This window comes from Semicossyphus pulcher, unplaced genomic scaffold (genome assembly GCF_022749685.1).
Source record: "Semicossyphus pulcher isolate SPU_LCO1_2020_fin unplaced genomic scaffold, fSemPul1.0.p SCAF_16, whole genome shotgun sequence".
In the NCBI taxonomy this organism is placed as follows: Eukaryota; Metazoa; Chordata; class Actinopteri; order Labriformes; family Labridae; genus Semicossyphus; species Semicossyphus pulcher.
Genome location: NW_027211670.1, coordinates 3076648 through 3148435, shown reverse-complemented (window position 1 = coordinate 3148435; position 71788 = coordinate 3076648). Strand labels below are relative to the sequence as shown.

General features: G+C 44.3%; 3 protein-coding genes across 4 annotated transcripts in view; all 3 read right to left on the bottom strand.

Annotated features, from left to right (window-relative positions):
• LOC138593605 (excitatory amino acid transporter 3-like) overlaps positions 1-5670 on the bottom strand; it is a 13475-nt gene extending 7805 nt beyond the window's left edge. The window contains exons 1-4 of the mRNA XM_069664677.1: positions 5541-5670; positions 4187-4327; positions 2724-2816; positions 900-1116 (exon numbers count right to left, since the gene is read on the bottom strand). Of these exons, the coding sequence (XP_069520778.1) occupies positions 900-1116; positions 2724-2816; positions 4187-4327; positions 5541-5670 (581 nt within the window). The remainder of the gene's footprint in view (positions 1-899; positions 1117-2723; positions 2817-4186; positions 4328-5540) is intronic.
• Positions 5671-17623: 11953 nt separating this feature from the next.
• On the bottom strand, positions 17624-47724 carry fmn2b (formin 2b). 2 transcript variants are annotated; one of them, XM_069664976.1, is made up of 19 exons: positions 45977-47724; positions 42314-42561; positions 40891-41072; positions 39839-39989; positions 38149-38201; positions 36128-37110; positions 35895-36039; positions 33851-33938; positions 33171-33232; positions 32785-32876; positions 32559-32688; positions 29062-29208; positions 22329-22388; positions 22018-22138; positions 21817-21909; positions 20653-20704; positions 20080-20229; positions 19649-19730; positions 17624-18776 (listed from the first exon to the last, which is right to left on the bottom strand). In XM_069664976.1, the coding sequence occupies exons 1-19, from the start codon at positions 47572-47574 to the stop codon at positions 18750-18752; spliced, it is 4464 nt and encodes a 1487-aa protein (XP_069521077.1). In that variant the 5' UTR covers positions 47575-47724; the 3' UTR covers positions 17624-18749. The 2 variants fall into 2 exon arrangements, with proteins under 2 accessions (XP_069521077.1, XP_069521078.1); XM_069664977.1 differs by having other exon boundaries at positions 36128-37107.
• An 18946-nt stretch (positions 47725-66670) lies between these two features.
• Positions 66671-71788, bottom strand: part of chrm3b (cholinergic receptor, muscarinic 3b) — a 7029-nt gene continuing 1911 nt past the window's right edge. The window contains exons 3-5 of the mRNA XM_069664446.1: positions 68959-69254; positions 67428-68146; positions 66671-67338 (exon numbers count right to left, since the gene is read on the bottom strand). Of these exons, the coding sequence (XP_069520547.1) occupies positions 66848-67338; positions 67428-68146; positions 68959-69254 (1506 nt within the window). The 3' untranslated portion in view covers positions 66671-66847. The remainder of the gene's footprint in view (positions 67339-67427; positions 68147-68958; positions 69255-71788) is intronic.

Sequence of the window (71788 nt, the reverse complement as noted above, 5' to 3'; positions counted from 1 at the left end):
TTGATGTAGGTAGTAGAGATATTTCACTCATGAACAATTCGTTCAAAAATAACTAATCTTTTTAGTGAACGGAGTGATCCGTTCAGTTCCATGCATTGCCTTGTTGCTGCTGTTCACTCTGCTCTGCTCGCGGCTTCCCAATCCCTCCCTCCTTCCTTTTAGAAAACCAGACTGATTAATGTGAGCACTCGCCAATAGACTTTTGGAGGAGGGCTGTATATGTCAAATGACCGTGTCATTGGTTCGGAGAACTACATAACGTATCACTTGACCGAATGTGTCTCTCAATCACTCACTCATGAACCAGAATGGTCCTGGTGAACGTTACGACCCGATTACGAACGAAAGTGGGGCAGAAATATTGCAGGCGAGCATACAAAGCCAATTCACAGATGTTTCAAGCACTGACAGATGAACATAAACTACATCATGTTTGTTTATTAAGACACTATAAAGTCAGAGGGTTTTGTAATGCACAAGTTGGGCCAAGTAACTGTTATATCGTGATGATTTTACGAGAAGACCAGTGAATGCAACAGGAGCCGTCATTGTTCATGAACGAGTGAGAGAGGAAGGAGCGAGTGGGTTTTTACGGGTTTTAACTGGGCGCCGCTTGTGATATTTTTCAGCGAAAGTTGCCACAGACATCCAGTCCATAATAATACTATATATTGCAAATGCAAAGGCTTTCATCAGTGGGTCATAGCCTCAATCACCATTGTGTTCCCTCATTCGGCGATAGATAGAGACTTAACAGACATTTATTTAAATGAAAATCTTCAAGATTATCATTTTAAACAACTACAACAGAAAGTGCTCCCAAAATTAATTTCCTACTCTACATTAAAATATGGAGAAAGGGAATCATATATATGTTATGTTATGATGTTTCACCTTACCGCAGTATCAGGCTGAAAAGCATTTTTATGGCCTCGTTGAGAGCAGTAAGGATGCAGACCAATGCCTCCCCTGCTGTCCCGATACTGTTGAGGGTTAGGCCGACATAAAAAGACCAGGCAATCAGCCCCAAAATGTTGGCCCCCTCAACATAGTGACCCACCGTCCGCACTTCTGTTGCATTCTGTAACAAGATGAGGAACTCATAAGAACATTGGTCTGAGGAGGATAACCGGTCATTTAAATGTAAACTTCATAAAATGATTTTCATAGTGACTTAGAGACAAAGTTTTACCGTTTCCAGGATAGAGTTTTGCCCATCTGCTTCAATTTCCACCTCCACCATTTCTGTACTGAACTATAGAAAAACAATGATTTCATATGACAAATATAACAAGGAAATAATGGACATGAATAGTGCATCTTCTAGTACAGCGGTTCCCAAACTTTTTATGCAATGCACCCCCTTCTAGATCCCAACCGGGTGGATGTACCCCCGACACTTAAAAAAAACAAAACACTATTTATAGGCGCATTAAAGACATCAAGATTACTTCTGCACAAATCAAGATATTCAAAATAAACAACAGATCAAGGCGCTCTTACATTCGAAACTGAAACTACACTGCAACAAACTGACGCACAAGTCCTCACTTTTAAGGAGCAAAGAAGATGAATGAGGGCGAGGAGAAACGCACAGGCAGATTGGCCCATCTTGAGAGAAAGTTACACACGATCCACCAAGTAAAGAAAAACTAGATTGACACATACACAGGCTCAGACACATATCACGGGGACAAAAAGCGGATCCATCTGAGGATTCTCAAGTGAAAAATCCCACTTGTGTAATTAATTTTTCCTTACGCGCACCCCAGAGAGGTAGCTTGCGCACCCCACTTTGGGAATCCCTGCTCTAGTACACCTTCATGCAAGTGTACCTGTTGGAAGCAGGCCCTCAAGAGGTTCTCTGGGAAGATGTTCCTTTTAACAACAAACAAAAGTCACAGTATCAGTAACTTTGTAAATGTTGACAAACCACACAAGATATGCAGCTACAATGAGATGTCTAACTCTGTAGAACACATGACATACATAATCTATGATTTCATGACGTCAGAATATAAGCTTTGCTCTCACCAAATGATATCCAAAAGTGCTGCAAGAGTGAAGGAGGACTCCTCATCATATGTCTCAGGCTCTTTGATAGCATGGGAAACTCCTGGCTTGATCAACATTACCAGTATTAACCCTACAACACAAAATGTAAAGATAAAAACACACATGAAAAGCAAAGATCACAAATTTGCTCCGCGAGGCTAAACCTGAACAATTCACTCTCCGATCTCCTGACGTAAACTTGGTAAAAAAGAGTGCAAAAACTAAGCACTAAATGAGGATATATTTTGAATGGGTGCATTTCCCATGAAATAACTTTGCAGCCATTAAAGCCAGTCTCACAGCTGAATACTGAGGCAACCCTTTAGTCATTTTAACCACAAAATATGTAAAAACAGATCCCAAGTTTAATAAAACCAGAATTCCCCTTTAATAACACCTGTATTTCTCCTTCCATGATGAGTCAAAATGCAGCGCTGCAAGAAAGGCCTAACGTGTGTATGACATGGAGAGAAAAACACATTTCTAAAGATGACCAGGATAAACTTATGACATTTATTACCTGGTTGAAAAATCTATATTAAACTGGTCACAGAGGATATTTAGTGATCAAGTAACACTGAAATGTTTAAATTCCTCAGATCACATGTTTTGAACAATAAAAAGGGCTCCCATCCTGATCAAGTCAATGTACAGCGTGCTTTTCTTACCGGTGGTCACAGCCAGTAGAGTTGTTGAGACAAAGTATGCTGTAGCACGAAGAGCAATCTTTCTGGAAGCTTTGATGCCGAGACCAGAAACTCCTAGAAAAACAACAACAAAGAGAACTGGATATATGCGAGGGTTACATAATGGTAATGTCATTAAGATAGTTAGAGGAAATGCAATTATATACAAAATAACGAATGAGTTTAGGTGTGTTGATTGAGACCTCTGTGGGGATTATGTCGAGACATACACTATGACTGTGAGACCACATGTGTCAGATGGAAAGTATTATTCAGATCATACTTGAAACTACCCGTCACCACAGACACCCAGTCCATAATAATACGATATACTGCAAATGCAAAGGCTTTCCTCAGTGGACCATAGGCTCAATCACCATTGTGTTACCTCATTCGGTGATAGATAGTGACTTAACAGACACTTATTTACATGAAAAAGTACTTTACTTTAATGAACATCTTTAATGTAAACCCACAACCAAACAACAACCATCATACATGCAACACAAACTAAAATGGACTGTACTTATATAGCGCTTTTCTAGTCTTTTGCGACCACTCAAAGCTGCTTTTACACTACATATCACATTCACCCATTCACACACTGATGGCAGAGGCTGCTACGTAAAGTGCCCAATTGTCAATCAGATATCACATTCATACCCGTTGGCTATGCCACCGGGAGCAATTTGGGGTTCAGTGTCTTGCCCAAGGACACTTCGACATGTAGCCTGACGGAGCTGGGGATCGAACCTCCGACCTTCCGATTGAAAGACGACCGACTCTACCACTGAGCCACAGCTCTAAACAGCTCTGCGATTTCCTAACCTCTACAACAACACACAAATCTTTATGAGGCTTCAGCCTTAAAAGGTGTTCACTTTATCAATGAGTGTAAATAATATTTAATTTAGAGTCAACCAGCAGGCCAAACATTTTGGTGTACACATAAAGTAAGCGAGCACATCCTCTGTGTACAACAGCCACAGCGCCGAGTTTCACCCACCTTGTGATTAAGCCTATTTTTCACTTACTGTGACCAGACAAGGTGAAGCGTAAAGCAGAACTTTTCTGTTGATGTTCCAGGATATGTGGCAAGAAATAGACAAAAACTTATGACGCAAAAATGAACCAGACCCTCATCCCTCGAGAAACAATGTTCCAGGCCTTTTACAGTGAGACTATATTCTGATAAATTGTTAAGCTGTTAGTGGTGATAAATAAATAAATGTATCTATGTGTCATGAAGGACAAACAAAAATGGGAGTACACAAGCAACTGTTGTAGGTTTCAAAATATTCAAGGTTTTACAAATGTTTTAAGAGGTACCAATTAGTTTTAATTGACCTGCAAAAGCAAATCGGACAATAAGTGTGAAGACTGGCAATAAAAATACGATTGGAAAATAGTCAGTCACCGGGATGGATGTGAAGCGATTGGCTTACCGGTAACCACACTCGTAACAATGAGTGGCACAGTCACACTCTGAAGCATGTTCAACATAATCTCTCCTGGAAAGCGGATGTATAATTTGTCATATTCAGACAAAGTGAAGCACAACTTGACAACAATTCCCAGAGAAATACCTGTGAGACAAAAACAAAAACATATTGATAATTGAGCTCAGGAAAGAGTTATCGTAGCTGGGAAAATAAAACATAATAGACATAAAACAATGATAGAACTTGAAATTTATAATCCAGTCAAACAATAAGAACAATCTAGAACAATAAGACGTATGTTAAACTGAGGTCACACAATAATATCTCTCTGTTTCTCTTGTTGACCTATTATTAATCACATTTTATTTATATAGATATAGATATATACAAATCATAACCAAAGTTAACTCAAGAAACTTTATAACAAGGCTAGGTCAAAACGTAGCATGTGACTAACCGCATCAGGTCAATGTGAGCTTTTGTCTGTAACACTGGAAGCGTGGCGTGTACGTGACGGCTGCGTGTTCATTTTCATTTGAAATGCATGAAAACATGAGTCTTCACTTTGAAATACACAGTGAAAATAAGTTGTGATGAGTCCTATTGATCTCTGACAGCAATATTAACATCTCTTCCTGTAGTAAAAGTCACAGGCATGAAGAGTAAAGCAGGTCAACACTTCCACTATGCTTTTTCAAAGTAAAAGCCCGATGTGGAATTCTGACTCCCCTCGTTTGTAAACAATGCTTTTATTTTGAAATGTTTCCCGGGCCGTTGTTGTTGTTGCAGCTCTTTTTAAACATACAAATCAGAAAGATTTGAAATATATTAATAATTAAGCTAATCTGACACGCCGACATCATGTGTGAAAACTATTGAGTCCGATAATTCATACAAACAATAAGTAATATAATTACTTATAACTGTGGTCATCCTTTTGAGGAAACTGTTATGATTTAACTGTCCACTAGATGGAGCTGTTGTAGAAGATTGTAGGTCTGTGTCCCACAACGTTGAACCCTCTGTATCTTTGTATGTCTTCTTTTCAGCAAGCTTCACAGTATACGACTCTACCTTATTACTTTGCAAGCAGGTTAAAATGCACAAAATCTGATGGGTCAAAGGATGCTCTGGATACCCGGGAAACAGAATGTGGCATGTTTTTGTTTTCAAAATGGAAGATTTATTTTCAATTTTAGTCACTCATAAATGCTCTTGTGTAGATCATTTTTGCTAGTACAGTTGTTGTATCAAAGTTTCCAATATTACTATCGTTAACCGTTACACAAACCAACCTACAAATCAACCAACATAAATGGTTGGTGGTTCTTTTGATGTAAAATCAGTCAATACTCACCCATGACAACAGCTGACAGATTTGCAATCAGAAATGCATGCTCCTGGATGCAATCACAGCATGTCTTCATCCAGCCACAGCAGCCGCCGTGTCCAGAGACTTCATCCTCCTCAGTTACATTGTTGTTCATAATTTTTATGTAGAGTTAGTTAAACTAAAAATGGAAAAAAACTGACATTAGCCAGCTAATATTGGCAGAGAGCTATCAAAACAATTTACTGACACTTGAATATTTTATTTGCGCACCTTTAGGCAGCGTTAATTTACAAGCTAATCAACTCACGAGGCTCTTTTTGAATGAATTAATAATATTAAAGTACTCACCAGAACAGACAGCAAGAGATGAGCCGCAAGAAATGTTTTGCTCTTTTCGTGTTTTGTTTTGAAACAGATTTTGAATGTAAGAGCTTAATGACAAATATGAGAATCACGTGACCTAAGAATGTAAACATCTAGCTGGCCATACTGATCCTTCAGGCTTCTGTGGACACGCCTATGATTCTTACCAATGCCATTAAGAGCAGTTGTAGGAGCCAGAGGAAACTCTCTCATGTACTACTTCATGTTTACAGTGACAGTCTGAGCAAATATGACAAGAAATTAGTTTTAATAATGTTACCTTCTACAGCTGTAATATATTGCAGTATATGATATTATCGTGTGACTTCCCAGATCGCAGTCGACTCGGGGGCGGATCCGCCAGCGGTCCTGAACAAAGTGAGTAAACTATGCTGTCAAATATGCTTTATTTGTTTGTGTCTAGTCAGTTTAATTATACTGGTCATAGACAGCGTAATTACTTTGTCTGCTGTTTTTTCAATCTGAAACGTCAATCTTATTGCAAGTCACGCTAGCTTACATTGCAGCATATTAGCATAAGCTAATATGCACAGAACAAAAATATAAATGCAACATTCTTGTTTTTGCTCCCATTTTTGTAGATGTAAGACTTTTTCTATGTACACAAAAGGCCTATTTCTCTCAAATATTGTTCACAAATGTGTCTAAATCTGTGTTAGTGAGCACTTCTACTTTGCCGAGATAATCCATCCACCTCACAGGTGTGGCATATCAAGATGCTGATTAGACAGCATGATTATTTCACAGGTGTGCCTTAGCCTGGCCACAATAAAAGGCCACTCTAAAATGTGCAGTTTTATCACACAGCACAATGCCACAGATGTCGCAAGTTTTGAGGGAGCGTACAACTGGCATGCTGACTGCAAGAATGTCCACCAGAGCTGTTGCCCATGAATTGAATGTTCATTTCTCTACCATAAGCCGTCTCCAAAGGCGTTTCAGAGAACTTGGCAGTACATCCAACCGGCCTCACAACCGCAGACCACGTGTAACCACACCAGCCCAGGACCTCCACATCCAGCATCTTCACCTCCAAGATCGTCTGAGACCAGCCACCCAGACAGCTGCTGCAACAATCGGTTTGCATAACCCAATAACTTCTGCACAAACTGTCAGAAAACGTCTCAGGGAGGCTCATCTGCATGCTCGTCGTCCTCATTGGGGTCTCCACCTGATTGCAGTTCGTCGTCGTAACCGACTTGAGTGGGCAAATGCTCACATTCGATGGCGTCTGGCACTTTGGAGAGGTGTTCTCTTCACGGATGAATCCCGGTTTTCACTGTACAGGGCAGATGGCAGACAGCTGTACATTCTCTAATAAAGCCATAGATTACAACAACAAGGATCTAACTTGTTGACAGCACCTCCACCTGGAGGAGATGAGCAATGACCTTACAGCAGTCTGTATTTTACTGATCCACATTTCACTATAACTGTTAAATTACCTTTTTTATATTCAGTCAAAACAAAACATTACATTTAGTGATCTGAAAGAAAATATACTATGGGAAGTTCTCAGTGTTCTAATTAATTAGGCCTACTTAAAAAAAAGGTCATACCTAAAAATAATAATATCACTTTAAGTTTACAATATATTTTTGAACATATTCACCACTTCATTTCGTTGTCAGTCATCCCTTTCGTCTGGCACCATGTTTTTGAACAGTTCAACGGCTTTGTATTCATATGCATGCAGCGCAGTGTAACAATTCAGCTGTTGGCAAAAACAAATACAACATAAAGTTATTATGGAAACAACATGCCATTTGAGGTGAAACGAGGACATTTGAACCAGAGTACACCAGAGTTTCACAATGCTGAAAGTAAATCAGGTAATAGCTGTGTTTTAAGACAGTGGCCAAAAGGTGCCGCCATTACGCTACTTTTCCAACTAGCTTACTGGCTCTAAGGGAAGACGCTGCTGTTGCCCCACCACATATGCCACAGTATGAAGAACTGGTGAATATGGACTGAATGTTTTCATAAAAGGCCTATCTTGATTTTTTTTTTAAAATCATCCACACGAGCAACTCTGTCCCCATTCAATAAATCAAACATACTGAATTGGCAAAAACTGACGTGTCACATGACACGTTCCCACCAATCCTCGCCTCGCATCAAATTTCTTGGCTGCTCCAACAGGAAGTCAACAAGCACCTGACATCTTAAAAGATTCTTTCAACTGTATGACAGCCACTTAGCATTTTATGAAGTTTCCTTGAATATTTGGGCAGATATCGCGCGCATGTATTTTGTTCAGCCTTTCGGTTGTTATTAATATAATTTGTGTTCAAATGAACGGTCAAGGTTGTGTGGAATTTTTCCAGGGATCATCAAGAGGGTAACTTGTCGAAATTTAAATTTATATGGGGGGGGGGCAATTTATTTTATGACGTTGACTTGGTGAACCCTGGTTTCCCCTGGTTTCCCCTGGAGAGCAGAGAAGGATCATCTTCTCTTGCTGATGGAGGCCAGGTGACTGATTGAAGTACCATGTGGGGATGGGGTAGGGGGTTGTTGATGTTGTATATAAGCTTGACCATTGCAACAGCAAGGGAGAGAACTTTCGCACTTCTCTCCATGCTGCATGTGAATGTAAGTAAAGAGACTTGATTCATAACATTGAGTTTGCTTGTTCTTCACAAATTATCTTCAGGAGGAGAATTTCCCTCACAGTTGTTCCGTTGCTCAATGGCCAGTTCACATCCAAGTGTATCGGAGCGCGTAGCTGAGGCTCGCCGCATGTATGGGCAGATATTCGGGGATGAGGCTCCTCAGCTGGCGGTGTGTGCTCCTGGAAGAGTCAACCTGATAGGGGAGCACAGTGACTACAACCAAGGATTTGTGCTTCCAATGGTAACAATATGACTGTGCTGAGAGGGACACGTGGATCCATGCTTCTCAGTGCAAGGTCTTCCCCTGTAATGATGCTGCTGGAAAGACGACAGCCTAGCTGGTGGGGAGTTGAGGATGGGTCCTGTTGGAAGGTTGTGGCGGCAGTCTTCATCATTGGCCTGGTTACCACCATCACAATCCAGTCTACAGTCGAGCAGAAAGGTCACAGCCATCTCCAAAGAGATAAAACCGGGAAAAAATTGGACTTCAAACGTCCTCATATATTTACACCCACCACACTGCCTACTGATTCACATGCATCCAAAAGTCAAACTGATTCCACTTATACTGATATGCATACACCCAACCCATCAACCATGGGAGGAACTGGACTGATGGCACCAAGAGTGCAGGACAACAGAGAGGGAAGGCGTGACATTGGCATGTCACCACCGCAGGGTCAGGAGACCCCAGAAGAAGAAGCGCGCGTTGAAATTGGTGCAAAAGAACTGTTGAGTAGAAGGAAAAGACAATTGGGTGAGCAGAGTGATTGGAAACCCTGGGGGTTTGATGCTGGTGACTTAATTGATAATTATAGAGAGAAAAATACGTGGTATACCTTTATAGGGTGGTTAAAAAATAGGATGTATGGCCCTGAAACTAGTGTCTTAGCCATTCAGGCTCCTCCAGCTAATTGGCATTCTTTATTCCAACTTGAGGTGAAAGACTGTCCTTGTTTGGATCCAGTTGTTAGTCTAGTACAATATTTTGCTGACCATCTGCACATGGACAATAGCACACGTGAGTATTGCAAATTTTCTCATTTGACGTGGTATAATGTAAGTAGGAACTTGTATAATCATACAACAAAGCAAAGAAACATATATTTATCTTGCTTAGACTGGTTCTGTGATAATATGGTCTCACAAAATGTCCCATTAAATTCAACTTACGCAGAACCAACTGAGATTCCTCTAGACCAAAGTAGTTCCCACCATGCCTGTTTATGTGCAAATGGCCCAGGTCAATTTATGGGGGTGTCACATTGCCCAGATCCTTTTGCAAGTCTACCAACACACAAACCAGGTGCTGGTCACATGAACATGACTTTTAAAAATAGAGAGACTGTCTTAGTAAAAAGGTTCCTTAATGCCCCTGCACACAAAGGGATACCTCCTATTGGTAATTTCTACTGGTTCTGTGAAAATAAGGCATTCTTTTTTCTACCACCAGGATGGTCTGGCTGTTGTTATTTTGTTAACCTGACCATAACCAATCTGGCATTAATCCCTATAGACCTAAACAAACAGTCAAACCATGATCATATTCATAAACGTGAAATGGCACAGTTTTCTAATCTTCAATCTTACCACTGGCGTGTTTCCTTAGGTGAGAAATGGGGTATTGGGTTATTTCCGTGGTATGGGGTAACGTTCTTGGCTGACCATATTGATAACATAACTTATACAATGTCTGCTTTCGCTAATGAAACAATAAAAGGTTTCCATTATTTAGCCGCAAATGATAAATCCCACAGGTTAACTTTGTTAAAACACGAAATGGCTCTTGATTATATTCTGGCAAAAACTGGAGGTCTATGCCTGACATTAAACTTAACAGGAGAGGCGTGTGTGACAATCATTCCTGATAATTCGGATAATATAACCACTGTAATCACCGCACTTGAGAACATTCGTGACGCATTTGGTCCGTCTCAGTCTGCAGGGTTTAGTTTTAACAAATGGTTGAATGACCACTTCGGCCCCTGGGGTACTCTAATCATTTATGTGTTGGTGCCTGTTCTGACTGTGTTCTGTATTGTTTTATGTTTTTGTACTTGTGCCTTAACTTGTATGCGAGCTTTCATGTATCGATGGATAGGTGGAATACTCGGAGGAGAAAAGACATCGGTATATGTTAAAATACCACTTGAACCAGCAGATGATAGTGAAGCAAATTTGTATCATATGTCAGAATGGGTTCCAGGAAACCCATATATTGATTCGGAACAGGAAGAGGTTTAACAAATGTTGTTATTGTTAGTGTGTTTTTCCTATAGTATTAGTTGTAGCATAATGGTAATTTCTTGGGTGTCTTGTGTCTGTTTATTTTAGGTTTTCTAGGTTTTTGTTTATTCATAACATGGTGTGATGTGAAATTTAATTCCAAACAATAATGTATTTACACTTTGTGTCAAAAGGAGGGAATGTGGAATTTTTCCAGGGATCATCAAGAGGGTAACTTGTCGAAATTTAAATTTATATGGGGGGGGGCAATTTATTTTATGACGTTGACTTGGTGAACCCTGGTTTCCCCTGGTTTCCCCTGGAGAGCAGAGAAGGATCATCTTCTCTTGCTGATGGAGGCCAGGTGACTGATTGAAGTACCATGTGGGGATGGGGTAGGGGGTTGTTGATGTTGTATATAAGCTTGACCATTGCAACAGCAAGGGAGAGAACTTTCGCACTTCTCTCCATGCTGCATGTGAATGTAAGTAAAGAGACTTGATTCATAACATTGAGTTTGCTTGTTCTTCACAAATTATCTTCAGGAGGAGAATTTCCCTCACAGTTGTTCCGTTGCTCAATGGCCAGTTCACATCCAAGTGTATCGGAGCTCGTAGCTGAGGCTCGCCGCATGTATGGGCAGATATTCGGGGATGAGGCTCCTCAGCTGGCGGTGTGTGCTCCTGGAAGAGTCAACCTGATAGGGGAGCACACTGACTACAACCAAGGATTTGTGCTTCCAATGGTAACAATATGACTGTGCACTAAGTACGCAACACGATGTTGGTGAACATTGTTCTTTGTAACACCAAATGTTCCTCAAAAATCTGAAATTTTAAGGTTAGCTTTCTTGTTGGCATAGTTTGTGTGTTACTGTAAAATAGCTCAAAGGTGCATCTCATGAACCATCAACTGGCAAGTATATATATAACCGGAGCGCAACACAATGTTGCAATGTCTGACAATGGACGGACAAGGAAGAGGAGTGAGGCTGCATGGCGGAGGAGCTGGGAGGCAAAACAGAGGAAGAGGCAGAAGAGGCTGAGGACATATGTGCATTCCTGATTGAATCAATTTTTGTTTGGTAAAAGGACATGAATGAGTTGCATTTGTTAGGTGTTGTTAAGAAGTTTGTTGATTGTGGAGAATAAGGCCTTGGGCTTAGTGGATTTTGAGTTGATGCCAGGTTTCAGTGAGACAGAGAAAATCAAGTTTATTGTCAGTGATGAATTCATTGAGGATGAGGCTTTTGTTGCTAAGTGAGCGGGTGTTGAACGGATCAAGTTTCATACTGTGTTTTTTGATAGGATGGGAACATTTGGGTAGGGTACGGAGGTTGGTGAATTCACATGCTTTTTATTGTGGTGTGGTAATAAGGAAGCAGAGGTGCGGTGCTGAGTCGACAGGGATGGGATGGAGTTGGCAGAGGTGGAATTATAAATAAACTTGCGCTGGGAGCCTTTATGGGCATGACTGGGTTGGATCTGGATGAGGTTGTTCATATTAAAATCTTTAAAAGTATTCCCACATGGATTATAATTCTTTGGATAGAGGCAAGGAGAGTGCGCAGCAGACATGGAAGTTTTAAAGGGATGTCGGGGACCGTAGCTCCAGGGAAACAGTGGGTTGCAGCGTTAAAGAAACAAATGTTCCTGATTATGGAATCCCCGACTATCAATGTAGTCGGGGAGAAAAGGGGCAGAGGAGATTTTAAGTGTGGTCTAGCAGTCGTATGCGTGGATGGAGAAGGACTTGACGGTGCGGGAGTGTTTATCCATGCTGACGGAGGAGGGAAAGGCGAGGGACGGACAGAGAGAGTGGCCGGAGCTCGCTGCGGTGTTGGTGTGCAGTGCGGTATAGAGCGGCGAGTTCCGGCGCAGGAGGAGAGCTCAGCAGTGTCTGGTGGACAGATCGGAGGTGGCAGGGAAGTGGGCGACTCACAGGAGGGAGGTGGAGGAGGAAGCTTGGAGCTAGCAGCCTGGAGAGGGAAATTGTGCATGTCAAGGATATTGTATTTATTCTCAAGATGGATGTTATGGCGATTTCAAGGAGGTGCATGAGAAGCACGGCACCCTCTCCTGCTGCTAGCACCGACCAGAGACCAGGGTTCGTTATGGGCTGGAGTTGAGCTTGAGATTTTGGCTTAGCCCCGCGCCGTGACCAGGAGTCCTCATGGTCGGTGGCTGGAGGAGGGGCAACAGCAGTGGGACAGTGAGCCGTGGTATCATGCACTGGGAGAGTGGTGTTGGCATGTGCTGGACCGAAGGTGATGGTGTCCATGAGTTTCTCGGTTTCCTGGATGAGGTACAGTGTATAAATTCTTCCTTCCAGCTCTGCAATCTTATCGGCCAGGCGGGCGCAGCTGCCACAGCCGGACGGAGAGATGAGTGGGGCCATGGGTATGTGGTGGCTAAGAAGAAGAAAAAAAAATGAAAACAGGGCTAAAAGTGCATGCAGTATAAGTTAGGTTTGAGCGATCACATGTGGAAAGCAGCCGCGGACAGGGAGGATGCAGGCCACAGAAAAGACGTCAAGCAGCATACAGCAGCAAAACTTACCGACACGGGTCCAACAAGTGGACCCGCTGCGGGGATTCAGCTTCACTCTGCAGATTGTAGCTCCTCGGGGCACCGGTGGCTGCAGTTCCCGTAGCGTTATCTCCCAGAGCTAAGGGCTAAAAACAAGCCAGTGGTAATGCTAGCCTTGGCAGGCTGTCCACGCTGGGAAACAAAAAACCTTAAAATCCGAGAGCCCGATCGCTTGAACAATTAATATGATAAAAGTGCGAATAAAAACAGTCAGGATGCAAAGGTGCAGTATAAAAGATGACTTGAGAAAAAGGTAAAAACTAAACAAAAATGTCAAAATTAAGGCAGAGCTCCTGACAGGCACTCACAACGCCAGCGCATGCTGGTTGTCTTTTTTATCATCCATGTTTGGCATCACGATGTCCTCAACCATGTTAGCATCCTCACTGCTGGAGTAAGCATATTTTGATGAATGCCATCTGCCTACCGTCTGAGTTAACAACCTGATAGCAGAAGGAATAAAAGATTTGGAGTAACGTTAGCTCTCTCTCAGAGGTGCATGATAACGGCGGCCTGAAGGCATCAATGAGAACTCAGCAGACAGAACATGAAGAGGTTGGCTGATAATAACCTTTATCTCATTTACCACCTGATTCTCCCAGAGGGAACACAAGTCTCTTTGTTTGACTCCAGTAATCTTGGAGCAAGCCTTAACAATGCTCCACAGGCTGTTCTTGTCCCTTATGGTTAAGCCAGAACCAACAAATAAAGAAAAGGTTAAAAGACTTTCAATAAAAGAACAATAAAAATGAGTTAAGATTCTCTCGCCGACATTAAAAGAGTACAGCTTCCTCAACAGATAGATTCTCTGTTGACCTTGTTTGACGATAGACTCTGTATTAATATCAAACCTAAGTTTGCAATCAAACACAGATATTTGTACCACTCCACAATCTGAACAGCTTCACCATGTACAACACTTACTTTGTGTTCAGTATTGTGTCTGAAGTCAATGATCTTATCCTTTGTTTTGGACAAATTGAGGTCAAAATAATTATCATCGCACCATTTAACTAACTCAGGTAATGCAGAACCATGATCAGACTCTGAGCCCTGAAGTAAGGACAGGAGTAGTGTCATCAGAAAACTTAACAAGAAGCCTGTTCTCCTGAGAAAGCGTGCAGCTGTTGGTGTACATGACAAATAGAAGGGGTGACAACGTACAACCCTGAGGTGAACCCGTGTTTGATACAGACCTCTTGGACATTTGTCCATTCACAAAAACCTGCTGGACCCTTGCAGTAAGAAAAGGAGTTAAAAGTGTTGGGCAGATCAGAGTCGTCAACTCCATTCACACTAAAGGATTTTTTGGTCTCAGTGTAATGGTTAATGGAGGCCATAGTCTTGATACCTTGCCAGGCTGTTCTAAGGTCTCCACTGCTATATTGTGCTTCAGTTTTTTCCTTTTTCCTTAGCTTGGCCTTCCTTATTTCATTTGTACTTCTCTAGAAACTGCCTTTTTCTCAACAGGATTACCAGTACAACAGGTCAGTTTCTTTTTGTGGATAACTGATTTAAGCTCTTTGTTATTTGGATGGATAACAATGCTTTTAGTTGGGACGGTGGAGTCTACACAGAATGTGAAGTACGACAAAACAGTGTCACAAAGATCATTGATATTATCACCGCATGCATCCTAAAAACAGTACAGTACAGTCAAAGCAGGCCTGAAGAGAAGAGATGCTGTCCTCTGACCAGCATTTCACTGATTTCTCCACACGGGGGAGCCGCCTGAATGCGGGTGTGTACAGGGGCATGAGATACACACTGTTGTGATGAGATGATCCAAGAGGCGGCAGTGGCAGCGATCTATAAGCACTACTCACTGAGCCATAACACAGGTCTATGGTAGAGTTCGTCTGTGTGGTGGCACATGTCACATATTGTTCATACGTCCTCAAAGTCTTGTTTAGTTAACAGTAATTAAAATCACCCAGGACGAATTTTGGAGCATCCGGGCATATTGCGCCGGCTGGTTCGTTAGCGTAGGGGTGGATGTAAACAATAGTGAAAAACAGTTGTTGCAAGTGAAAGGGCCGGATTGAGATGGTCAACAGTTCTACTGTATGTCGGTTGTACAAATCTTCTCCCGAACCACGGATGTTTTACAGTACCTCTGGTTGACGTAGCATCACACACCGCCTCCCCCTTGCTTGTTGGTGATCTCCGGTGAGCAGCCCAGTCGAAATGGAGCGCCGAATCCACTAAGTGACAGGTCCTCGTCCCGGTCCAGATCACTGAGCCAGGTCTCCATGAAGGCCAGTAGGCAGGTGTCCTTCACTTTGTGTTGTGGCCCAACCTCCAGTTCATCCAAGTTGTTGTGGATAGACGTGTAGTGGTAGTGGTAGTGGAGGCCTATGTTGTTCTCGAGTCTCCGACGTATTCCACCTCTTCTCCCTCTTTTCTGACACAGAGATTTAACGTCCAGTCTGTGAAGCTCCGGTGGAATATTTACCGGCACCACACCATCTGTGGTGGACCGGAGTGACAGGAGAAACTCATGACTTAAGGTGATTCTCCCAGGGAAGGCACCATGATATGCGCCCACTTCGTGTCCAGTCTCATGGTCAGTGTAAAGTTAAAGAAGCAGTACACAAAGAAGTGCAAGAAAGTCCACAGACGGCCTCACTGTCGTTGTACTGGGTGATTGACACACAAGCAAGAAAAATATAAAAAACACAATAGACAACAGTCGAAAACGCTCTCAAACAACAGACGCAGGTGAACCACACGAGTTGCATGCTGTGGAGCACCCCGCGATTGGTAGATTGGTAGTGATATAGATGTGATGTAGCTGTGACATAGCTGTAATGTAGCTGTGATATAGATGGGACGTAGCTGTGATGTAGCTGTGACGTAGCTGTGATGTAGATGTGACGTAGATGTGATGTAGCTGTGATGTAGATGTGATGTAGATGTGACGTAGATGTGATGTAGCTGTTACGTAGCTGTGATGTAGCTGTGACGTAGCTGTGACGAAGCTGTGAATAGATGTGACGTAGCTGTGATGTAGATGTGACGTAGCTGTGATGTAGCTGTGATATAGATGTGATGTAGCTGTGATGTAGCTGTGGTGTAGCCTTGATATAGCTGTGATGTAGATGTGATGTAGCTGTGATATAGCTGTGATGTAGATGTGATATAGATGTGACGTAGCTGTGATGTAGCTGTGATGTAGATGTGATGTAGCTGTGATATAGCTGTGATGTAGATGTGATATAGATGTGACGTAGCTGTGATATAGCTGTGATGTAGCTGTGATGTAGATGTGATATAGATGTGACGTAGCTGTGATGTAGATGTGATGTAGATGTGATGTAGGTGTGATATAGCTGTGATGTAGCTGTGATGTAGCTGTGACATAGCTGTGATGTAGGTGTGATATAGCTGTGATATAGATGTGATGTAGATGTGATGTAGGTGTGATATAGCTGTGATATAGCTGTGATGTAGATGTGATATAGATGTGACGTAGCTGTGATGTAGCTGTGATGTAGATGTGATGTAGGTGTGATATAGCTGTGATATAGCTGTGATGTAGATGTGATATAGATGTGACGTAGCTGTGATGTAGATGTGATGTAGCTGTGATGTAGGTGTGATATAGCTGTGATATAGCTGTGATGTACATGTGATGTAGGTGTGATATAGCTGTGATGTAGATGTGATATAGATGTGACGTAGCTGTGATGTAGATGTGATATAGCTGTGATATAGATGTGATATAGATGTGACGTAGCTGTGATGTAGCTGTGATGTAGATGTGACGTAGCTGTGATGTAGCTGTGATGTAGCTGTGATATAGATGTGATGTAGCTATGATGTAGCTGTGATGTAGATAAGATGTAGATGTGATGTAGCTGCGACGTAGCTGTGATATAGATGTGATATAGCTGTGATGTAGATGTGATGTAGGTGTGATATAGCTGTGATATAGCTGTGATGTAGATGTGATATAGATGTGACATAGCTGTGATGTAGCTGTGATGTAGATGTGATATAGCTGTGATATAGATGTGATATAGATGTGACGTAGCTGTGATATAGCTGTGATATAGATGTGATGTAGCTATGATGTAGCTGTGATGTAGATAAGATGTAGATGTGATGTAGCTGCGACGTAGCTGTGATATAGATGTGATATAGCTGTGATGTAGATGTGATATAGATGTGACGTAGCTGTGATGTAGCTGTGATATAGCTGTGATGTAGATGTGATGTAGCTGTGATGTAGATGTGATGTAGCTGTGATGTAGATGTGACGTAGCTGTAACGACATGTTCACTGTGTCTCCATGGCTGTCTTTTATTCACTCTGTGACCTTATCTAGAACAGGAAACCAAAATACTGCAGAATTCATTCTTTATTTTACAATAATTACACCCTCCTCATATACATGTTTACACACGTTATTGCACATGAGACAGTAAGAGTTTACTTCCTGTTCAGAGAAGACATCAAAGAGAGAGAAACAGAACGTGTCTCAGTTATTTTCTGAACAATTTATTACTTTACATTACTGTGGTTCAACATACATCCTTCATCATATGGTAACACACACACACACACACACACACACACACACTCACTCACACTGATATCTGTTATGGGATCATTAAACATTATAATCACACCTGTGTTTAAGTTTACTGAGACGTCATCATGAGTCATGTGATCAACGAGTCATCGCGTTTGTTGTATTAGTTCCGCCCTCTTCTGTTCTTATGGTCCAGTTTATGTAAGTGTGATGACCATATATGGTAAATAATGGATGTAATAATCACATTATAGAGTAAATAAATCATTATTATGTGGGAGGAAGTGTAACAACATATCAGAGTGAGTGATGCTGTTCATGTTTGATCAGCTGATCACAGACAATCAGACGTTTGAAGCATTTAAGTCAGAACAGTGATGTTCACCGTTCAGATCTATAAATTTAAATCACCGACAAGGGGCTCAGGTAGGGATGGTGTGTCCTCTTGCTGTGATGGTAACCATGGATACCGTTTTGACAAGTCTTATTCTATCGAGACAACATTATATATATCAGTCTTTGTCTGTCCGATTAATGCACTCGATCATGATCGCTGGATGCTGCATGAAGTATGTTTGCTGCCCCCTGTGGTCAATAACACTTTATATCTTCATCACAACAGTGATCTGTTTGTGAGACTGCTGGGTAAGATAACTGTCAGTGTAAGTGTGTGTGTGTGTGTGTGTGTGTGTGTGAGAGAGAGAGAGAGAGAGACAGAGAGAGTGACTCAGCAGCAGCATCTCCATCACTGTGTTTCATTCAGTCATCAGACAGCAGAGTGATCCCACAGGAACATTTACACATGAAACAGGAAGTCTAACTTCCTCTCTCCTCCTCCTCCTCTCTGCTGGTGACCAGAGTGCAGAAACATGAATCCTGTGAGTCAGATCTTCATGCCAAGCTTTGCTTTCTGAAACACACAGAGTTTAAATCTTAAAGAGTTGTAAATAATAACTTTATTGTTGTGAAAGAGGACAAACATTAAAGTTCTGATTGAAACCGGACAGAAAACATGACTCTGCTGCCTTCAATCACATTTCACCTCCTGACTTTATTCTCATCTTCCTCTTCAGCTAACAGGTCTAAAACAGAGTTCACATGAGCATCTGTTCACATGTTCACATGAACATCTGTTCACATGTTCGCATGAACATCTGTTCACCTGTTCACCTGTTCACATGCTCACCTGTTTACCTGTTCACCTGCTCATCTGTTTACCTGTTCACATGCTCATCTGTTCACATGCTCATGTGTTCACCTGTTCACATGTTTATCTGGTCACATGGTCATCTGTTCACATGCTCATGTGTTCACCTGTTCACATGTTTATCTGTTTACATGTTCATCTGTTCACACGTTCCCATGTTCACATGCTAATCTGTTCACATGTTCGCAAGAACATCTGTTCACCCGTTCACCTGTTCACAAGTTCATCTGGTCACATGCTCATCTGTTCACATGTTCATCTGTTCACAAATTCCCATGTCCACATGCTGATCTATTTACTTGTTCACGTGTTCACATCTGCATCTTTTCATACCTTCATCTGTTCACATGTTCACATTGTCATCTGTTCACCTGTTCACATGTTCACCTGTTCACCTGTTCACCTGTTCACCTGTTCACATGTTAATCTTTTCACATGTCCACATGTTTAAGACTGAGTCATGTGACCCTCTATGACAGGAAAATAGGAATATATACATACAGTATATGAACTATTTATTTTCTCTGATCGACCGATTTCAGGATCAACAGTTAAAAGGTCAAAGGTGAACTCACAATGCCGGAGGCGTGTTTGGGTTTGACGCTGTACGAAGCTTTCTCCTTCGCCTGCCGGAACGACTCCTCTGCTGCTTTTAACCTGAAACACACACCGTGTGAATAATAAATATAACGTTAAAATGTTCATGGTTACGTTAGAATTCAGGTTCATTTATGTTAATGTTCCACGTTTACTCCTCTAGCTGTGCAGGTTCATGACTGTGATTCCCATTGTGCTGCTCTTAGTGAGATACTTTACCTTCAGTTTATGACGTACAAGTTTGATCTGAAACATGTTTCATTTATGTCTCAGTAGGTGCCGGGTGTTAAAATCTAACATATAAATCATGTTTATGCACATTCTGCTCCTGTATCGATCCTGATAAGAGTAGATCTATAGTAATCTGTGATATAAACCTCTGTGTTTTGTCCCTCCCGTGTTTCCGTACCTCTCCTTCAGGATCACTTTGTTCTCCTTCTTCCACAGCTCCTTGAAGTCTGAGGAGAACTCATGCCAGACGCTGAAGACGGTGTTCGGAGAAACTTCTTTCTCTCCAGCTTTCGCTTTCACCGAGAAGGAAACTGTAAGCTCCATGAAGCTGAGAGAAAACAGACACAGGTTCAGCTGAATAACCTTCACACCTGTATGTGAGGTGATTAAAGGGTTAAAACCTGAGCTGGAAAGTCACTGAGGACATGAACACGTGTTCTTCAGTTTAGGTTTTATAGCACATTTAAAACTTCACCACATGTACTGACAGCTGGAGCTTCTTCATTTAAATCAACAATATTAATTATAATTTTAAATGTACGAATGAATATTATTGAAATACACTTTAAAGTATAATAAATATATAATTTAAAATATATGATTCATGGTTTCTTGTGTTTATATTTACATTACAGTAAATCAGGCTGCGTATTATTCAGATGTCTTTGATTGTCTAACATTATAACTGTATGTGAGTAAAACGCTGGATCTGATCCTCGTGTTGAATCAGAAGTTTGAGTTTCGTTCTTACAGTTTGTGCGTGCTGCTGAGCTCGGCCTCCAGAGTCTCCAGCTCGCTTTTAGCTGAGAGAATAAGAAGAAAACAACACGGTCAGAGCAGAAGAAGAAACATCATCAAGAGGAGTTTGTCACATCTGTACCACTCTGATTCAGTGTAAAGCTCATTAAATTTCAATTTGTTTCAATTATTTAACAGTTTAAGAATGAAACAGGTCAGAGTTGAACAAATGGTTAACAGATGTCCCTTTTTATTTTGCAGCATCACATTTGGCCTCAAACATGTGTCACATAAGCTAACAGTAAAACGTCATCAGACAGCTGCTCTGAGGGAAACTCTTCAGAATCAGAAATACTTTATTCATCCCCAGGGGGAAATTCAGGCATCACAGCTCCTCTGACACAGAGAAAGGCATGAAGAAATATGGGAACTATAAATAGAAGTAAGAAATATGTCTAGTATGTACAGTATATATACAATAATAATAAATAATTGTATATATTGTTAAAATGTTTTTAAAATAACTCTAAAGAATAAAACTACAGCTGCTCTGTATGAGACTGTATGTCATATGACCTCTGACCCAGGACAAGCTTACCTCCAACCTTCACCTGCATGCATTTAACATCTGCATCATATCTTACATTGACACCGTATCTGAGCATCTGCATATTTGACACATTATCTTATATTCTATGTTTGTCTATAACTGTATTTGTTTAATGTGGAGCTCAATGCAGGAGGGGAAACGTTCACTGCACGGAGGGACCTGATCATACATCATCATCACAAACACACACACGCACACACACACACACACATGCACACACAGTCCTGCTGGTTTAAAGCTGTACCACTGACAGACTGCAGGGGGCGGTAACAGAGGAAACAAGAGGAACAAAACGTGATTTAAAATGATAAATGCCTCAGACCTCATGGACACACACACACACACACACACGCACACACACACACAAACACACACACACACACACACACACACACACACACACACACACACACACACACACACACACACACACACACACAGTGTTGAAGTTAAGGATTGTAGCTGTGCTCCATGAAAGATGGTGGTCTGTCTCCCTTACTTTATAACATGTTTATGTAAAGGTGTGTCTTTTAAATAAAGTTATTGTTTGATTGTTTCCTCTTTCACCTTGTGCCAGGAACTCCTCCATCTTGTCTTTAAAAGGCTGCAGGTTCTCCTCGTCCGACACTTTACACACCTTTTCTACCTCTGAGGTACAAACTGAGAAAACAACACACAAAGTAATAGAAAGGAATTATGCTGATCAAAAGACCTGTCAAGACTTAGTGTGTGTGTGTGTGTGTGTGTGTGTGTGTGTGTGTGTGTTACCTCTCAGGTCCTTCCTCAGTCTCAGCAGGTCTTTGTGAAAATCTTCGAACTTCATCTGAGATGCCTGAAACAGATCGTGAGGCTCTGGGAGAGGAAACACACACGTCTCTCTGCCAGCATCCTGTAAACACACACACACACATGCACACACACACACAGTTTACAGATAAAGAATAAATAAGAATAAAGACAGACAGACAGGAAAGCAGATAGTATAAAACATAATAATAAAGTATAACCCTAACCCCATCATAATAGAAGTATTAACTACAGATAAAAGTATGAATTATAAATTAAAGTATAATTGTCACCTCGTCAAAATGTCTGAGGAAGTACGCGACCATGTAGGAGAGCAGGCTCCTCATGCTGTCCTGTAACACAAAACAATCAAACATCAGTCTGAGAAGTTTTCAGTGATTCATCATTCATCATTTCAAGGATTCATCCAGGATTAATCCAGGATTCATCCAGGATTCATCCAGGATTCATCCAGGAGTTATGCAGGAGTTATCTAGGAGTTATTCAGCAGTTACTCAGGAGTTATTCAGCAGTTATTCAGGAGTTAAACAGAATTCATCCAGGATTCATCCAGGATTCATCCAGGAGTTATGCAGGAGTTATCCAGGAGTTATTCAGGAGTTATTTAGCAGTTATTCAGTAGTTATGCAGGAGTTATCCAGCAGTTATTTAGGAGTTATCCAGGAGTTATACAGGAGTTATTCAGCAGTTATCCAGGGGTTATCCAGGAGTTATTCAGCAGTTATTCAGGAGTTATTCAGCAGTTATTCAGGAGTTATCCAGGAGTTGTTCAGCAGTTATCCAGGAGTTATCCAGGACTTATCCAGGAATTATTCAGAAGTTATCCAGGAGTTATTCAGGGTTAATTTAGGGTCAATCCAGGATTAATCCAGGAGTTATTCAGCAGTTATTCAGTAGTTATCCAGGAGTTATTCAGGAGTTATCCAGGAGTTATTCGGGAGTTATACAGGAGTTATTCAGCAGTTATCCAGGAGTTATACAGAATTCATCCAGGAGTTATTCAGGAGTTATTCGGGACTTATTCAGGAGTTATTCAGCAATTATCCAGGAGTTATTCAGGAGTTATTCAGGAGTTATTCAGCAGTTATCCAGGAGTTATCCAGAATTCATCCAGGAGTTATCCAGGAGTTATTCAGGAGTTATTCAGAATTCATCAAGGAGTCATTCGGGAGTTATCCGGGAGTTATTCAGCAGTTATGCAGGAGTTATCCAGGAGTTATCCAGGAGTTATTCAGCAGTTATGCAGGAGTTATCCAGGAGTTATTCAGGAGTTATTTAGCAGTTATTCAGTAGTTATGCAGGAGTTATCCAGGAGTTATCCAGCAATTATTTAGCAGTTATCCAGGAGTTATCCAGGAATTATTCAGGAGTTATTCAGCAGTTATCCAGGAGATATTCAGGACTTATTCAGGACTTATTCAGGAGTTATTCAGGAGTTATTCAGGAGTTATGCAGAATTCATCCAGGAGTTATTCAGGAGTTATCCAGGAGTTATTCAGGAGTTATCCAGGAGTTATTCAGGAGTTATTCAGCAGTTATTCAGGAGTTATACAGACTTCATCCAGGATTCATCCAGGATTCATCCAGGAGTTATGCAGGAGTTATTCAGGAGTTATTCAGCAGTTATCCAGGAGTTATACAGAATTCATGTAGGAGTTATGCAGGAGTTATTCAGAATTCATCAAGGAGTCATTCGGGAGTTATCCAGGAGTTATTCAGCAGTTATTCAGGAGTTATACAGAATTCATCCAGGAGTTATGCAGGAGTTATCCAGGAGTTGTTTAGCAGTTATTCAGTAGTTATGCAGGAGTTATCCAGGAGTTATCCAGGAGTTATCCAGGAGTTATTCAGCAGTCATCCAGTGGTTATCCAGGGGTTATTCAGCAGTTATTCAGGAGTTATTCAGGAGTTATCCAGGAGTTGTTCAGGAGTTATCCAGGAGTTGTTCAGCAGTTATTCAGGAGTTATCCAGGAGTTCCTCAGCAGTTATTCAGAAGTTGTACAGAATTCATCCAGGATTCATCCCGGAGTTGTGCAGGAGTTATCCAGGAGTTATACAGAATTCATCCAGTGGTTATCCAGGGGTTATTCAGCAGTTATTCAAGAGTTATTCAGGAGTTATCCAGGAGTTATCCAGGACTTATCCAGGAATTATTCAGAAGTTATCCAGGAGTTATTCAGGGTTAATTTAGGGTCAATCCAGGATTAATCCAGGAGTTATTCAGCAGTTATTCAGTAGTTATCCAGGAGTTATTCAGGAGTTATCCAGGAGTTATTCGGGAGTTATACAGGAGTTATTCAGCAGTTATCCAGGAGTTATACAGAATTCATCCAGGAGTTATTCAGGAGTTATTCGGGACTTATTCAGGAGTTATTCAGCAATTATCCAGGAGTTATTCAGGAGTTATTCAGGAGTTATTCAGCAGTTATCCAGGAGTTATCCAGAATTCATCCAGGAGTTATCCAGGAGTTATTCAGGAGTTATTCAGAATTCATCAAGGAGTCATTCGGGAGTTATCCGGGAGTTATTCAGCAGTTATGCAGGAGTTATCCAGGAGTTATCCAGGAGTTATTCAGCAGTTATGCAGGAGTTATCCAGGAGTTATTCAGGAGTTATTTAGCAGTTATTCAGTAGTTATGCAGGAGTTATCCAGGAGTTATCCAGCAATTATTTAGCAGTTATCCAGGAGTTATCCAGGAATTATTCAGGAGTTATTCAGCAGTTATCCAGGAGATATTCAGGACTTATTCAGGACTTATTCAGGAGTTATTCAGGAGTTATTCAGGAGTTATGCAGAATTCATCCAGGAGTTATTCAGGAGTTATCCAGGAGTTATTCAGGAGTTATCCAGGAGTTATTCAGGAGTTATTCAGCAGTTATTCAGGAGTTATACAGACTTCATCCAGGATTCATCCAGGATTCATCCAGGAGTTATGCAGGAGTTATTCAGGAGTTATTCAGCAGTTATCCAGGAGTTATACAGAATTCATGTAGGAGTTATGCAGGAGTTATTCAGAATTCATCAAGGAGTCATTCGGGAGTTATCCAGGAGTTATTCAGCAGTTATTCAGGAGTTATACAGAATTCATCCAGGAGTTATGCAGGAGTTATCCAGGAGTTGTTTAGCAGTTATTCAGTAGTTATGCAGGAGTTATCCAGGAGTTATCCAGGAGTTATCCAGGAGTTATTCAGCAGTCATCCAGTGGTTATCCAGGGGTTATTCAGCAGTTATTCAGGAGTTATTCAGGAGTTATCCAGGAGTTGTTCAGGAGTTATCCAGGAGTTGTTCAGCAGTTATTCAGGAGTTATCCAGGAGTTCCTCAGCAGTTATTCAGAAGTTGTACAGAATTCATCCAGGATTCATCCCGGAGTTGTGCAGGAGTTATCCAGGAGTTATACAGAATTCATCCAGTGGTTATCCAGGGGTTATTCAGCAGTTATTCAAGAGTTATTCAGGAGTTATCCAGGAGATGTTCAGGAGTTATGCAGGAGTTGTTCAGCAGTTATCCCGGAGTTATCCAGGAGTTATTCAGCAGTTATCCAGGAGTTATCCAGGAGTTTTTCAGCAGTTATCCAGGAGTTATCCAGGAGTTCCTCAGCAGTTATTCAGAAGTTGTACAGAATTCATCCAGGATTCATCCCGGAGTTGTGCAGGAGTTATCCAGGAGTTATACAGAATTCATCCAGGAGTTATGCAGGAGTTATTTAGAATTCATCCAGGAGTTATTCAGAATTCATCCAGGAGTTAAGCAGGAGTTATTCAGCAGTTATCCAGGAGTTATCTGGGAGTCATTAGGGAGTTATCCAGGAGTTATTCAGGAGTTGTTTAGCAGTTATTCAGTAGTTATGCAGGAATTATCCAGGAGTTATCCAGGAGTTATCCAGGAGTTATCCAGCAGTTATCCAGGAGTTATCCAGGAGTTATTCAGCAGTCATCCAGTGGTTATCCAGGGGTTATTCAGCAGTTATCCAGGAGTTATCTGGGAGTCATTAGGGAGTTATCCAGGAGTTATTCAGGAGTTATCCAGGAGTTGTTCAGGAGTTATGCAGGAGTTGTTCAGCAGTTATCCAGGAGTTATCCAGGAGTTATTCAGCAGTTATCCAGGAGTTATCCAGGAGTTTTTCAGCAGTTATCCAGGAGTTGTTCAGCAGTTATTCAGGAGTTATCCAGGAGTTCCTCAGCAGTTATTCAGAAGTTGTACAGAATTCATCCAGGATTCATCCCGGAGTTGTGCAGGAGTTATCCAGGAGTTATACAGAATTCATCCAGGAGTTATGCAGGAGTTATTTGGAATTCATCCAGGAGTTATTCAGAATTCATCCAGGAGTTAAGCAGGAGTTATTCAGCAGTTATCCAGGAGTTATACAGAATTCATCCAGGAGCTATGCAGGAGTTATTTGGAATTCATCCAGGAGTTATTCAGAATTCATCCAGGAGTTAAGCAGGAGTTATTCAGCAGTTATCCAGGAGTTATCTGGGAGTCATTAGGGAGTTATCCAGGAGTTATTCAGGAGTTGTTTAGCAGTTATTCAGTAGTTATGCAGGAGTTATCCAGGAGTTATCCAGGAGTTATCCAGGAGTTATTCAGCAGTCATCCAGTGGTTATCCAGGGGTTATTCAGCAGTTATTCAGGAGTTATCCAGGAGTTATTCAGCAGTTATTCAGGAGTTATTCAGGAGTTATCCAGGAGTTGTTCAGGAGTTATGCAGGAGTTGTTCAGCAGTTATCCAGGAGTTATCCAGGAGTTATTCAGCAGTTATCCAGGAGTTTTTCAGCAGTTATCCAGGAGTTGTTCAGCAGTTATTCAGGAGTTATCCAGGAGTTCCTCAGCAGTTATTCAGAAGTTGTACAGAATTCATCCAGCATTCATCCCGGAGTTTTGCAGGAGTTATCCAGGAGTTATACAGAATTCATCCAGGAGTTATGCAGGAGTTATTTAGAATTCATCCAGGAGTTATTCAAAATTCATCCAGGAGTTAAGCAGGAGTTATTCAGCAGTTATCCTGGAGTTATCTGGGAGTCATTAGGGAGTTATCCAGGAGTTATTCAGCAGTTATTCAGGAGTTATTCAGCAGTTATCCAGGAGTTATCCAGGAATTATTCAGGAGTTATCCAGGAGTTATCTGGGAGTCATTAGGGAGTTATCCAGGAGTTATCCAGGAGTTATCCAGGAGTTATTCAGGAGTTATTTAGCAGTTATTCAGGAGTTATCCAGGAGTTATCCAGGAGTTATTCAGCAGTTATCCAGGAGTTATCTGGGAGTCATTAGGGAGTTATCCAGGAGTTATCCAGGAGTTATTCAGGAGTTATTTAGCAGTTATTCAGGAGTTATCTGGGAGTCATTAGGGAGTTATCCAGGAGTTATCCAGGAGTTATTCAGGAGTTATTCAGCAGTTATTCAGCATTTATCCAGGAGTTATCGTGAAGTTTTTCAGGAGTTATTCAGCAGTTATCCAGGAGTTATACAGAATTCATGTAGGAGTTATGCAGGAGTTATTCAGAATTCATCAAGGAGTCATTCGGAAGTTATCCAGGAGTTATCCAGGATTAATTTAGGATCAATCCAGGATTAATCCAGGAGTAATGCAGGAGCAAGCTTGGGGAGTAACACAATACAAGTAAGATTGATGAATAAAATGTGTTTTTTTTCCACTCTGTATCCTGTTACCTGTTTAACAAACAGCTGCACATGAAGAACAGGCTGCAGTCTGTGTTTAGATTAGAGTGTGCTGCCAAGAACCATACAGACCTTTTTTATTTGCACTGTTGATTTTTTAGCCTATTCATTGTTTGCATTTATAAATACTTATAATCTGATCATGAATTAATGATTTAATCAGCCCACATACTGTTATGTTTGTCATGAACTATGACAACTATTAATTAGGCTCAAAGTTTCAGGCACTGATCAAACCTGTGTGGTGGCGAAATGAGTACGGAAACCCAATCAAGCAGAGGAAGGTCTGGAAGCTCAGTTGCCAAGTAAAACCATATATGGTGGTCTGGGAACAATATACTCGGGCCGTAAGGTTGATAAACACTTTGAGTGTTTATCTGGAAATTGTACACTTGGGAAAAGCGAGGTTGAAAGAACAATAAGCGAAAGATCATGTCAGGGCGACCTGGCAAGAACTCAGGGGTTCCAGTAAAAACAGCGCCTCACATGCGACTGAATAAAATGACAATAAAAAGTGTACTAAAAGTTAGCAGGGAAATAACTGATCCTGACTAAAGACCTTTTATAAATTACATTTAATAGAAATTCATTTATTTTTTGCTTATTTTGATGTTCAGACAATTAAGTGATTTTTAGTTTGCTGGTGACTCCTAAAACAAATCAGCCGTTATTCCTTCTTTATACGGACGTTGTTTATAGTCGGTTTCAAGGCGCCCTGTAAAGTCTGTTTTAAGGTCTGCTTCTTCCTCTCTGTGGTATGAAACTCTGGTGATGTTGTTAAGTTTCACATTAGTCTGATCTGCTGCAGCGTCCAATAACTAACTGATATCTAATAAGTCGGTCAGTCAGAGACTCCCTTGAAGGCTGCTCTTATGTATCCTTGCTTATCACTCCTCAGAATAAACTCCCTCCAAATAGGAGCTTTGAGAGGGCCCTCAATATGACGGGTTTGTAACTACCGGTTTGAGCAAAAGACAAAGAAATATCAAATAAGAGACTTGAGAAGCAACCAGTGTCGTCCTGTCTCCAGTGCCAGTTCTTTTTTTTTCACACCTTAAACCCCTGCTTTTTCAGTGCATGTATTCCTTGTGGCTCTAACAGAGTTTTCATCGTGTTTTCTGGACCTTGTAAACTTTTTTTGGATGTCAGGGTCCTCTTTGTGTTCTAAATCTGAACCTGATGTAATGTGTCCATGAATAAGAGGTTGAGCAAAAACACTAGAGTGCTAATAAGATCAATGTAATGTTCATTTCATCATTTAGAAACATTCAGAGCAGCATGTGACTTTATTTCAGGTGTCTCTGTATCTTTTTTTGGTTCACTCACGCTGCTCTTGACATCTTTGAGTTTGGGCAGGATGTCGAGAGTAAAGCCGTCTGCTTGTCCTCGGGTTCGATTCCCGCCGTTCATGAAGTTTCCAAAGGCAAGAACCAGACCCAGAACCTGCTTCACCGTCTCACTGTCCTGCAGCGCCTGCACATCAGACACAGAGGAGTGAGTCAAAGAGACAACATGAGGAAAAGACAATAAGAGTGTGTCAGATACAAAGATACTTAGGAGAGAAAACAGGCACAGTGTTTTTAAAACCTTCACACCAAACTTCTGGGAACTTTCCTCCATTTTAACATGAACAACACTTTGATTTCAGCATGAGAAGTATGTTTTTCACAGTGAGCTGAAGCTTGACCTGAGAGCAGCTGCTCAATGACAGTGTAGTCATTCACTGTGTTATCAGAACTGTGAAGGACATGGTTAGCTTAGCATTAGGACTGGAAGCAGAGGTAAATAGCTAGCCTGGCTCTGAAGCTCACTGATCCCTCGTGGTGGCAGCGGGCTGATCAAGTTAGATCAAGACATCCCACTGCCAAACAAAGACTTCCAGCTCCTCCTGGGGTGATCCAAGGCCAGGGGAGATATATCATCCCTCCAGTCGGTTCTGGGTCAACCCCTGGGTCCACTCCCAGTTGGACATGCCCAGAAAGCCTCCAAAGGGAGGAGACCCCAGGGTAGTCCCAGGTCAAACATTGAACCATCTCAACTTGCTCAAAAGAAGAAGCAGCAGCTCTACTCTGACCTCCCTCTGAATGTCTGACCTCCTCAACCTGTCTCTAAGTCTGACTACAGACACCTGCAGAGAAAACTTATTTCAGCTACTTATTCTATCAGTCACAACCCAGAGCTCATAACCACAAGTGAGGATTAGAGCATAGCTTAACTGGTAAATCAAAAACTTTCAGCTTATTCCACCAATGGTTCAGTTCAATATCTGCATTACTGCTGATGCTGTACCAAGGGTCGAGGCCTGGGGGAGGCTGGGGATATGCAAACTGAGTGGGCAGTGTTCAAAGTGTTGGGACCGGACTGTGCCTCTGAGTCAGACTACATAGGTACAGGGAGGTATTAAAAATGGCCAATAAAAGAAATTAACAATTATTAAAAATAATTATTAATTATATAAATTATATGATTTAATCTACATTAAATCACCTCTGTATGGGGCACCACTTAACAAAGTTAAGAAAATAACCATCTAATTACCTCAGTCTCATAAAGTATACTAGACTATCAATACAGACTCTGATTAATAATTAACTTAATAACTATAACACAATTATTGATAGCTAGTAGGTTGAAGGATTCAGAGTTCAAACGCAGAAGAGGTTAGCAGTATTCATTTGTGTGCAACATTAAACAGACAGCATTTTATTCCACACAATGATTTATTCAAAAAGACAATATAGCAGAAGTAAAACACGAAACATGTAATCTAACTAACGCTAATATTTACGTGTGTGTGTGTGTGTGTGTGTGTGTGTGTGTGTGTGTGTGTGTGTGTGAGAGAGAGAGAGAGAGAGAGAAGGGTGTGTCTGTCTCAGGACAGGCAGAGATCAAAATGTGTCCATTAAGAGACCACATGGCTTCATTGGCAAATAGGGGAGACAAAGAACTCATAAAATGACTCAAAGATGGCCACTGAATGCTGTCCTTTGTCTCAACCAATGACTGTATATATAGATGGACAACGCGTCTCCATCTGCTCCCATTGTACGTAATTGATGCCAAAATAGCCCGTGTGATAGGCGCACGCCGGCGTGTTTAACAGCAGAACAGCTTCTCTGTGTTGGTCTGAGGTTAACGTTCACAGGTATGGAAACTTCAATGACTGTAGTGATTGTTTTAGTTACGTTTCTACCTCTGCTCACCCAGAACTGATTGGCTGCAGGAGCCTAATTTGTCAACAGAGCTGTCAGTCATCATTTTGACAGCATCAAATAACTTATTAAAAATAAACTTAAACAGAAAAATGAACACTTGGACATAAATCAGCATGATAATAACTAGCTATAATGACAGAAACCATGTTTGACAAAAATGTGTCGGGCATGTATTTTGATTTTATAGTTTGACTCATGTCCCATCTGTTAACATGGAGGAGGCGGGCTTTATGAGCTATACTGCAGCCAGTCAGCAGGGGGCGCCCGAAATGTTTTGGCTTCACTTTTAGAGAGCTGTCATGTCGTCCATCTTTTTATACAGTCTATGGTCTCAACCAACTTTCACTGAGCACATGGGACGGGTCGAGACCCAGAAAAAGAACCGGGAGGTTTAATTCCTGGCTGTTTGGTCTGGTCAAAGGGTCAAAAGGTCAAAAGGTCAGTCCAAAATATTGTTTGTGAGAGAAAAGAGCGAGGTTAATTGCAGACTATGTCTTTGTGTAAGCATGTGTAAGTAACCTCAACTACAATCAATACCTGACTCAACAGACTTACAACAATACAAATCGGTAACAAATCAAATCAATAAACTTTTCAATATACTAAACATTCCTGCTTAGCCGGTAATGTGAGTTATTCTAGCTCTGCCCAGTTGTTACATTACCAGACCATGGACGGAAAGGAGGCTGGAGGAGCAGTGGTTCTGGTTAAGTTGCAGTCATTGTGTTGGTGTCAAGTTGGAGGGAAACTGGTCCTTCGTTGCTCTGTTGTCCTTATTTGAAAAGTTAGCAGACTCTTTAAGCTACTGCTAAACTACGGTTACTAGTTTGTGTTGAGTAAACTCGTGATCTTTTCAGCAGGATCTCGCATCGCTGCTGAGACCTTGCTCTGTTAGCAAGCCATGAGAGCTGTTGAATTGGAGGGAACTGCGGCAGCAGCTCCAACCTTCTTGGAAGGCAGTGGAGAGCTTCTGAGCTTCTGAGCTTCAGAATGACAAGAACGTCTGACCCTTCAAGCCTCTGAGGTTTCTGAGACTGACCCAAGAACAATGGTGGTCATCCGGTTCTACAGACCTAGCATGGGGGAGGGGTTTTCACATGAAGGTGTGAAAACCTAGAGGCTGCTGGGAGTTAGATTTCAAGTTCAGCTGCCATTTTGAAAAGTTTAAAGTCCATAAATGAACACATTCCAATATTGGAGATGCAGTGAATCCCAACAAAAGCCTCCATTGTGAAAGCGGTTGCTATGAGTTGTGGCCAGAAGGCCTACTGTGGCAGCATCTAAAACCCTGCTGGTGTACACCCTCAATGAAGGAAGCCGTCAGGCTGAAGAATAATTGTTTTTGGGCTCAGTTAGCCCAGGCGTCTCAAGAAGCAGCAGACTGGTCCAGAGTAGGAGAAAACTTGGGATATTGTTGAGCTGTGGAAATGACACTTTGGAAGTCATGAACCCTAAAAACACCCCCTCTGATGAGGAGGTGGAGTTTGAAGACTCAGGGGGAGAGTGAGGTTGCCAGGTTTGATACCACCAAGCATGTACAGGAACCAGCTCACTGACTGTATCTGTGTGCCTACAAACCCTCTGCAGTGTTTGTAGTGTCTGACTCACCTTGCAGACTCTCTGCAGTGTGTCCAGTTTCCTGGTTATGGACGACATGCACTCAGAGAAGCTGGACTGAAACAGGATGCAAAAAACTCGACCAGAGAAGTTTGGGATCAGGGAGAGCTGGAGGAGGAACCTGCAACACAAGAGGAAACACAAACTCTCTCTTTTTCTTGACATTGTGTTCCTAAAGAACGGCATTATGTTGTTGAACAAAATAACAGAGACTCACTGCTCTGGTTTGTCCAGAGGTTTGGCGTTCTCCTTGTCTTTGGAGGACTTCATGTGCTTTTCTATCTTGTCCAGCTCGTCCTGCTGGGCCCTCTGAGGACACACACAAAGACAGTCCACTAGAACTGTTCACAGGACTCTGAGAGGATGTGCAGATACTACAAGCGAACTGACCTGACCTCATGCTAGTTATAATAACAATAAATGACACAAAGTCAGTAAGGACAATATGACCAGGACATCTCTGTGAGGGATCAATGATCAGGATTCCTGCACAAGATTAATAGCAGGTCCAAAAAAGCATTAGCCCCCTGCAGGTCCCTTCAACCCCCCCAGAGCCCTTTGACCGGTTCTGGTAAAGTCAGAGCATCAAAACAAGTTGCTCACATTTTCATAGAGTGCCTGCAGCGTCTCCAGGTCAACCACTGTGTTGTCCAAGTTCAGGACGGCTTGAAGACAGAAAGAGGCATAGGTCAAAGGTCACAAGTGATCACTCTTTTAAGTCATAATATTCTTGTTCAGTCATTCACATTATGTTGAAGGAAAGTGGTCAGTGTAAAGAAATGTCAGGAAGAAGGATGATGATGAGGTTCAGAATGTGACAGAACCCTGACAGACAGCAGTCGGAATTATTACTGTCTGTGAATATGAAGCCTGCGTTACTGTATGAAAACCATTAAATCCACTGGATACAAAAACAACGTCTGATGGTGCAGAAGTTCATGAGGAAATGAGCCTACTTGTTCTGGGGATGCTCTAGGGTGGAGCTGCCTGTGATTGAGTCCTAAAAATGTCTTGCTGAGTGTTCAGCTGTATTAAAAGACATTCTGAGAGGTAGAGTTTTCAGTACGTACGTTTGGTTTCAGGCCTGTTCCCAGTTCCCAGTTACCCGGGTTCACGTTGAAGTCTTTCTCATAATAGTTGTGTTTACGACTTCCTCACTACTCTCTAGCTCTGCCCTGTCCTCCAAATGCTGACACATGGTGATGTGACAGTGGCTACACCCATTCCTATATACAGTCTATGGTAAAATGACGGTTATAACAGTTAAAAGGAGATGAACTCACCATGCTGAATATCTTTCATGTCCAGATGCAGGGACGACATGAGTATTCCTACAGCCTGAGAACGCTTGTTGTTCAGGAGCTTCACAACCTGAAACAGTCATACACAATAATAGGCATTGTTTCTACAACATACGGTCTCATGATATGTGTTTCATATATGATGGAAGTTTATTCAGATTATAAATTGATTTCTAAAGCTCTAGCCAAAAGACTAAATAAACAATATGCCTCTGCCAGCAGCTTTTGTAGGTTATTTAACTTCGTCCACACATCAAACTCCTGAACTGAGTCTAGCATAGCCGTTACTCTTGACACTGAGAAGGCCTTTCACAGGCTCCAGTGGCCTTTTTTGTTCAGGGTCTTGGCTAAGTTTGGGTTTGGCCCTTCTTTTATCAATTGGGTCAGAACACTATAAAAAACCTCCAGCCAGGACTATCACAAATGGTCAAACTTCCACTGCCTTCTCTCTGAACAGATCTAGCAGACAGGGTTGCCCCTTGTCTCCTGGGCTCTTCGTCCTAGCCATTGAGCCTCTTGCAGAAGCAATTCAGCAAGATGGAGACATAAAGTGCTTTAAGGTGGGTCCAACAACCCACAAAATGAATCTTCTGATATAATCCTTTATTTGAGAAAATCCATTCAACTCCCTTGCTAAACTACACACCCTCTTGGATTGCGAAAAAAGTGAAATGATCCCACTTACAAATTTTGATTATGTTGAGCATCAACAAAGTATCCCATTTAAAAGGTCCCCTAACGGGATGAGATACCTGGGAGTTATGACGGATAATAGTCTTAATTTCTCTGCTTTGGTTGGTAAAATACAAATGGATAAATGTACCTATTACCTTGATTGGCCGAATAAATTGTGTTAAAATCAATATATTACTGAGGGTACAGTATCTCTTCCAGTCCTATTCCAGTACCTCAGAGTTTCTTTAAAACCCTTAATAAACATATGAGACAATTCAGATGGAATGGTAAGAATCCAAGGGTCTCTATGGAAAAACTTACATGGGACTACAAAATGGGTGGTCTTTGACCGCCTAGTTTTAAAAAGTATTATCTGGCTGCTCAAATAAGACTTGTTTCCTTTCTGTCTCAGAAGCACAATCCTCCCCACTGAGCTATAATTGGAATGCATACTCTTAAAGAGACAGTACCTGGTGTTTTCATTTATAAATGGATCCCAAGGATCATAACTGCTTGGACTGATAACCCTGTGTTGATACATATCATTAAAATGTGGTATGAGGTCCGGAAGAGTCTTGTATAAGAAGCTACTCTGTCACCCAAAGCCCGGAGACACAATGAAGTTATACCCGTGACTGTGGATAACACGATTCTGGAAGTGTGGGAACAGAAAGGGGGACTGTTATAAGAATGGATCCCTGTTATCTTTTGAACAACTAAGAAGAAAGCATGACCTGTCCAGCAAAACCTGTAACATAGAGGAGGGTTCGTTTATGCATCGCACCTGGTTGTGCGCAACACTTGATACCTTCTGACTTCTGTGACATCATGACAAAAGAATTTACCTTCCCATTGGATCCAGAAATGTGCTTACTTGGGAACCTCACAACCATGAGTGCACATTTAAGAACATTTCAAAAGAGGTTTTTAGAAATAGCATTGTGCACTGCCAGGAAGTGTATAGCAATTACCTGGAAATTGGATTCCCATCTTCTCATAGCTAGATGGTTCTTAGAAATGAATAGTTGCATTCCACTTGAAAGGTTAACTTATACTCTCAGAAATAAATACAACACGTTTCTAAAGATCTGGCAACCCTACTTGACCTACATGGACACCTAACCAAAGCCTGTAACAGATTAGATATAAAGATGATATCAGACTAGATACACCATTGGTCGTCTGAATAAATCAGGATTATTTACTTTACTTTTCTCCTTTTTTTGTATGTGGGTGGGACAGGGTGGGGGGGGTTTATGGGGCCTTTGTGTGTACTTTGTATATCTAGTGTGTATAACATGTATGACTGGTTGAAGTTGAATCATTCCGACATTTAAAAACCCAGTCAGACCTGTTTCGCCTTGGACTTGGTGATGGTGTCAGAGAGCGGCTGCTTCTTCACTTTAACAGCTGTTTTAGAGAACAACTCTACAAACTCCTCATAGTCCACGTCAGGCTCCTCGATGGTCTCCCACACCAACGAAGAAGAAACCTCCCTGAGAACACAAAGAGCATTCATAGATCATCAGATAATCCATTTATCCAAACAGCAGCTTCGTCCTGAGCCGGATTTTACTCCTTTACTTTTTGGTGTTGAGCTGGATCCGGGTCCAGTACAGCGGCTTCATGGGTCTTGGCGGCTCCACCACCGCCTTCCTGGGGGGCTTCTCCTGCGTCAGACCCAGAGCATAAAGCCCAAACGGAAGAGGAGGAGGCAAGGAGCCCAGAGAGCCTGGAGGAGCAGGGGGGACGCAGATGGCTCCTGGTGGAGGAGGTGGAGGAGGAGGACCACAGCCTGGAGGAGGTGGGGGAGGAGGAGGGCCTACTGTTCCTGGTAATGGTGGAGGAGGTGGAGCAATGCCTCCAGGGAGGGGTGGAGGAGGAGGTGGAGCAATGCCACCAGGGAGGGGTGGAGGAGGAGGTGGAGGTGGAGGTGGAGCAATGCCACCAGGGAGGGGCGGTGGAGGAGGAGGAGGTGGAGCAATGCCACCGGGGAGAGGGGGAGGGGGAGGGGGAGGGGGAGGAGGTGGAGCAACGCCACTAGGGAGGGGCAAAGGAGGAGGAGGTGGTGGTGGTGGAGGACCTGCAGAACCTGCCGGTAATGGCGGAGGAGGTGGCACTGACCCTCCTGGTAATGGAGGAGGGGGAGGTGGAGGTGGAGGAGGAAATGCCACAGTCTGAGGAGGAGGCTGCAGCTGACATGAACACTGGAAGCCCTCTGGTCCAGGTGGAGCTTGCAGGGAGCTGCTGACTCCGGCCCCCTCAGTAAAAGGCACTTTGAAGCTGTCGTCCATGGGGGAGGTCTGCACTGATTTGGCCTCCAGGAGATCCGGAGTTGAGGTCTGTAGGTGGGCGTCACACACCGCCCTCAGCAGCCCCTCCTCCCCCCCACACTCCCTGTCGGTGGTGGAGGGGGGCGCTGTCATAGTGTCTCTGTCCAGCAGGGGGGGCTGTCGCTCCAGCTCAGCAATCTTACTCCTGAGGTCCTCGATGGTTTGTTCCAGCTGCTGGATCACGGTCACGTGTTTCTCCTTCAGCTTAGACGATGAGATGATAGACTCCTCCTGCTAACCACAGAAAGAAATCAGAAATCAGACAAGTCCGTCGTTTGTTGAAAAGCAAAGCAAGCATAATGAATCAGATAATCAATCAATCAATTTTTATCTATATGGCGCCAAATAGTAACAAAGGTTGTTTCGGGACACTTTACATATAGAGCATGTTTAATGATTCATTGATTGATTGATAGCTTTGCTCTTACCAGTTGGCACCTTAGAGCCCCTAAAGGAAGGTGTGGTGTCCTTGGCTCCTGACACCAATGGCTTTCTAAATGGTTCAGTGCCATAGATTCTCAGCTTCCCTACCTTATCGAAACTCTGCTGCCAAACTAAAGAACTGCCACCAGTCCTGTCTGATCCACACTTTATGTCCAAGCCAACCCTTTCTCCTGCTTCTTCCTGTTGGTGGCCCAGTTGTTTGCCTGGCAAACATCTGCTTCTGTTTTTTCAATTGGCGGTCCACCCTAACAAAGGCCCTGTCAGCCCCTCTGTTGATGCTTTTACTGGACCCCAGGCAGCCTTCCCTGCCAACACCCAGCCAGGCTCGCAGTCAGCAGTTCGGCTGACACCTGTTCTTACTGACCTGCAGCAGCAAACTGCTAAAGCACAGGAGCCCCCCGTCCTTCATCATACATTCACCTTTGGTTTGATCATAAGTTACCACAATGAACCTTAGAGCGACCTCGTCTCTGTTGCGGTCCTACAGTGGATTCCTAAGTTAATGTCCTCCAGGTCATAATCTGGAAATTGTCCCTTCAGAGGGGGTTTCTGTCAGTCAGTCTACCTGTTTCCACTCTGTAGTCACATTCACCCTACCCAAGGTTCCCTGCTATTCTCCACCTCTCCACCAGAAGCCCTCAGACTTTCCCTCCTTACATCTATGCATCTGTTCACTGTTGTAGTCCACCCATCAGTGTGTGATGACCTGCTCACCTGTCTCCACTAATCAGTGTCATTCCATATAAACCAGACTCTTCCATTGTTCATTACATCCTCATAACTCAGCTTCAGTCATAAAGTAAAGTAGAGAAAGTTAAATTGACCGACCTCTTGGCTCTCCTGATTCGCCTGCTTTAAATCCAATATGGCCGCCTGGTGTTCTGCACAGATAGAAACATCAGCAGGTCAGAACAACGGAGACTCTCTGAACAGAGCTCATATTTATCCTGTAGGAAGCTAGAAACACAGTCTGAAGTACACATCACATTGTATTATATTATAGTATATTATATTATATCATACCAGTATAAACCAGTTCAAACCAATTCAAACCAGTTCAAACCAGTATAAACCAGTTCAAATCAAACCAGTGTAAACCAGTTCAAATCAAACCAGTATAAACCAGTTCAAACCAGTATAAACCAGTTCAAATTAAACCAGTATAAACCAGTATAAATCAGTTCCAATCAAACCAGTATAAACCAGTTCAACCAGCAGCCTCTTCATGTTTTAAACATAATTTGCTGCCCTCTCTGCTCTAACGTTTCCAGTCAGTCCCGGCTTCCTGACCTTCACTGGTAGGCGTGGCTTAGTTGCACCTGTAAACACACCCAGTGATGTCACTGGTTCCTGAACTCCATCTGTCCATCACTGCAGCCAGGTGAGAAGTTTCACCACTAGAGGGCAGCAAAAACAAGACTATCGGGAGGTGTTACCGTACCTTATTACACTGATTTAACTCCAAATAACCGTGAAACTGTGATCAGCGATTCTGATGCTGACGTGTTGATCTTAAGTACTTTCATACTTTAATGTTATTGCACACTGTGTGACTGTAACGATTAAATAAACTCTCGTATAGAACCACAATGTGAAGTAAAGTGCAAATTAGGGTCAACGAATATTCTAAATTCAGAAAACGCTGAAACAAGCTAAAACAACGGCTGTGTGGCGTGTGGTAATGTGGTAATGATAGCGGAGAATTCTAATCCCAGCCCAGCCGGAGAGAGACAGAGATTGTCACCCCCAGCCAAACGGATAGGTGTAGGTATGTTCATGTTTAAGTAAAAAATACTTTTATACTATTTTATACTATGTACTTTTATAAGTACAAGTAGTACTTTTAATACTACTTGTTTATTTTGCAAGATGCAAGCCTATGTTTATCTTTTAAAAGGCATGTTTATGTTTACATAAATATATCTTTGCAACTAAGTTTGTCTCTCGTTGTATTCGTATGCCCTCGTGGACATATTGTGCAAAATTAGATATTCAAATAGTTCGAACCTATGTGTTTTTTTAGAAGGAATAATCGAAGATAATTTCTGGCCAATTTTGACAGCACAAGTGCAAATGTAGAGTTCATTTCATTAATACAACATGACTACTTGATGCACATCAGACTGTGACCGGATGAAAGAGGACACACGTTTCTTTTCTCTGATTTTGAGCACAGAAAAACAATCGACAGAAATAACGACTCACCCTGATTGTCTTCTGAAGCAGGAAGGAACAAACACAAAGATCAGTTTACAGTTAAAGCACCTGCATAAACTCTGGAGGCAGGGCAGCAGCCTCAGAAACACATCGATAACAAACAATGAACACAAAGATTAAAATCACAGAGGGACCGAAGTCAGCAGAGATCACAGGTCACCTGAGAGAAGCACCAGAAACACTTTTGCCTCTGGGTAATATCCCTACGTGAATAATGATGATCTTCAGACAGCACACGCACATCAGACATCTTATTATCAGTCTGTCAGTGATGTCAACAGTGTGTGTGTGTGTTTCTCACCGGCCTCTGTGGACCTGAGTCTGGCCCTGCTGTCTCCTGGTCCTGGTCGGACTGTGGTCCACAGTCCTCTCAGTCCTGGAAGTTTTCCCTCCAGAGGATCCAGAGCCTGAGGCGGCTGGTTCACCGCGGCCCACGTGTACAGCTGCTCCTGCTGCACAGATACAGATATATCTATGATATATTATACTGTATAAATATATTGTATTTATACAGTGAAAAGAAAGAAAAAAAATAAAATATATATATATATATATATATATATATATATACACAGTACTGTGCAAAAGTTTTAGGCAGGTGTGAAAAATGCTGTAAACTAAGAATGCTTATTTTTATGAATTTACAAAATGATTAGTGTGGAACAAAAGAGAAATCTAAAAAACAAACACACAGCCAATGTCATTAAGAACTATCTTCAGCGTGAAGAAGAACAACAAGTCCTGGAAGTGATGGTATGGCCCCCACAGAGCCCTGATCTCAACATCACGGAGTCTGTCTGGGATTACATGAAGAGACAGAAGGATCTGAGGAAGCCTACATCCACAGAAGATCTGTGGTTAGTTCTCCAAGATGTTTGGAACAAAAAAGAGCCCACTCCAAACGTTCCTTCAGCATCTCTCTCTACATGTCATGCCAGAATGTGATCAAGAGGAAGATGGATGGTCACAAGCCATCGAACAAAGCCGAGCTGCTCCGAGAGCGGCCTAACGTCACCCAGCAGCTCTGTGACAGCCTGGAGGATAGCACGCGGATAGGCGTGAAACTGTGATAAAAAAAACAGCTTATTCCACCAGACACTGATTTCTGAACTCTTCCTGAGTTCACTCACTCTGGTGTGTGTGTGTGTGTGGGGGGGGGTCCTCTCACTCCTCTCACTACGATGTGTGTGTGTGTGTGTGTGTGGAGGGGGGGCCTCTAAATATGATGTGTGTGTGTGTGTGGGGGGGGGGGGGCGTTTGTCTTCTTGTGTTTCTTGACAAACTTGACTGACTGACAAAGAGGCTGATCAATGTCTGACAGATGTGATTGGTTCAAAGTTTGGGACTACATACATCAAACCGGGTTGGTCCTGGGGGGGCGATGTGGGCGGAGCTTCCTCCCAGCTGCTCTCTGAAGCAGTCAGTGAACGGCAGCAGGAGCCCCATCGCCAAGATCCTCGAGCAGAGCCTCTCTGCCTCCTCCGGCTCCTCCTGCTGCTGCTGCTGCAGGAACAGCTTCTCCAGCAGGGTGCGCCCTAACAGACGAGAAAAAATAAAGAATCAATTAAAAGCATGATCAACCAGCAGGCTGCGCCCTTTAAACATGAGAACCAGAGAGACTCAACCAACTAGCAGGTAGTGCAGTTGTGAGACAGACACAAACAGCTGTGAGACAGAGAGACAAACAGCTGTGAGACAGAGAGACAAACAGCTGTGAGACAGAGACACAAACAGCTGTGAGACAGAAACAGCTGTGGGACAGAGACAAACAGATGTGAGACAGACACCAACAGCTGTGAGACAGAGACACAAACAGCTGTGAGACAGACACACTAACAGTGGTGAAGGTTCTCAGTCATCCAGGTCATTGTATTTTTTTATCTTAATCCAAACGGCAGCTGGACTTGGTTGAAGTTCTTGAAGATATTTCACCTCTCATCTGAAAGGCTTCTTCAGTTCTAACTGACTGGTGGACCGAGCATTATTGGCTAGAAATAGTTTGGGCTGAAAGGAATGAGGAATGCAGGAACTTCTGGGTTCATCTGGGAAACAATACAACCCCTCCACAAACGCATGACCCAGCATAGGAGAGCCAGCTGCTCAGGTCAGGACTCAGCGGTCCACCTGCATCTAAAGGACAAAGGACACTCCTTTGAAGACAGCAAGGTTCACATCCTGGCCAGAGAAGGCCGCTGGTTTGAAAGAGGTGTGAAGGAAGCCATCTTTGTTCAGCTGGAAAAACCATCCCTTAACAGAAGTGGTGGCCTAAGACACCACCTGTCACCCACTGACAATGCAGTATTGAACTCTCTGCTCAAACAGCTGAGATCACACTCACACTCAGGATCATGCGAGTCTAACGACCCATCAACACCAGAGGGTACTAACGACTCAGTGATACTGGGCTCACAGCTCAGGCAAACGACTCACCCTGATTACACATCTATTGGCATACTAATGACCTACAGAGGCTGATATTTCTAGCTAATAATGCTAACATCTATTAGCATACAAATGACCTACAGAGGCTGATATTTCTAGCTAATAATGCTAACATCTATTAGCATACTAATGACCTACAGAGGCTGATATTTCTAGCTAACTAGAATTGTTAGAACTGAAGAAGCCTTTCGGATGAGAGGTGAAACGTCTTCAAGAACTTCAACCAAGTCCAGTTGCCTTTTGGATTAAGCTTAGAATTATCTGGAACATGAAGAAAGGGGATCCTTCAGGTGCACTGACTCACCTGTCACGTTAAAACACAACTCTCTCTCACCTGTGAAGACGTCCTGGAAGCCACAGGAGGACACCTGTCCACAGGAGGACCTCCTGGTGGAGCACAGAGGTTGGCTCCCTCCTCCTCCTCCTCTGTAGGCCTCCAGGTGTTCTCTTGATCCTCCTCCCTCCTCCTCTCTGCTCCTCATCCTCCTCTCCAGCTCCTCCGTCCAGTCAGCTGATCGACTCAGAGAGCCGGCCAGGCTGCGAGAGCGCTGCCGCCGGGGTTGCTGACCCCCCCCCACCGCCCTGAGGAGAGGGCCAGACAGACAGGTTAGGTCAGACAGACAGGTAGATTACAGAGAGATGGTCACACAGACAGGTTAGGTCAGGCAGACAGGTAGATAACAGAGAGATGGTCACACAGACAGGTAAGGTCAGACAGACAGGTAAATAAACAGCCCTGAAGAGAAGGTGAGACAGGTTAAACTAAAATACTAATAAAGATGAAAAAACAGCAGCTTCACTTTTAAATATGAAATTAAATAAAAACTTTAAACTTTAAACACAGAAACCTGATCGTGTTCAAAGGTTAGAGTGTACCCTTCCTGTCTGCCTGCCTGTCTGTCTGCCTTTGCATTTGCAGTATATAGTATTATTTTGGAGCAGCCCCCAGTTAGTGACGCGTTTTACATCAGCCAGCAGTGGTTGGTCTGCCAGAGAGGGTAGGCGGAGCTAAGCGGCTGCTTTTCCGCTCTCTGCAAGTGTTGCGAGTAAACAGTAATCTACTATGGCTGAACAAACAAAGAAAAGATGGATGACTACAGATACAACTTCAAAAATAAGTGAAAATCCAAAGAAAAATAAACAAACTCGACGCTCAGATGAAGCAAACAGTCTGAAAACAAAGCGACCGTCAGCCAGGAAACTCAAGAGTTACAACCGGAGCCAACCATGGACGTCACACATGCAGCACTGTCTGGATATCTGGGAAGTGTGCTCCGGGAGTTACCATTTATCACCACAGGTGCCGCCGAAGAGAACTTTGAGATCTTTGAGATTATCTTTAAAGGTCCCATATTATACTCCTTTTCAGCAAGTTCACATAGGTCTCAGAGGTCCAAGAACAGTCAATTTGAAGTCTGTTGCCTAAAAACCCAATTTGTTCCTGGACTTCAGCCAGCCTGTAACTCCCTCTACTGAGCTCTACTGAGAATAAGCTGTTTCTGTGTCTGTAGCTTTAGATGATAATGAGCTGTGCCTGTCCACGCCCCTGCCGCTCCGGTACCATGCGCTAATTCGGTTGCTATTGGCCGGCTCTGCCTTCAGTCACAGAGGGAAAGGCACCTTCCTTCAACACCGACTCTGGTTGGCTATTGTAGGCTGAGAATCAGTAATGGAAGCTCCTATTGGTTCAAATGAGACCTCTATAGAAAGCTAAGAAGCTCGCCTCCACTTTGATAGTGGAACGGAGCGGCACTTCAAAGGGAATATGAAGTTATTATAGTAAATACACGGAGAAATGCGGCATTTCTGACGGCTGATTAGTAACGACGAACGGCGATCCGTGGATACTTATTGATGGAATAATGCTTTTGGACTAAATACTTTACTGGATTATATCATCTGGACCTTTAGCAATGTACCAGGAGTGAATTTATGAAAATAATATGCATCAGTGGAATACAGGGAGCCTTCATCGGTGAGTTACGTCAATTTTGTAAATGTTTGTTTATGTTCTGTTGCCGTTGATTGCACCCACTGTGGTGATTGGATCTTTTAATAGTTAATATCAATCGAATCTTGAGCTTGATCGTAGCTTTCCAACGATGTGACACATGAGTGGCAACATAAAGTTATCATCGTAGCTGCAGGGCAAATGTTGTAGTAATCGCGATGACGGCCCGCCGGTGGGCCGTAGAGTGGTAACGGGTTTTAACATAGTATAAGGAAACTATGTTACCAACAGTAACTTACGTTAGCTGCTATGCTAAAACCACATTCAACAGGCTATCACGCTTGGTAGGCCTATACAGTAAAGCAACATAACCTCAGACGAAGGAGGTAAAAATAGACTCCTGTGCTCGTTTGTGCAGCCAACAACAGAGCAACTGCCGTGCTTTGCCCGTACCTTCGCCATGTTTATTTTACCTGAGCAGCGTTTGCGAGAGGAATAAAATAGCGCCCGCGAGGAAGTTTCAGGGGGCAGACCAAACATTTATCTGGGGCGGGGTCACCAACCTGGAGGAGGTGTTATTGCCCTTCATGACGTCATGTAGGGAAAAGCTGCAATCGGGCTGTTTCCTCACACATTTTCTGAAAAGTGGAGCAAGCAACAGAGGGAAAGGATAGACTTTTCTCATTTCGGGGGGGTTTGTAGACAGGCTGGGGACGCATATTATTGTTAGAAAACCATTCCAAAGTCAATTTTGCATAATATGGGACCTTTAAAGTTAAAATGAAGTTAAATGAAAAACCTTCAAACACAAACGTATTGTTTGTGTTTCTCTTTGTCCTGCTGGCTACATATTTGATCCTCAGTTTCAGTTCTGTGAAAATGTCCTCATGTGCTCTGACGTCAGACAGTGTTAATCTGCTGTCAGACTAACTGAAAGGGTTAAACTCATCATTCTGTGTTATTTATATATTTATGTGAGTCTAACTTGGTGAAGGTCAAACTGCTGTCAGTGTCACAAACAGATTCATATAAGCCCTCCACCATTTTAACCACATCAGCAAAGTTAGTTCGTGAGCTACAGCTGAGTACATGTGACAGGTACAGATGATCTAATGTATTTATATATATTAATATATATGTCTGTTATCTGTCTGTTACTGTGAGCTTCATATTTTCAGTGTTGACTCTGTGAACCCCTCAGCTCTGAACATTCAGCCTCTACTCGATGTTTCAGGTCTATGATCCAACACTTCCTGCTTGTTTACAGTCTGACTGATGAGAGTGAGAGACCCTGTCTGAGATGGTAGAAAATAAACAGATGAATCATGTCAGACAATAATCGATGGGCTCTGGTATAGCGTTACAGCTGATAAGCTCCGCCTCTTTTTCTCTCCACAGTCTGTTTTCATAAATACAGTCAGCCGTGATTGGTCGATGCTCCAAACAGAAACCAGAACACTTGAGACTCCTTACTTCCTGTTTCTGTCTGCATGAATACGCAGACTGTTTCAAGAGACTCACTGAGGTCACACATCAGACAACACACTGACACACGAGCAGTCAGGTCATTAAACTGTACACCTGAGATCATGTTAACTATATTCTTCTTCAGGTCAAAGGTCAACCAAGAAGGGACAACGATTGAGTTCACTACAGGCTGTCTGAATGTTTAGTGACAAATATTATGTCAGTATAGTGGACCCAAAGTATCCCACAATGCATTGTGAATAGTAGTTTACAATGGATGGTCACTAAGCCAGCACTATATCCCATCATGCATTGCAACTAAAAAAACTCAAGACACAACATAATTAACATGCAGAGAGAAAGAAACATTCACACCTCTCAGAGGAGTGAACAATTAAAGACACACACCAGAGAGAGTGAGATCACTTCCTGTCTGGCCATCACTTCCTGTTTCTTTAATAACACGTCACTGAGAGTCTTTAACATCATTCTAATCAAACCAGACTGAAGCTCATTTCCTGTTAGCATGTCAAACATAAACAGATTCAAACAGTTGGCATGAAGCTAACGCTCAGGTACCTGGTCAGGTGTAGGTGAGCTCTGCGGGGGGAGAGGGGGCTGTGGGAGGGAGAGAGGGCGGGGGACACTCCAGGGGAGCTGAGCTGGCGGGTGGTGGTCTTGATGTAAGAGGGGAAGATAGGGGGGTAAGGTTTCACCACAGGGGAGGAGGAGGGGGAGGGGGACGGTCTGAGGAGGTGTTTGGCCAGGGGGGGGCTCTCCTGGGGGGGCAGGAAGCACACACTGCCCCTCCGGTCCTGAGAGGGGGGGGCAGGTTCAGCACTCAGACCGTCCTCCAGAGACTCAGCAGAGGGACCCGAGCCCAGAGGACCCTCACCTTCATCACACACTGAGCTCCGCCCACCAAGCACATAGCCCCGCCCCCCAGGCCCTAATCTCTGGCCCCTGTGTTGATCCAGACTGATGTGGTCTGCTGGGGTGGGGGTCATATCCAGATCCACCTCTGTCCCCCCCTCCTCCTCCTCCTCTCCTGGGGGTCTCCCAGCATCAAACAGGAGGTCAGGGAGGCTGTTACCGCTGGTCGTCATGGAGACCGGGCTGACTGCTACCCCCCCTGCTGTATCCATGGCAATGTCTATGTGAGGGGGCTGCTGCAGCAAAGCATGCTGGTCCTTTGTGCCTGAAGCAGCACAAAGAGACGCTTCTCTGCCCCCCTCCTCCCTCCAGTTCTCCTTCTCCTCCCTCTGGTGCACCTCCCTCTGGTGAGGGAGGGGGGGGTCCACAGGGACAGGAGAGGGTTCGGTGTGCGAGGGGGGGCTCAGTGAGGGGGAGTCCACAGGGACAGGAGAGGGTCCGATGTGTGAGGGGGGGCTCAGTGAGGGGGGGACCACAGGTCCGGTCTCCAGGAATGACAGAGCATCAGAGCCCAGCTCCAGCTCGGGGGTCAGGTCCACCGGCTCGGGGGGCGTCAGTTTGACCCCCCCATTGCTCTGCTTCCTCCCACCCTCTCCTCCCGCCCAGCTGAGCTGCCCCCCCCCTCCCTGCTGCTGCTGGAGTCTGATGGTGAGCTGGATGTCAGCGAGCAGGTCCTCGTGGTCAGCAGCCGAGTGGAAGCTGTAGATGTCGGTGTCGGACCCGGAGCTGCCCCCCCGGTGCCCCCCCACCTCCTCAGTGGGAGATGTGGCTGCCGTGGAGGTTTTCCTCTGCGCCTCCTCTTCTCCTCCATCCTTCTTTCCATCCTTTCCTCCATCCTTACTGCCATCCTTCCCTGCATCCTTCTCTGTCTCCTTTCCTCCCTCCCTCCCGCCTCTCTCCTGCCTCCTCTGTGTGTGGGGGGGCTCAGTGTCGGACAGGTCCGGTGTTTTGGTCCCTTCTTCTAACCCATCCTCTCTGGAGCCGCTCACTGACGCGTCTCCTCGCCCTCTGAGGTTGCTCTTCCTCTTCCTGATGGAGAAAACTGACGACTTGGACTCAGATTTGTTTTTCTTCTTCGTTGGTGCCGAGCCGTGCCCCCCCCCTCCTCCCCCATGCTTATTGTGGTGTTTCTTTGCTCCCTTTTTTGTCACCTCCCCCCCTCCCTCCCTCCATCCTTCGTCCAGAGACGGGTAGCTCCCGTTCCCTGCTGCAGCTCTCCTCTGCTTCGCCTCCTGGTTGCCCATGATGATGAGGTGGTCTCAGGTCATGCTGGGGGGTCCTCCTGCCTGGGGGAGCGTTCAAGTCCCGATCCTGAGGGTAGAGCGTTTTAGCCTGATCCTTGAAGCTCTTCAGGAGGAGGAGAAACTGTTTTTAGCTCCTTCTTCCTCGTTGGTTTCCGGTGACGGAGGCTCGCTGTGATGCTGATGCAGGAGAGAGAGAGACAGCTCGTTTTCCTCCTCCCCTCTCTCTGTGTCTTACCCTCCCCCTCCTCCTCCCTCCCTCCTCCTCTCCATCTGCTGAAGTGACGCAGGCTGCAGGCTGACTGGAGCTCTGACTGGAGCTCTGACTGGGAGAGATGCAGAGAGACTGGGACTGAGGCACAAAGCCAAGCATGCTGGGAAAAAGGAACAGAGACCTGAGAGGAATAAAGATGCTGCTCCTGTTCAAACTACATTACCCAGAGTGCTCAGTGTGGGAAAGACTCAGTTAAAGGGGCCTCTAATGCATATTTCTGTGACTGCAGGATACTGCATCTAGAAAGTACCAACATGTCCTCACTTCTTGTTTCACAGTGTACACACAGGAAACAGTTCGAAGGACAAACTGTGAAACGTAAAACAGTTTCTGTCTCAGAACTAAAGTCGTCTTTGGTTCAGCGATGATGGAGTCCAGTGACTGATCTTATTACTGATGAGGATTTCCAGTCAAACTGAAGTCTAGCCAAGTTTACGTGCAGACAGTTAACTGATGCAATACGGAAGTCTAGAAATTAGACTCAACACATGGTCTCCGTATAGTTGTTAAAGAATTCATAGTTATTATAACTCTTCATGCCACTCACATTAAAAGCTTTGTAGGTCACTTTGATACACAGTCCAATAGAAATCCAATTCATGTCATTCATACAAAAAGTATTTAGTTGTTTGTTGGTGTGTATTGTGTGTAGTGCGTAGTGTGTGGTTGTCTGAAGCCTGCCAGCGTCTCAGCTGGTCGGTGTCTCGAACGCCATAGTGAATGGAGACTTCTCCCAGCTGACACGGAGGCACGGCATCAAGGTGAGTGCCGGCTTCCCGTGCAGCGTGGAAGAAGTCGGGTTAGCCGCTGGGAAGGTAGTCAGTCACGGCAGCGTGAAGTTGGCCGCTCGGATGAACGGCGCCGTGGTCCTGTTTCTGGACCAGGTAGATAAAGTGAACTGGGTCATAGAGACAGGTGTCACTATTAATGAAATGTTTGTGTCGGTGCTGCCGCTGCCGCTGCCCGCAGTAAAAATCATTATGTCTAACGTCCCTCCTTTTATCACAGATGAGTTCCTCAGCAGAGAGCTCTCCCGACACGGGAAACTCGTTTCTCCCATGAAAAAAATACTTTCTGGATGTAAGTCTCCTTTGTTGAAACACGTGGTGTCGCACAGGAGACAACTGTATATGATCTTGAACAACCGGGACGAGAAGCTCAATCTGCGCTTTCAAATCCGTGTAGATGATTTTGATTATGTAATCTTTGCCACCTCGTCCCACATGAAATGTTTTGGTTGTGGTAGAGAAGGACACACAGTGAAGACCTGTCCCGGCCGAGGGGAGCCGGCTCCGCCCACTGCCGGGCACAGACAATGATGAGGTGAGTGGTGGGAAAGAGGGAGAAACAGGTGGAGGTGAGGTGAGTGCTGGGAAAGAGGGAGAAACAGATGGAGGTGAGGTGTGTGAGACACAGGTAGAGACAGGTGAAGCAGGTAACACATGGGGTGAAAGAGTTGAAGATGCTGAGATGATGGAGGAGGAGGGGGCAGAGTGGAAACCTGCTCCACATAAACGTGCGAGCAAAGCAGGGAATGTGCAGAGCAGATCTAAAGTTAGTAAGATAAGTAAAGACAGACAGACAGGTGGGAGGCAGCTGCAGTCAGACAGACTGACATGTGGGAGGCAGCTGCAGTCAGACAGACAGACAGACAGGTGGAAGGCAGCTGCAGTCAGACAGACAGACAGACAGGTGGGAGGCAGCTGCAGTCAGACAGCAGTGACAGTGAGGACTGTGTGTCTGATAACAGTGATGTCTCCCTCATTAAACTGACCGGTAGCCAGGAGAAAAAAAGAGTACACAGCTAAAATGTTGAAGTCTTTCTTACAACAAACCAAAAACAAGAGATTAATCGATGTGGAAGCTAATTTTCCTGGAGGTTTTGTACACCTCAGCCAAACTCCACATGAGGAACAGAGAGGAGTCAGCCTTCACTGACCAGGAAGTCTTTAGACTCAGGAAACTGGTACTTAAAGTACTAATGAGCAGTGATGATGGCAAAGACAAAAAATAGCTTTTTAATTAAGTTATTGATAGTTGTTGGGTTTTTTGTTTGTTTGTTTTTTAAAGATTATTTTTTTGGCCTTTTGCCTTTATTAGATAGTACAGCTGAAGAGAGACAGGAAACATGGGGAGCAGACAGGGGGATGACATGCACCAAATGATCGGCAGACCGGGAGTCGAACAATGAGGCAGACTGGAATAGAGAATGGGAGGGGCAGGTGATTTTAAGTCACAACACAACAGTGAGTGGAGGAGTGGGTTTCCTGTTCTCCACAGCTTTTATCCCAGCTTCTCTGGAGGTCAAGCATGTCATAGAGGGGAGGAGGGTTCTTTTAGCCAAAGCTCGCTTTGATCACTTGTTTTTAATCAACATCTACGCTCCAACCAACGGTGCAGAGAGGAAGAGTTTGTTGGAAACAATTAGTGACAAGCTGAATGGCTGTGGTGCTGAGGATTTTTTATTCTTGGGTGGGGATTTTAACTGTACTGAGATCGTAACCATGCAGAGCCTCATCCAGCTTCCCAACACGCTCTGAGGCAGCTAGTCCAAGCTCACGGTCAGGTGGATGTGTGGAGAAGGATGCATGCAGTCTCCAGACAGTACACATGGTCCCACCTCAGAGAAGATAGGATCTCTTTAGCCCGACTCGATCGTATTTATTGTTTTAAGCACCATTTTAATATTTTTAAAATGTGTAGAATAATGCCAGTTGGTTTAACAGATCACTCCCTGCTTTTATGTCGTGTTTTTATCAGAAACATTTTACCTGAAAGTGCGTACTGGCATTTTAATTCACTTTTAACTTTGGACAGAGGTTTTAGGGATGCTCATAGTCATTTATGGACTGCTTTTAGACAGAGGAAAAGGGATTTTGTCAGTCTTAGACAGTGGTGGGACCATGGAAAGACTGAAATTAAACTCTTGTGTCAGCAGCACACCCTCAATGTCACACGAGACATCACCAGGTCTATCAAAGATCTGGAGACTGATATAGTGGAGCTAGAAGCACTAAGTGAGTCCACAGGAAATCGAGGATATATTGAAATCCTCAAATCTAAAAAAATGGCTTTAGCCGACCTGCTGGACATTAAATTACAGGGCGTGCTGGTCAGGTCCCGAGTGCAGTACATCACGGAGATGGATGCTCCATCTCGCTTCTTTTTCAGCCTGGAGAAAAAAAAAAGGACAGAAAAAAGCAATCCACTCTCTGCTGTCAGACACAGGGCAGGAGCTGACCGAACCAAGCCAGATTAAAAGGCGAGCAGTTGAGTTTTACTCCTCTCTATACTCCAGTGAGTATGAGGAGAACGATGTGCTGCTGGAGGGGTTCCACAGTGAGCTACCTCAGGTCTCCGAGGAGACCAGGGGCCTCATGTACAAAGACTTGGGTGGATTTTCTACTGAATCATGGCGTACGCTCAAATCCAGAAAACGTCGTACGCAAAAAAATATCCAGATGTATGAATCTGTGCGCACGCATGAATCCAAGCACATTTCCTTTGTACATCCCAATCAACGTGGAATTGAGCGCACATGTTGGAGTACCCGACCCCTCCCTTTCCACGCCCCCATTTAATTACGCAAATCATATTTAAATGAGCCCTGCACCTGAGATTCCCCTCTCTGTCCGATCATTCAACATGAACAAAGGAAAGAAAAGAAAGTTTACTGAGTCTGAGCTGGAGATACTCCTAAATGAAGTGGAGACGCGCAGGGATACTTTATTTGGTACCCTGTCAGCAGGGATAAATATGAAGAAAAAAAGAAGTGAGTGGGAGCGTGTGTGTGAGGCTGTAAATGCAGTGGGGTCAGAGCAGCGCACACGCACTGAAGTGAAATAGAAATGGTCAGACATAAAGGTGGAAGTTAAGCGGAGGATTTCTGCCCACCGCCGAAGCATGACCGCAACAGGCGGGGGGACAGGAGTGGAGGAACTCACCCCCTTCGACAAAAGAGTGGCCGCTGTAGTGGGTGACACAGCTCTCACCGAAGTGGTGGGAGCCCATGAAGGTGACACAGATCATCCCCAAGGTAAATCTGCTGAACTCATAAATGTTATTATACTGGTCATACAATGGGCTGCTCACAATACACATAGCTTGTGCGTAAAGATGCCAGGATATCAAATACTTTGACTCATGTTTAATTACTTCATTTATTACATTTCTGAATAGACAATGAGCCAAGTCAGGGCACAGACTCCTCCGCTGGCCCCAGAGTCTCCACCGGCCCCAGCGTCTCCACCGTCTCCACCGGCTCCGCTGGCCTCGGCGGCTCCACTGTCTCCACCGGCTCAGCTGGCCCCGGCGTCTCCACCGGCTCCCGACTGGCCGTGTCCTCACCCGAGCTGTGCTGGAATCACAAGAGGAAATTGTGAGGGCAATTGGTGGCATCAACGACCGTCTAGATCAAATGATTAATGTCCTCTCTGATATCAGCAAAGCAATAAATGCACTTGTGAATAAGTGAATTCTGTCCTTGCCTCTTTACATGGTTGAAATCACATGCTGCCGGGCCCGTATGGCTTCCCGGGGTGGGTTGAAGTTGACGGGTCCGGCATCCGGTTCCTCTGGTGGGGGGATGTTCTGCTCTGGCAGTGGAATGCCGTGGCGGTGTGCCACGTTGTGGAGGATGCCACAGGCCAGCACAATGCGGCACACCTTCTCAGGTCGGTACAGCAGCACCCCCCCTGACCTGTCCAGGCAGCACCACCGTCCCTTCAGCAGGCCGATTGCCCTCTCCACTACTGCCCGAGTGCGGGAATGGAGGTCATTGTACCTCTTCTCTTGGTCGTTGTTGGGGTTTGTTAGAGGGGTCATCAGCCACGTTCTTAGGGGGTAGCCACGGTCCCCTGGGGTCAGATGAAGGCAGAATACAATACACCACTTAAATGAACCACACTATTGTTAATAAATGCAGAAGTGTGCCGCGGCTGATAGTGTGAGTGTGTGTGACATTTCCAACTTTACGCACGCGTTTATTGACATAAATGCTGAACACAGGGAGACAATCGGGGGCTTGTTAGAAAGCTCTGCGGCTCTAATTTCACCAGCAAAAAACAAACACAAAAACATGATATTTGAATGCGCACATGCCCAAATGTGCATTGCGCTGGTTTACATTCGGGACAATTAAACGAATAAACTATTTACTCACCAAGAAGCCACCCATCGCGCACCATGCCGGCCTCTAGCCTGTTCCCAACCATGCTGTTAGTCAGAATGAATGACTCATGCGTTGAACCAGGCCACCTAGCCACGATGTTAGTTAGCTGCATCTGCGCATCACATATGATTTGAACATTGACGTAATGAAAATGTTTCCTATTAACAAAAACAAATTCATCCTGTGATGGCGCTTTTATAGCAATGTGTGTGCAGTCAATAGCTCCGATTACATTAGGGAAACCGGCTCTCGCTGCAAATTGCGCTTTAATGTTGGCCTGTTCAACAGCATTGTATGGGAATTTGATGTACCTGGATGACATTCGGATGATTCCATCCCACACAGCTGGCATGGCGCGGCTCAGGGTTGACTGGCACACTCCTGACCGATCGGCCAGCTCCCGCTGGAATGCCCCCGTTGCCAGGAACCCCAGCGTGGTCAGCACCTGTGTGGGCACAGACAACCCCTGGCCCCTCGCCGTGTTGCGCTCTAGGGCCGGCCGCAGCTCTGCGCACAACTCCAGTAACACTGGCCTTGGTAGACGAAATCGGCTCATGAGCCAATTATCGTCGTTTGCAAGTAAATCCTCGCGTTCCCTATATACTTGCTCACGTCAGATTGCACCATTTGCAAGGTCTTCTAACAGTGCTAACGCTGCCATTGTTAATACCATTTTCTTCATCCCTTTGCGCATGCTTTTATATCCACCCATATAATTGCAAACACGTGGGTGTGTTAATTGTTCATAAGTGTGTCTCTGATGTGCATACCACTCTGATGACTTGTTTTCACATTATTAACAGTTTCCCAGCATCACCTCTGAGTGTTGCCAAAGGAACAATAGCTGTAGAAACGTGCGTACGCCAGCCATGAAGTTGGCGTGGGGCACCGCACATTTCCACGGTCATTTCACTTTTGATACATCTGAACGTTAGCGTGAAAAAAGACGTACGCCACGTTTTTGTGCGTACGCAACCTTTGTACATGAGGCCCCAGCTCCCAGTTGGAGAGGCCTCTGCAGATGCAAGAACTCCGCGCCACTCTGCAGAGCATGCAGGGGCGGAAGGCTCTGGGCATCAATGGCCTAACTGTGGAGTTTTATAAAGCCTTCTGGGACATTTTAGCTGATGATCTGTTAAATGTTTTTAATGAAAGTCTGGTTTCAGGTTCTCTGCCACTGTCCTGCCGCAGGGCTGTTATCGCCTTGCTGCCCAAAAAGGCAACCTGCAGGACATCAAGAACTGGCGCCCTGTGTCTCTGCTCTGCACGGACTATTAAATTCTGTCTAAGGCCATAGCCACCAGGCTGAGAGGAGCTATGGAGCAGGTCATCCATCGGGACCGGACCTGCTGCGTGCCCGGCAGGTCTATGGTAAATAATATCCACCTAATTCAAGATGTTTTGGAGTTCTGCAGCTCATTGGGTATAAACACTGGTCTGATTTCTCTAGATCAGGAAAAGGCTTTTGACCGCGTTGAGCACAGCTTCCTCTGGAAAACCACAGAGAAGTTTGGGTTCAGCGCTGGTCTCATTGCTAAGATCAGGGTGTTGTACAGTGACATTGAGAGTGTGCTGAAGTTTAACGGTAGTCTGTGTGCTCCTTTCAGAGTGCACAGAGGTGTCCGGCAGGGCTGTGCCCTGTCTGGCATGCTCTATGCACTCTCCCTGGAACCCTTCCTGAGAAAAATCCGTACAAGCATTGAAGGCCTGATTTTACCTGCTTTTAATGAGAACATTGTTTTATCTGCTTACGCTGATGATGTCATTGTTTTTATTAAAAATCAGAGTGAAGTTGACATTTTAGCTAATATTGTTAATGATTTTACTGTTACATCGGCAGCGAGGGTGAACTGAAGGAAAAGTGAAGCCTGTGCTGTCGGTGAATGGTGTGGCATTCTCCCAGATCTTCCCCAGAACCTGGCCTGGAAAAAAGACGGCCTGAAATACCTCGGGGTGTTTCTGGGGAATGAAATGATGGTCCGAAAGAACTGGGAAATGGCTGCTCCCTCAGATGTCATACAGAGGTAGAGTACTTGATAATTTTGTAGCCTCTCTGCTCTGGCACCGCCTGGCATGTGTGGACCCCCCCTCAGGTTTATTAGCTCATATCCAAACAAAGATGGTAAATTTCTTCTGGAATCGATTGCACTGGGTACCACAAGGCGTGTTGTTTTTATCCAGAGAGGAGGGGGGACAGGGCCTCATCTACCTGGCCAGCAGAACAGCCACCATCAGACTGCAGTTTGTTCAGAGGTTCCTGACAACTCCATCAGATTTAGTGTGGAGAGAAGTGGCTAGCTGTATTCTCAGAAGTGCTAATAACCTGGGGCTGGATGCTGCTCTGTTTTTAACTGATTCTAAATTTTTAAAGTTCAGTGGGCTACCTCAGTTTTATCAGGGTGTTTTTAAGTCCTGGGCACTTTTTAATAAGAAAAGGTGTGATAACTCTGACTCTCTGCACTGGTTGTTGAAGGAGCCGCTGATCCAGGGGGCGAGGATGGACGTCTGCAGCGGTGCCACGCCTGGGCTGATGGCGGCGCTGTGCCGGACAAAGACCCTGTGTTTGAAACAGCTGGTGGATGCAGTGGGGCCAGCGCAGACTGATGCCCGGGCTGTGGGCACCCTGCTGGGCGTCCGGTCTGTCCGAACAGCCCAGAGGATCCTGGAGCTCTGGAGGCAGAGGCTCTCGGGGAAGGAGAGGAACTGATCGGGGAGTACAGCCGGAGAGCAACTGAACCCGACCACAGAGACCCATTCCCCGAAATATACTTGAGTCCTGTGTTTGGAGAACTGAGCGGACCCCTTTTAACTCCATGCAACCCCAACAAACTGAGCCTGCACAGAGCAGACAAAAAAAACTATATATATGTCCACAGTGGAGACTTTTATACAAACCTCCCCTCAAAAAACGTACAGCCAACCTCCAGTGGAGAATTTTACATGGTGCCATCGACTCAAATGCTTTTATCTCAGTTCTTAATCCTGATGTTTCTAACAAGTGTCCTTTCTGTGATCTGCATGAGACTGTTTTCCATGTTTTTACTGAGTGCAAGAGACTCACAGAGTTCTTCCCTCTTTTAACCTGTGTTTTTAGTCTGTTTGGTGAAAAGTTCTCCAAGACCAGTTTTATTTTTGGTGCAGGATATAAAAAGATAAACCAAGTGAAATGGCACCTTTTAAACTTTGTCTAAGGTAAAGCCAAACTGGCGATATATGTGAGCAGGAGAAACAGAGTGGAAGACAGGAAAGGTCAGGAGGCCACATCAGAGTGGCTCTGCAACATCAGGGCCAGACTGTGGCTGGAGTTTAAGTGTTACAAAATGATGGGATATCTAGAAACATTTAAACAGCGCTGGTGCTACAAAAACATTATTTGCACAATCAATGATGGTGATTTGCAATTTGCACATGTTTTTAATCCCTGATTTTATGTAACCTTATTGAGATTTTACTGATGTGAATATGTAAAAATGTAAATAAAGTATGTTTGTAAAATCTCTCTCCCTCTCTCTCTCAAATTCAAATTCAAATTGCTTTATTGGCATGAACAAAGCGGTTTACAGAAGATTCATATTTACATATTACATATTAGATACAGAAACATGCTTACATGACAGTACACTACAGTTTGTTACCATTGAATACATTTACATTGATGGATGTTGTGGTGGTTGTGAGTCCCTCAGGCTGTGGCAGGCAGAGACATATTTAGCTGCCAGAGGAGCTGCTGTCCCTTCACCAAGGACAACTGACAGTTTGTCCTCTGGGGCTAATGTTGGGAAGTTTGATATCTTATTTTCTATCTGTTTGAAGTGTAAATCTCTTATTGAAGAAAACTTGTCACAGTGGAGGAGGAAGTGCATCTCTGTCTCTATCTGGCCTGCAGAGCAGTGAGCACAAACATGTTCCTCTCTGGGCAGCCATGTCTGTCAGTGTTGTCCTGTTACTACAGTCGGTGGTCACTGAGCCTGTATTTGGTTAGGATCAGTCTCTGTTTGCTGTCTCTGACAGAGTGCAGATATTCAGCCATTTTATATTCTCTGTTTAGAGTCAGATAACAATTTAGTCTGCTTTGGTTTTTGGTTACATTTCTCCAATGTTCTAAATATAAGTCTTTGGATTGATTCATAATGACTTTTATTCTGCTGTGTTGTTTTGAATCGGTGCTGATGGGAGGCTGGTTGGCGAGCTTCATCATCAGCTGACTGAGGGGACTGTTTTCAGGGTTCAGCTCTTGGGTCTTCAGTGCTTTGAATTGAAGTGTGTCTTTCTGACTTGAGTTTAGATGTGTCCAAAATGTAATGCTCGTTTCTGTATGTTTAACAGTAATGGAAAACGCCTCAGTTTGGTGTCTTCCTTTGAACGTTTAGAGTTCTTTGACAGAACTCAGTGTGGAGGGCCTCTATTGGGTGTTTGTCCCGTGAGTCATGCTCTAATCGACTAAGCGGGCCCCAGATCTCACTTCCATACAAAGCTATTGGTAAGATTACGTTATCAAATATTTTCGTCCAGATTCTAACTGGAATGTTAATGTTGAATAATTGGATTTTTAATGCATACATTGCCCTGCGTGCTTTGTCTTTGAGTGCAGTTATTGCCAAATTGAAATTTCCTGATGCAGATATGGTCAGACCAAGGTAAGTATAGTTCTTTGTGTGTTTAATGTGGGTGTTATTCAAAGTAAAATGGGATTTGTTTTCAAGACATCTGGGTTTTTTTCTGAAAGATCATGATTTGGGTTTTCTTTAAATCACCTCCAAAGCCCAGTTTTGGCAGTATTGTTCCAGGATGGTCAGGTTTTGTTGAAGACCATCTCTGGTTGGGGACAACAGAATAAGGTCATCTGCATAAAGCAGGTATCTAACCTCTGTGTCTAAGAGTGTGAGGCCCTGAGCTGCTGAATGCTCCAACTGCTCTGCGAGTTCATAGATGTACATGTTCAAAAATGTCGGACTTAAACAGCATCCTTGCTTCACACCGCGTCCTTGAGTGAAATATTCTGTTCTTTAATTGTTAATCTTCACAGCGCACTGGTTGTGTTTGTACATACATTTAATGAGGTCCCTCTCTCTCTCTCTCTGTCTCTCTCCCTCTCTCTCTCTCTCTCTGAGTGGATGGTGAGTGAGTGGACGGCGTATGGCAGCGTGAGCTCCAGCGTGAGTGAGTTTCAATCTTTTGTTTGTGTTTATTTTCTTTACTTTCTCCCTGTCAGTTGTGTTTTCAGTTGTAGTGTAGTTTGGTAGCGTGTCTACCAGCTCGACTGGGCAACATGCCCGTCGTAGATGTGGGAACGGAGTTTGAGAAGTTGACACGCCGACATGCAGTGAAGCTGGTGCCGGCAGTCAGCTGCTCGGTGGAGGAGGCGAGCTTAGTGGTTGGAGAGGTGGTGGGTTACGACAGTGTGAAGTCTGCCTCCCGCATGAGTGGAGCCATTGTTATCTTTCTCGAAAGCAGCGTCAAAGTCGGTGAAGTGTTGGAGGAAGGTGTATTCATCAAAGACACTTTCACCCCCGTACTACCTCTTGTTAATCCGGCTAAAAAGATAATCATCTCTAACGCCCCCCCGTTCATTAAAAATGAAATGTTGGCCAAAGAGCTCTCCAGGTATGGACAGGAAGTCTCCCTGATCAAGATGGTGTCTCTCGTCTGTAAGTCCCCTCTTCTGGAACACGTTGTCTGTCACAGGACGCAGGTGTTCATGGTGCTTAAAGACAACACTGCCGACTTGTATCTGTCCTTTAATTTCAAAGTAAAGGGATTTAATTACATGGTGTTTGCTACGTCAGAGACAATGAAATGTTTTGGTTGTGGTGTGGAGGGGCATTTAATCTGCTCCTGTCCAGAAAACTCCAGCTGGGCCGCTGCGGGCGGTGTTGGCGGGGTTGCGGCGGTGGCCGCGGACCCTTGCGGTGCTGCGGTGCTGCGGCTGCTGCGGCAAGTCCCGCAGGTGCTGGCAGAGATGAGGTCATTGTGGGTCCCTGATGCTAGGAACAAGTGTAACAGGGTCACTGATGAGCGGCAGGAGAAGGACAGCAGGCAGGCAGACACAGAAACAGAAACAAAGTCACAGAGGGAGTCAGATGAACAAAGTGAGATTAAAAACAGGAGGGAGCAAACAGGTGTGATAACTGAAAGTCCGGATGCAGAGTTAGCTCAGGGAAATGTAAATTCAGTGTGTGTTGACTCTGTGGAGTCATCATCATCAAAAACTCATCATCACATGTCCTCATACATGTCTGATGATGAGTTTTTAAAAATATCACAGGAGAGAAAGAGCCCAGAAAGTGTGCAGAACAGTGCTAAAGGGTCCAAAGTGAAGAAAGGTCTAAAGGCTGTTCCAGCAGAGTCTGACAGTGAGCTCATGTCCACGCAGGAGGACGGACACAGAAGGTACACTTTAGCTAAAATCAGGAAACTGATTCTAAACGTTAAAGCACAAATCCTTGAAGATGATGCTTAAACAGACTCTGATCTCTTTCTTTTTCTTTCTGTGGTATGTTTTTCTTGTGTCTTGTATAAACCTCTCTCCCTCCATGTGTGACTTCATAGTAGGCACTTTAAACCTGAATGGAGCTCGAGATGTTGCTTAAAGAGCCGCTCTGTTTAAGCTGCAGGAGTTTAAGAAGTTAGATGTGCTGATGGTTCAGGAGACACACAGCACCTCCGAGAGTGAAAGTCAGTGGAGGAGAGAGTGGGGAAGGGATGTTATCCTGAGCCATAAGTCCAGCTGTAGTGGAGGAGTTGGGATTATGTTCTCTAGAAGCTTCTTGCCTGTCTCATGTGAGGGAGAGAAAGTTATTGAAGGCTGTTTACTGAAGGTCAAAGTTCAGTATGAAAATGTTAAGCTCACCCTGATTAATGTTTATGTACCATGCACTATTGTGGACAGACTTACTGCTCTGGGTGTGTTGTGCGACACCATCAGACGCTGCAGCAGTGATGAGTATTTATTTTAACTGTACAGAGAATCACCAGGAGCCTCACGCTGCTTCATCACACAGGCTCAGACAGAGACTCACAAGCTGGCTGATGTGTGGAGGAGTCTCAATCATAATCACAGACAGTACACCTGGAGTCACTCTAAAGACAATGTTTTATCTCTGGCAAGACTGGATCAGCTGAGTGTTTTTAAAGGCTGTCACATAAACCCTGTGGGCTTCCCGGATCACTATCTTGTGTTTTGTTCTGTTTTTATTAAGAGGGTCTTACTGAACAGTGCTTATTGGCATTTTAACACGGCCCTGTTACATGATAAGGCTTTTAGGGATGCTGTGGAGTATTTCTGGGTCACCCACAGACAGTGTAAGTCTGACTTTGTGTTCAGCAGTGGTGGGACTTTGGCAAATGTCAGATCAAACAATTGTGTCAGTATTATACTCGCAATGTCACCAGAGACATCAGCAGATCTTTGAGAGATCTAGAGACTGAAGTGGTGGAGCTCCAGGGTCTGGTAGACTCCACAGGAAATCGAGAGCTATTGGATTCCCTTAAATCTAAAAAGTCGGCTTTAGCCAACCCGCTGGGCGTCACAGCACAGGGGGCCCTGGTCAGATCTCCTTTCCTGGATGTCACACAGATGGATGCTCCATCTCACTTTTTCTTTGGCCTGGAGAGGAAAAATGGACAGAAAAAGATCATCCATTCTTTACGGTCCAGAAACGGTTCTTCCATCTCAGACTCCTCTGACATCAGGTAGTTTGCAGCTGACTTTTACAAGGACTTAGGTGCTGGGGGAGGATCTGCTGGAGGTGATCAGAGACAGTTTGGAGAGGGGTTGACTGCCTCTGAGCTGCAGGAGGGCGGTCATTACTCTGCTGCCAAAGAATGGGGACCTGCAGGAAGTAAAAAACTTTACTTTGCACAGACTATAAAATCCTGTCAAAGGTCCTGGCCTCGAGACTCAGACAAGTGATGGGCTCCATTATCCACGCTGACCAGACCTACTGTGTGCCCGGGAGGCTCATTTGAGATGTTCTGGAGGTCTCTCGTTCATTGGCTGTAGACACTGGTTTGATTTCAATAGACCAGGAAAAGGCTTTTGATCGGGTTGAACACCAGTATCTGTGGCAGACTCTAGCTGCCTTTGGGTTCAGCCCACGTGTCATAGCCAGGATCCAGGTGTTGTACTGTGGCATTGCGAGTGTTCTAAAAATCAATGGAGGTCTGAGTGCTGCTTTTAGTGTGCAGAGGGGGGTGAGGCAGGGCTGTCCCTTGTCTGGCATGTTATACTCTTTAGCCATTGAACCTCTGCTCCACAAACTGATATCAGATCTGTGCGGGGTGTGTGTTCCAGGCTCTGATGTTCATTTCAAACTGTCTGCATACGCTGATGATGTCATTGTGCTGGTAAATAAGCAGAAAGATATTGACCTGTTAGAAAGGATTGTTAATTTATTTGGTTCCATGTCTTCTGCTAAAGTGAACTGGGTGAAAAGTGAGGCTGTCATGGTGGGGGAGAGGCTGAGGGATCAGCTCAGTCTACCTGGAGGTCTGGTCTAGAAAAAAGGAGGTCTGAAATATCTCGGAGTCTTTTTGGGGAATGAGACCTTTGTGAAGAAAAACTGGGAAAGTGTTGTAGAAAAGGTCAAAGGTCATCATAAAAAATGGAGGTGGGTGTTGCCTAAAATGTCTTTCAGAGGACGGGTACTTGTGGCCAATAATCTGGTCTCCTCTGCTCTGTAGCACAGGTTGGCCTGTGTTGATCCTCCTCCCTCTCTCCTGTCTGACGTCCAAAAAGTGTTGGTGGTTTTCTTCTGGGACAGGCTGCATTGGGTTCCTCAGAGTGTGCTCTTTCTCCCTAAAGAGGAGGGAGGGCAGGGGCTGGTTCATCTAGCCAGTAGGGGTGCTACTGTCCGCCTTCAGTTCATCCAGAGACTGCTCACTGGGCCGGCTGACCTGGTGTGGAGGCCGCTGTCCTGCTGTATTCTGCAGCATGTTGGACTGGGACTGAGCTTGTCTCTGTTTTTAATGGATTTAAAGAAAGCGAACATGTCCTCTCTGCCAGGGTTTTATCGGAGTGTTTTTACAGTGTGGACTCTGCTGAAGAAGCAGAGACAGGAACAGGCAGACTCTCTGTACTGGCTGCTTAAAGAGCCGGTGTTGTTTGGTGGACGCTTGGACTCTCCTCGCTGGGCTGGACCCACTCTGTCCAGAATGTTCCTCTCTGCCAGGGTCTCCACGCTGGGGCAGGTGGTGTAGCCGACTGGACCTGAGTTGGACAATCCAGCTGGTCTGGCTGCTCGTCTGGGAGTGAGATCCACACGGCTCATGGGACAGTTACTGAGGCGCTGGAAACATCAGCTGACAGAGCACCAGTGGTCTCTACTTACTGGAAATGGTTACGGCTCTCTGCGGCCAGACAACTCTGACCCCTACCCTGTTCTCTCACTGCTTCCTGACCTGAAGGACTGCTTTGGACTTTTACTGGTTTCCACCAACACTGCAGGTGTTTCTTTGAGTGACGGGGCGGGGAAGACTTTTTACAAACTGATGGTTAAGACTGTACATAAAAAGAAACTGAATGGTCGCAGTGACACTCCCTGGAGGACTCATCTGGGGCTAAGTCCTGAGGCCAGGCCCGAGTAGAGGTCTCTCAAACCTCCCCTGATCAAGAAGCATGCAGACCTACATTGGAGGATCTTACATGGCATCATAGCTGTCACTGCTTTTATTTCTGTTCTGAATGTCAGTGTGCAGGATACGTGTCCTTTCTGTGAGCGCAGGGAGCCAGTGTGTCACTGCTTTTTGCAGTGTACTCGTCTGACTCCTCTGTTTGTTTTACTGGAGAAAATTTTTAAGAGATTTTTACTAAACAGGTTTTTATTTGTGGGTTCAAATATACTCGGCACCAAAAGCATAAATGTCAGACTGTTAATGTCCTTCTGGGACAGGAAAAGATGGCTGTATAGCAGGAAGAGGAAGGTGGAGGAGTCTTTGGAGCTTCATGTGAAGCCTTTTTTTGTTAAAATGTTGAAGTCCAGGTTGTTGTTGGACTTCAGTTTTTACAGAGCCAACCAGGACCTGGAGAGTTTCCAGGCAGTCTGAGCTCATGAGAGGGTGCTGTGCTCTGTGGTGTGGTCAGCTGTTGGTGGGAGACATGCTGCAGTGAGACTGTGAAAGTAATTGGTGCGTGTTAAACAAGGATATATTATGTTTTTGTACAGAGTGAAGAGTGATCAATAAAGATCAAAAATGCAACAACTACTAACATCAGTTTTCCCCATAGTATCATTATTGTTGCTGCTAATGCTAACAGTAGACCTGCTAACGCCAACTTTTGTACCGTTATTATTGGCTTTGTAACCATAATATCTGTTGTTGATGTAACAAGGACATATGTTGTTGTTGTTGTTGTTGTCGCTCTGTCTGCCTGTCTCTATCTTGCTCCTCCCTCTCTCCCTCTCTCCCTCTCTTGGCCCGTCCAGGCTCTTCAGATGTCCGACATGAGTCTGGTTCTGCTCGAGGTTTCTGCCTGTTAAAGGAAGTTTTTCTGTGACTGTGCTGAATGTTGCTAAGAGCTGCTCATGGTGATTCATGTCCAGACCTGGGGCCTGTAGTATGAAGTGAGTTCAACAGACCCAGGGTCTCTGTTCGTGATCTGCTCTCTCACGCTGAGCAGTCACATGACGCTGGTTATCAATTCGATAAGTCAACCCAGGGTTCCTCTGAGTGCGCTCACATTAAGGGGCCGTTGATGGAGCAAATGACCAATCTAAACACGGGCGAGTCTGCCGTCAGCTGATCGGCATATTTTACAAACTTAGAGCAAACTGTGATTTCAGAAAGAGATGAAGAAGTTTCACATAATGCAGACTGACATCACTCAGCTGCAGCTGCTGGATGCAGGACGGACAAACAGCACAGATATAATGATATCACTGCTCCATCATCAGAGCACCTCATATTATAACACTGGTGTGTTACAGCAGAACACAAGTCCTCAGTGCCTCAAGTCCCATTACAGCAGAACACAAGTCCTCAGTGCCTCAAGTCCCATTACAGCAGAACACAAGTCCTCAGTGCCTCAAGTCCCATTACAGCAGAACACAAGTCCTCAGTGCCTCAAGTCCCATTGATTCCACATCTGCCAATTACAAGTCCACCTAGCTGTCCCAAATGAATGCAGCCCATACCTCAAGACCTACCCATTTCAGTGTCTATGCCTCAAGCTCACAATGATTTGGTCAACATGCTAGCAGGAGCTAAAGGTGTAAATTGTCTCCCAACAACAGAGCATACAATATTTAACAAGATCCTCTGAAGTAAGACTGGACCAGACGTTGGAAAATGTTAATAGACATGAAACACATTCAGAAGATTGAAAAACTGTACGACCTAAAAAGGAAGTACCTCGGCAGCGCTGCTAAAAAAGCTGTTGAAGGATTTTCCCTACTAGGCGCCTGAGCAGCATCGACTCAGCCTGGCAGCTGCTGTAGAAATGTTTCGGAGATCACTTTGTTTTGGGGAAGTCGTTCAGAGACACGCTGCACAGATGGCCACAGATGGCCACAAGTCAAAATTCTTGCAACCACATCTGTTGGTACTCAGATGGAAACACAAAGGACCCAACATTCAAAGACTGTAAACTTCTTATCAAAGGAAACAGATCTCGCCTGCGACCCCATGTCCTCAATATTAGCCCTAAACAGTGGGGAAGGTGATAAACGAAGGTGAAACCAGGCAACTCATGCAAAGACACTGTCCACTAACACAACACAGAGCAGCGTCCCAACTTCTGCAGTGTGCTGCAGAACATCAGGACATATCCTTCCCGAGTGTAAAAGGTTCACTGACAGTTTGTGCAGGCAGAGAAGCTTTGCTTTGCATGTTTGATGACTGGTCATCATTTGACGTGTGATGACAGGAGCACATGTGAAAAGTGTCAAAAGAGACACGAGACATGTTTGCATCATGACAAGTTAAAAGAAAACGTCGACACCTCCAAACAACACAGACAACGAACTGAAGGACACACTAGACACCTAAGTAAGAGATGCAACAGAAACCACCAACAGAGTCATGCACGAAGGCCAAAGAACACAGACGTCCTCAGTCGGACCAGTGAACAGCCAGATCAACACATTATCATCCAAATGCTCTGAGACACACAGAGCAACATGACCTACATCTTGGATGACAGCTGACAAGTGGCACATTCCAACTTCTAATTAAATATGAGCCGAAAATCAACATATTCCAACATAATTCTGCAGTTCAGCACAGAATATTATGTTTGCAGTCAGTTTGACACCTCAAACCTGGCAGTTTATTTCAGAGCCACTCGATGGAGCTGTAGCACACTGAGCCAGAGCCTCATTAATGCAACATGTCAGGACAATATTTCCCATTTCAATCAATATGTTTTATTGTACTGATATTACTAACAGGTAGAGGTGAACACCAATGCAGCCGAAGTTGAACTGGTGAATTAAAGGCCCCTGTGGAGCTGTAGATAAAGTTCTGTTTCATTGAGGCCTAACAACGGCACAAAGTTTTTATTTAGTCACAAAAACACTGACAGACAAACTGTTTCAAAGACCTCCACAAACTTTGAACACAAACAAACCCAAGTGCAAATAATTTAATCTGTTACAATGTTACTACAGAATGTAAGACATAATCACGTATGATTGTGGGTCCTCTTCATGACCATGAGTGTTCAGGTCCACAGCAGGGAAATAAACAATGTGAATGAACACATGATGTGATGTTGATATCATCCCTTCTTGGTTGATGGTTCATCGGCAGTTTAACCAGCTGACATGTCTTGCTGTAACATTATTCCTAAATGTGCACGGAGCATCTATCTTTAAATTGTGTCCACAGACGAACAGATAAGAGTCACACAGTGTTTTTCAGCTGATAGTTCATTACTGTGAGAAGCTTGAATCAAACACTACAAACCATTTAATACTGAAATGATGGTTTCTAGAAAAGTCTCTGTTTCAGTAAACAGTGAATCAGTTAAACCCTAATCCAAAACTCATGCACCATGTTTGTCTAAGATTGTTAACATTAGAAACATGTCTCAAAATAAAACGGTACAACTCAACAGAAACACTCTGACCCTTTGAAATGACAGAAACCTTAAAGGACTCTATAACAGTTTCACTGGGCCACCAGCTGTCAGCTCACTGTCACAGCCGATTGTGCAAACTGCCTCTCCAAGCTGCTCTTAGTCATTTCATCCACAAAACAAAGCGTGAGAACAAGAGCATGCTCGTTCCTGTCGGTGGAGCCCCGTCAGTATTTGTGGTGTAATTCTGAAGTCTGTCCTGAGGGGGGAGCCAGACTGAAGGCCACAGACTCTAAAGGGTTCATCTCCTTTCAGTGTAGTGATCAAATTTCATTCCAAATATTCAAAGTACATCATGAGATATTTTATGTGGTGAGCTGAATGTAAAAGATTTACCGTCTGGGAGCACACTGACAGTGAGGCAGGAACAGGTTCCTCTGGGGAACATGAATGACAGCACACATATGAAAATAAGCCATAGGTTTCTGAGCTGTGGTACCACAGGTCAGAAAGAAGGTTAAAATAAATAAATGGGCTGAATGGGTCACCACATTAAGAGCATATATCCTCTGGAAGCATGAACAGTGGTTCATTGTATGGCCATATTCTGTCAGGTGTCATGGTCAGACTAATAGACCTGCTTCCTCTGCTAACTTCCAGGACATGCTAGAATTACTTTTGTTTACAAGGCTCAGTTCAGGGTGTTTCCCCTGACATTAAAGGTTTGTTAGCTGCATTTATACTCTGATTATTGACCAGGAAATGCATCTTTATTCACACATAGACATCATTTGTACTCTGGACTCTACATTGGGAACTATTTCTTGAAAGCGACGGCCTTCCTCTGCTGAAACTGAGGCTTGTTCTTCTTCTGGTTCCACTGACACATCAGGATGTCTCTGAAGGTGTTCCTGAAGGTCTTGTTGCACAGAGCGTAGCACATGGGGTTCACCGTGCTGTTGACGTAGCACAGCCAGTATCCCAGTGCCCACAGCGTCTCTGGGATGCAGTCCTGACAGAAGGTGTTGACCAGCACCATGATGTTGTACGGTAACCAGGTGGTGATGAAGGCAAACAGGATTGCGCTCAGTGTCCGCGCTGCTTTCTTATCATTGGCCTTCTTCTCATTCTTACGCTTGCTGATCTCCGTCTTTGCCTTAGAGGCGAAACGTTTGGCCATCGCAGCGTCCTTCATGGTGACGGCTGCAGCTGATTGGTCCCCCGGTGATGAGTTTGATTGTGAGCCTTTTCCACCTTGGATTGATGATGATTGTTTGTCCTTGTTCTTCTTCTTCTTAGATTTCTGATCTGTGGATAAACAGGTAGAGAGATTAGACTTTATTTGTGTTGTTTTATATATATCCTGAAATAAGATGCTTCACAGTGTTATGTCAGACCTGTTGGGGGTCTCGCTGGATCGGCTCCGTCAGCCTCCTCCTCCTCCTCGGACTGCTCCTCATTGTTGTTGAGGCTGTCACAGCTGCTGTTCTCGGCCTCACCAGCTGTAGTTGTGGTGGTGTTGATGGACCTCCTGGAAGCGTGTCGTCCTGGCAGCAGAGATGAACACTTGAAGCAGAAGGCTCCACACCTCCCTCCCTCTCCTCCTCCCACTCCTCCTCCTCCTGGCATGCTGTTGTTGTCCTTGTTGTTCTTCTCAGAGGTCGCCTGGTTGAGTTCGTAGCTGCTGCTGCTTTGAGAGCTCATCTGACGCTGCATGGCTGAAGAATCCTTCTGGCTGTTAGTCGCTCCTTCTCGTCCACCACCCTGATTCGGGGCCTGGCCTGGTTTGTTTCCTGCTCCGGATCCCTTCAGACCTTGAAACTCTTTGGCACGCTTCTCTGTCTCCTGAAAGATCTTCCAGAACAGGAAGGCCATGATGGTCACGGGCAGGTAGAAGGCAGCGATGGCAGTGCAGAACGTAATGATGGGCTCAGACAGGAACTGGATGTAGCACTCGTTGGGCTGAACCGTCCGCTCTCCCACGATGTACTGCCAGAACAAGATGGCCGGGGCCCAGAGGATGAAGGAGATGGACCAGGCTAAACAGATCATTGTCATGGCCCGCTTGGTGGTACGTTTGGCCCGATAGGTCAAAGGTCGGGTCACAGAGAAATACCTGAGAAGGCACAGAGAGGAAACACACAGTAACACGCATTAATTATATTTAATCATTTAGTAATTGTAACTATGACATGCACTACTGAGTATCACACTGCCTGGTCCGTAAGATTCGACTATTAAAAATATCCTGATCCAGCTGCTGTGTCACGGTACCACTTGGACGAGCGCTGATCGTGTGCCCGGTTGATAAGTATTAAAGATGCTCGGAGCGCTCTGTGTTTTTTACCTTTATGCTGAAGTAGAGAAAATTACTAACTTATTATTTGGGTTATTTGTTATTGAATATGATGTGACATTTATTGGCCTCAAGTGGAACTGGTTTATTTTTGTCATAGAGAGACAAGGCACTGACTTTGATGGATTTACTGATGGTCAGAGCGAGAGAGTTTGGGCTGTTTTCAGTAGGATGCCTGGAGCTAAACTAGGCGTCAAACCACCTCAATGCTGTATTTCCTGTCCTCGAACTGACCTCTGTTGGTCTCAGGGGTCCTGTCCTTACCCGGCAATGTCTTCCCCTGCAGGCTTGAAAACCACATCCTTCCAGAGGCCTAAAGCCATGGTGTAAAGTATTTCTCCACAATGTGTTTAATCAAACTCCAGTTCAACTTATCACCCCCTACAGCCCTGGAGCACTTCTACTGAGATGACTGGAAACACAGAGTTTTTCTGTGGCATTGTTTTTGTTGATTTGTGTGTTTTTAACTTTGAATTGTTCCTGAATTTTCAGCCTGTTTTTTCAGTGAAAATCTGTTGATCCATTGCAGTTTGTTTGTGCTTGTTGGCCACTAACACGAGAGTCTCATCTACCTGTCGAAGCTGATGACGAGCAGGTTCATGACTGAGGCGTTACTGGCCACGTAGTCGATGGCGAGCCAGAGGTCGCAGACCACCGGGCCCAGAGCCCACTGGTCCATGATGATGTAGGTAGTGTACAGGTTCATGGACAGAGTGCCGATGGTCAGGTCAGCCATTGCCAGGCTGAGCAGGTAGTAATTATTTACTGTCTTCAGGGCCTTATTAATCTTAAAGGACACTAGCACCAGGATGTTTCCAACAACAGTGACCAGAGAGAGCGATCCAGTGAGGAAGACGATGATGATCACCTGAAGATGAAGAAGAGAAAGAGGAGAAAGAGATGGTTCAGTTAATTATAACGTGTGAGATACTGAGTAATGTGATCACAGTCCACTGTTAGTCTTTCACAGCAGCAGCACGGAGAGGACACATCAGGAGGAACAGAGTTTCTTCAACCTGATTTTATATCGAGCAGTAAATTTCACTGAACTAGAACAACGTCAGAAGTCTGACCAATGGGACGAACGGACTCAGTAACAGCGGTGAACAGCCCACTTGATAACCCTGTTGATGTGCTGCCTCTCGCTGCCCATCTAACTACAAGTTTGAGTGGTGGGGGCAGTTAGAAGCCATGTGGTAGGGTAGGTATTATCGCCTTAGGGGTAGGGTCACCCCCTACCCTAGCCTTAATCCGTCATCTTCTCTCCTCCCTTCCCTCATGAAAGTGAGGGAGTAGGGGGAGGCAGAGCGTACAGCCCGGTCTGGTGGGGATGAGTGCTCGCCCCTGACAGGGCACCTCACCCTGGCTCTGCCTTCCCGTCTTCTTTCTAACACACCTCTCTCTACAAACTCTTCTCCCTCTTTTTCTCTTTTGTACTTAATACATTATTGTAGTATTTGCGTTGTCAATACCTGGAGCTTGCATGGGGAGCCTGGGCCTGTTGAAAGTGGCTATGCTGCTTGGGTTGTAGTGGTAAACTATTAAGTATTGGCATGAGGGCACAAGGGGAGGGGTTTCTTCACTGAGCACTTATCCTTATGATTAGGACACAGATATATTGTATTGAATTTTTAGAAGAGCACCTTACACCCTGGTGCTCACAGGTCTTGATTGGCGCACCAGCTGTTGCAGTGCATTCTGGGAATTGAAGTATCAGCAGTGTGCGTGCAGTATAGCAGTTACGATAGACATATGATATTATCTCGCAGGCCAGAGTTGTATCGCGGGCCGGACGTGGCCTTGAGTTTGAGACCCCCACAGAGTCATAAAAGGTCCTCAGGAGAGCTCCTTGAACTCCAAAGGACTTGAGTCTGCAGCTTTCCTGACGGGCGAGAGCTGCTGTAACAGGCTGCCACTAGAGCAGTGGCTCTTATAATGAATGGGATGACGATGTTACAATTTAATTTAACAGCCACTTTTGTCCAAAGCAACGTACATCTGAGAGTAAATACAACACGAGCAACGATCGAGACAGGAGGGAGCGAAATCATTAAGTGCCAACAAACAGCTTCAGGTGCAACCAGACACTGGTGCTGACAGGCAGAGCAAGGGGCATTTGTTTGTTTGTTTTGTTAATCATCATCATCATCATCAACAAGGTCAGTATAGTCATCATCATCATCATGAATATCCTAATCAACAACTACCATTTCATAGTACAAGGTAGGAAAAGAAATGTCAACAGAAATATTGACACAAGTCTTGGACAGATTTATTTATGTCTGTAAGTAAAGCACACAGGATTTAATCAACCTCATGTAACAGTATCAAATAACGTTAGCTAGGACGTGGTTGAATGCTAACTTTAGCCGTTGTGTAATAGTAGCTTATCAGTTTGGCTTAGAAGATCACCGTCCTTTAATATTTTAAAAATACAAAAATTACTGGATTAGAATTGAAAAGTTTGAACTCAAAAATGATAAATTTGCCAAAACTAAGATTCACAACTAAGATAACAGACGCTTTTGTCCAAAGCGGCGTACATCTGAGAGTTAATACAACACAAGAAATGATCGAGACAGGAGGGGGCGGACTAAGTAAGAGCCAACACACAGATTCAGGTGCGATCGGACACTGGGCAATGTACACAGTGTGTAGAAGCATCATCATCAACAACATAAACATCTTCAACAACACCCTCATCATCATCATCAATAGCATCAATATCATTAAGGTCAGAGGAGTTCATAAAAAGCTGGGTCTTTAGCTTCTTCTTAAAGGTGAAAGGGACTCTGTGGACCGAATGGAGTTTGGTAGCTCGTTCCACCACCGGGGGACGACAGAGGAGAAGAGTCTAGTTAGAGACTTAGGGCCCTGTTGTGATGGGAGGACCAGGCGCCTTTCATTGGCAGAGCGTAGTGTGTGGGGCGGAGGGTAGACCTGGATGAGGGCGTTCAGGTAGGCAGGAGACGTTTTTGATGCTGTTTGTAAGCGAGCGACAGGGTTTGAATTTGATGTGAGCGGTGACTGGGAGCCATTGGAGGGATATCAACAGTGGTGGGATACGGACAGTGGAGGGATACGAACAGTGGAGGGGTATGAGCAGTGGAGGGAGGTCCTGTTTTGGGTTGGTTGAAGACCAGTCACGCTGCTGCGTTCTGGATCATCTGCAGAGGTTTGAATGTGCGTGCAGCCTGCCAGGAGGGAGTTGTAGTGATCAATGTGTGATATCACGAGAGCCTGTACCAGCAGGTGTGTTGCATGCTCTGACAGGTAGGGTCTGATCTTGCTGATTTTGTACAGGGCAAATCGACATGACCGAGCAATCGAGGCCACATGAACCATAAATGTTAGCTGGTCATGACGCCCAGGTTCCAGGCAGACTTAGTGGGTATGAGTTGA

Coding starts and splice junctions, on each gene's coding strand:
- fmn2b (XM_069664976.1), bottom strand. CDS start 47,574: ATGGGCAACCAGGAGGCGAAGCAGAGGAGAGCTGCAGCAGGGAACGGG. Junction 22,139..22,328: donor TCCTCAGACATTTTGACGAG/GTGACAATTATA, acceptor GTGTGTTTACAG/GATGCTGGCAGAGAGACGTG. Junction 18,777..19,648: donor CCAAACACGCCTCCGGCATT/GTGAGTTCACCT, acceptor TGTGTGTTTCAG/AAAGCAAAGCTTGGCATGAA.